The following is a 72,089-nucleotide window of genomic DNA, read 5'->3' as shown; positions in this document are numbered from 1 at the left end:
AAATCCTTTCTATAGTATGATGAGTGCATTAGCAACTTCTAGACCTCGGCTGTCTTCTTCTCCATCTTTCACTACTCTAATAACTTGGTATTCCCATCTTTAGGTGCTTGCTTATCCTGCATTAGCTCTTGTACTCTAGCTTCCTTACCCTTACCCACTAGCTCGGTTTCCTTATCAAAGTTGATGTCTGCCCATATGTCCTTGGCCTTGGTGTTTTGGACTTCACACTAATCCTTAGAGCTATACCAAATGTCAAAAGCCATGACCGACTTCTTTTCCCTTTCTTTCCAATCCTTCAGAAAACAAGGCTCACAAGCTGCTAGATCGTCGTTTGGCCCCCCAACCATTTGGCACAATATTCTCAATTTGAATGTCGGTCAAAAGAGGTCTCAAATATCAGACCTTGAAGTTGAATTTGCTCGAAGGCTGCCCTTGCAGGTCTTCACACTCATACTGAGGGAGTTGCTCAACCTGCCATTCTCCACAGTCGATCAAGTCCTCGATCTCATGCATGAGACGGTTGCACTATGCCCGAAAGCCTGGTGATACTAATATTACTGACCATTATGAAGCTTAGGATTGTCCTTTGGCAGTTGGGACTTGAGTTTTCTGCTCCATTTTAAATGTCGACCACAAACAGTGGTGCTCCCAGCTCGGTGAAGGCTCTCTGTTTGTGGCTTGGTTCTGGTTCTGGCTCGGGTTGGGGTATGTCTTCAAAAGAGTTCATGATCTCCTCTTCACTGAAATCAGTGTTGATCATGGACACTTAGTTTGAGGGTGGTGTGTTATTGTATTTTGGTAAAGGATTTCTTCAGGTGCTAGGTTGATCAGGGTCAGTCTATTTTCCAGCATTAATAAGGTCTTGAATTTCATGCCTCAGCTGGATACAATTATCATTATGGTGGTTGGGTGTTTGGTAGAATTTACAATAGGTGTTGGGTTTATAACTAGGTGCATTAGTGTTAGATAGGTTCTTAAGGGTAGTAGGTTGCAGCATATGCCATTTTGTACTAACCTCTCGAAGATCTCAGAGAGAGATTGCTTGAAGTTGTAGAACTTCCTCGGTTGTTGTACAACATTCACCTCCAAGGTCCTGCTCCCTCCAACTTGGTAGTTCGCCCTTCCACCGGTTCTTATAATCTTTCTTTGGTCATTTTTTATCTCCTTTACCTGTAGCCCATCACCATACAAATCCATGAAGGTCTTCGGGTTCATCATCTACAACCTTTCAACCCATCCTCAAAGAACATTTTGAACCACCATATAAACTTGGGCCTTTTAAGAGCGCTTATTCTTTATTAATCCAGCTTATTCCTCCACCTAGTCAAGAAATCAGAGGACACATTTTGCTTTTGTTTAGTGTACTCGAGATCCCTAATTGACACTTCCAAATGAGTATTATAATCATATTGTTTGACAAAAGAATTACATGTATGACACCATTCAGCCTTGGCAGATTTTTTTAGATCGTGGTACCAGTTTACAGTAGGTCCTTCAAGAGACAACACAAATAGCTTAACAATTTGGGTCCTACTTAGTTGAATAGTTCCCATGATTGTTACATATTATTTCAGATGAACTTTCGAATCACTAGCCCATTGAACTTCTTCATCTTGGGAATTTTGAATTTCGTAGACAGCTTGTCCTCACCTGTCAAACCAGCTCTTCGAAATTATAGATAGGGTCCAAACCTTTGGTTTCCAGCATGCCTTACATTTTGTCAAGTCTAGTGCTCAAGCCACTCACGACTTCATTAGTGGCAAGGGCATTCTCCCTCTTAGCTTGGTCTAGCATAAACTCATCAATATCCTAAAAATTCTAGGTCACTCCACTGCTAGTTAAGTCCTCAGCATTGGCATTAGCAGTGACAGTAGTAGCAGCTGCAGTGGCAGCAACAGTTTTACTAGTGACTACAACTAGGTCAACAACAACAGAAGGATCAGCTAGTGCAATAGGAGCAGCAGGTGAGGCTTAGTTTGCAACCATCCCAACCAAAATTTATTCAAAACATAAAAAAATGCCTATAGAGTCTTTTTTTTCTGGGGTTGATTAGAATCGAGATTGGAGAGAAGATTGAAGTGGCATCAACATAAAATGACTCTATAACTTGGAGCTCTTTCCGAATCACACCCCTCAAATCGTCGTTGACCATATTCTTGAGGATCTCAACATTTTGCTCGTTAGCTCTTCCATTGGCTTCAGTAGCTTAACGTCTTAGCCTTTGAAAATGTTCTAACATAGGCCCGACTTTCGGAGAGATGGATACTCTTTCTAATCCCACACTATCTTGCCTCTTCCAACCCACAGGAGAATCTATATGGCTAGAAAAACTGAGGTTAGTATGATGCGTGAGATGCATAATGCACATGTAATGCACAAAGAAAAAGGAAATGGTTAGCACACACAATAATATACAATTCATCCTTCCAACCTTATTACTCATACACGGTCCATGGTGAGTCTTTCTTCCCTAGAATTTTTGGGTCTGGACTTTCTAGCAACAGGGCATAGTAGGTTTGACGCGCATGCCATAAACTCTTAAAGTAGATTTAAAATAAACAAGGCAATGTTCTCAGTATATATATATGAAAGCCTGCATATTTCGGGCCTAGGGCCTGATTCCACATATTTTGGGCCAATGATTCTAATACTTGGGCTTTAGACACTTATAAGGAGAAACATTTCAGATAGCAAACAATAAGGTTCCTAAGGGAGATTTTTACGGTCATTACCATCAACTAAGTCTTTGGTAAGGATGAAAGGCTCCCACAAGTAAAAAGTGGTCTTCCTTGGCTCATCTCCGCACTCAAGGGTCCATACAACGAAGGAAATTCACTCATTACTTATGAGTGATGGTTAGCCAGTGTTGCAATTCTAGGGTTCCAATGGAACCAAAGAAACATTAACCGACACCATCACGGCTATAAGGACTAAAGTGCACAATGTGTGAAAATGGGGTGGTGATGGAAGAATAATATGTTAAACAATAAAATTAAAGACAAACATACACTGGAATTAGCTACTCTTATCTCTAGTGAAGTTGCCACTATAGGCGATGGTTTCAGGTGCGCACCCGTGTGTCTTTAGCGACTACGGCACTACAAGACTTTTCGACCTAATCGGGAACACGCTAACTAGTCATTGAGACTAGCACGGAGATAGAAGTCGCCACCCGAGTAATTCACCGGGACACTTTTACTAATTATTGATATTTCTCAGATTCCATAAGGAAGCTTACGCTATAAATCTAGAGATGAATCTCGAAGCCAACTTCCTTATTTCTATATCTTAATCTTGAATTTTTTTATTTAACAAATCATTCCCTATAAACACAATAGTTTATATACAAGCATACTAAATAACACATATAGTTCACCTAAGTCTATCCCATTTTTATTAAACCTAGCCCATATTAAGATTATTAATCTTACTTACTAGTTAATTATATATAAGTTCATCCTAACCTAGCCCCAATCAAAATTTATGTTTTACCAAGCCTTTAACCCTAGGTGGACTACTTATTATGATGAGGCCCAATTGTGTGAACCTAGTTCTAATATGGCCCAATCCTAACTAAAACATGGTGAAGCCCACTAAGTCTACTTTGATTTTAGAACTTAGGCCTAATTAATATTGATTAGCTCAATAGGCTACGATTTTCATGTTGGATTCAATTTAACCTAAAGTCTATATGTCCCATTTTAATTAAGCAATTATATTGCAGTTATTTTTCATACATTAAATAAAAAATAAACAAAATAAATAAATTGCAGAAAGTAAATATAACTATTACAACCCGGCCTACACCTAAAATTGTGAAGAAAAACCCTAAAACTAAATTACAGTACACAAAATCGCTAAAAATGCATCAAAACTTGTAAAAATCTGAAAGATCAAGATTGAAAGGAGCTAAGCTGACCGGCTCAGGGCATAGTGTCGATCGGCTCAATGCAGAGCCAATTGGCTGTGCACTGAGCCGATCGGCTATAGGGCTTCTTAGGCTACTTCCTTTGATTTTCTTGTAATTCTCATATCTTAAAGTCAATTTCACATGCAAACAATGTGGAAAAATCAATTAGAACATGAAAAAAGACAAAATAAAATATATAAATAAAATCAAATTAAACCAAAAATCCTAAAAGTTATCTACACCCTAAAAGGCACAAAGCAAATAAACATGGCATATTAATCATATAACCCTAATAAACTAATCTAATTACAAAATTATAAAGAAAATACAAATCTAATCATATAGTCCTAATCATATGACTAATCACATTCAAAATCCAAAGATAGACATATTATTAGATTCTACACCCTAGTGTTCTTGTTATCACATTCAAACACAAATAAATTAGTAACAGATTATAATCCATAAGAAACCCCAATCTAATCACATTAAGCATGAAAAATAAGATATATAAGAAAACCTAATCATGTTTCTAAAAATAAAGAACAGGAAAACCAATTTAATAGGGGAGTGATGTTGATGATGATGGATGTTAGGGAACCCTTAGGTTGTCACCATTGATTGTTCTGCAAGTCTCAAAAGATGATGAAATAGTTTATTCGAAGATCAGTTGGGAATCCAGTGTTGAATGAGGTATTGAGAAAGCTTTTGTCATTTTAAAAGAGTTTCCAAATTTGCATTCTTTCTTAGTGACCTTGCTCTTTAGTTATCAAAAACAGTCTTTGCTTAATAATGAACATAGGTTTTAAATTACAGTATTCTAATCAGTTTTGGGCTAGTGATAACTGGTTAGCCTTCCAACCATTTAGCCGTTGCTTGATCTCAAAGAAAGAGAAAGGGGGCTCTCCTAGTGAAGAGGAAGTCTTCTTTTGTACTGTGGTATAGTTTCATTTGTGCTCTCTTTGAACCCCGCTTGCTTGGCAGAGTGTCTGCGCCTAAAACTGCTCCCACAATAGGTCTTCTCCATACGGACGTCATATGAATGGTGCAGTAGAAGCAGCCAACAAGAACCTAAAGAAAATACTCCCAAAGATGGTATGGAATCACAAGGATTGGTCATTTTGTTTACGATTTGCACTTTGGTGACATCGAACAACTGAGTGGATGTTAACAAGACAAATTCCATGCTTTTTGGTTTATAAGGCGGAAGCAGTCTTGCTAGTTGAGTTAGAGTTGAAATCTTTGAGAATTGTGTTGGAGGCTAAAATATCAGAGTATCGGTGGGTTGAGCAAAGATACCAATAGTTAGTTCTGATTGATGAAAAGAGAATGAGGGCCATGTACCACATGTAGTTGTACCAGAAGCGGATAGCAAAGGCATTCAATAAGAAAGTAAAACTAGGAAAAATCAGAGTTAGTGACTTAGTTTTAAAACACATGAGACCAGTACTCAATCTAAGAGGGAAGTTCAAGCCTAACTAGGAAGGCCCATACTTGGTAAAGAAAATTCTACCTAAGAGTGCCACTAAGATCTCAAACCTAGAAGAGAACGAAATTCTCTGAGCCAATTAATTTGGATCGTCTCAAGAAATATTATAAAAATAATAAATAGCATGTTGATAAAAAAACCTGAAAAAGGCTAGTTAGATAAAAATCAGGGCAATGAGAGAAAATAATCAGCTAGAAAATATGAAAAAACTGGCAAATAATAGGAGTTGTATCATACGAAATCAAAATATACCCATCTACCTTTACTAAATGAATAAATTATTTAGAATTTCTATCAAACATACATATGTTTGTTTATTATTTTACACATTAACTTAAAGAGAAAACTAAGCTAAATTCCTAAGCAAAATAAATGAGATCTAAAAAAGAAGCATATTAGTCATCTTTTCCTTTTCTTTTCATCTGCACTCTTAGATTCGGTAACTAGCGTCGGGTCCTCTTGAACCTCACAATTCCACGAGAAGTGGTAATATGAAGCACGATCCAAGCTTTGAAGTTGTCATTAGTGGTCAGATCGCCTTTAGAGTCTAGGTTGCACTCTATAACTCGACAGGGCCAAAGTCTCACCATCTTCTCCAAAAAGTCTTATCTTAGCAAGAAGCCTTTGAATTCATGTGGAAATTCTAGAATCTGTTGCTTCTGCCCATACTGACAATAAAGTCTTGCAAGTGCATAGAAGGTGGATGCCCCCAATCCAAGTAAAAGCACACAGTCCCGGTACACCATGAGCGTGACATGCTTGATTCTGCACTAGGGGCAAGTCTGGTGGATAAGTGTTTATGGAGTTCCCTTCATCCAAGAAATCCAGCGATCATGGTGTCATGGGGTAGCAAATGATCAGACTTGCACATGCTTCAGCTCATACTTGTTGATGTTCCACGAGATGGTTAGTATTTGCAGCTTCTTGCACAACCAAATCTGCAAAAGGAAAAAAAAAAGAACGAAAAGAGATAGAAGAAAAAGAGCTAAGTTGAAAACTCGAAAGGGTGGCTTAGGCAAAATTTAAGACACTAACCTGCTAAGTTGAAAGCTCGAAAAGGCAACTTAGGTAAAAATTAAGGTAAACTAATAAAGAAAAAAGAGATTTTGTTGCATACCTGCAAGAGAACAAGGCTGCCACCAAACCCTTGTTGGGTTTTGTACATGAGTAGAACTCGATCTACTCCGTGCTCCACCTGATTAATAATGTTAATAATTCTGATGACTCGCCCTCGTTGAGGAGAAATTAGTAGAAATTAGGCATAGAGGCAAAAGCCCAGCATCCTAACCCAAGCAGGTGTATTGCTTACCTTCTTCTCTTAGCAAGAGATCAAGAAAGTGAGAGTATTGTACTCACCAACAAAATGGAAAAGTACCTCAGTAGAGGGCATGCTATAGCTCTACCAATATGCCAAGAGAAGGATCATCAAGCCTTGGAAAAGTAATTGAATGAGTAGAATCCATAGGGCCTATAAGAATAGTAGAGAACTCTTCAATCATGGGACATAGCTCTAGCCCATTAAATCAGAAAACATGGTCTCTTAGGCACCAAAAGTTGACGGTAGAGTGAATAAGTCCATAATCAAGCTAGATGTGTTGCATAGCTTTGAAGGAGGAATTGTGAAATTTCCCAATTTTGATCCATTCATCACCAGTTTAGGTTTTGAGAAGAGTTTGAAAGGTTTTGGCGCTTTTTGAGTCATGGTGTTTCGACTTTTGAAGTATGAATCGTGTATGGGGAAGTGTGAGAGGGTGCATGTATATTTAAAGGCATAAAACCAGAGCTTAATTCGGACTCTACAACTATAGAGCTAAATCGATTGAGTATACAGTCGATTGGTTGTGCGCACATCCGAATCGGCTTATCACACAATCTGATCGGATGTGTGATGTCATCAGGTAATTTTGCAGCACTTTAAGCATTTTTTAGCATTTTCTCGGCCCTTAGTCATTTGTAAACCTAAAATATACAATATTGGGAAGGAAATAATGTCAATGCATGGATTTAAACATCAAAGTGCAAAATTTTATATCTTAGACAAGTGAGAGTTCTACAGAAAAGCAGCAAATAAGCAAAAATGCAAAGAATGGCAATAAAATCAGAAGTCATGGCTCTCTCCCAAGTCTTCAATCTCCTTATCAGAATTGGTATACATCCCCTGGGTCTATAAACTGGACAACTGAAGTCTCAAAGTCTCAATCTTGTGTTGCTGGGCCTCGATCTGACATTGGTCATCATCTACCTACCCTTGCATGCACTCTTGATCCTTCTAAACTAAACCTAAAAGGATATTAGTTATTATATTTCATAAATGCATACATTTTTCATTTAACAATTTAGTTTTATTCTTACCCGCCAGTCCTCATCAAGGATGAAGAACTACTTCCTCGCAGCTCTGACTAGTTAATGTACTTGCTTAGCCTGATCTCTCTAAACCTGTATGATTATTTATATATTATTAACATTTTAAGAAAAGAAAAATGTAAGGTATTGAAAGGAATGCAACTTACGTGCGTGCAAGTACTCGGAGTGAACTCTGGAGGAAGGCAGTGCTCCATGACAAGTCGATGCTTTATGGCGTCCACTAGACTCTAGTATGAAACCATTAGGTACGGGAGAAACGTGACACTCCTAGGCACCATATCTAACATCATTGTGGGAGGTGCCTCAAATGTAGCACTTGTAGAGGAGCTCGAGATATGTGAAGGTCTAGAGCGGCGAGTGAATCGTCCCTCTTTTGGATCAAAGCTGGGGGCGCACGACGGATGAACTATGGCAAGAAAACTAAATGAGTAACCAAGTAAAGTAAAGAAAATGAAAATTCAAGCAAATTCAAGAATAAACCTGAGCCATGATATTGTCACTGAAAGGCACGAGCCCTAGTAGTTAAGGGATCGAGGAGGTATTCCTCCAAGATAAGATGGTGAGGTCCTCAAAGTGTCGTATCCCTCTAAAATTCTAGCTAGCTCCTTGCTGATAAGGTCAGCGGTCTAAAACATGGAGAGAAGGGGAGACAAAGGAACTCGACACCTGGTAGGCCCCCTCTCCCAGCCATGGATCCTCTCACCTAAAAACGAGGCCTGACAAGCAGGGCCAACCAAGAGAATTCTCCTTTGATCAAAATCTACAGCAGAGAGCATGTAGGGGTCCTAATGACACTGCACGCCTAGCTAGTTGCTATAGATCTGTAGATTGCAAAGCTAAGTAACTAAGACTTGTAAAACACATATACGATTAAAAAAATTTCTTTTTATCTAATCCCAAATCAAGGGTAGATCCACATGCGATGCACATGGACCTGCAGCCACTCCAAATGGACGCTCCTGCTCGAGCCCCAGCAACTCAAGTGCGGGAAGGCTCAGGAAATGTTGATAGGCTATGAGCCCACTATAAGGCCAAGCTTCAAGGCCAAACCTGTAAATCAAGAGTCAGTAACTATTATGCAAATACAAGAAAACATAAAATGAAGAAGTAGAATGGATAGAAATTAAATGAATCACGTGCCAAAAGCCACATATTCTTTTGCTCCCATGGACTATAATGTTCATCTGATAGTACAAGTAGGTAAGAGCTGCAAATCCCTAGTTGAAAGAGGAGACATGGTCCAAATCCTGCAAAGGGGCCAAGTAATGGAAGTTAAGTGAGTACCCCGAGTCACTAAACAAAGTAGTCCCAAAGAGGTACACCAAGAAGGTCCGAGCCATTTGATCCATCTTTGAAGCATTCTGAGGCATGAAGTCCTTGTAATGAAGGGAAATGCTCTAATAGGGTAAAAACCAAGTATTCTTGGACGTCGGTAAGAGACCAAGTAAGTCTGTAATATAATACTACAAGACATTGAAACACTGATCATGGATCGCATCTTCGAAAGGTACAATCGTACCTGTGCAGTCGATCCTCATAATAGCAGCAAAGAAAAGTATGGATAGAGTTAACTCACTAACTAGGATGTGGAAGGTGTGGGTGGTGTCCATCCACCTCTTAAGTAATGCATAGACCAAAGTATGGTTTGTCCTTCCGGTGATGGACGAAAGTGTAGCAACAAATCGGCAAATCCGATATCACTGATCTTAGCCTATACAGAACTCGATAACTGGTCGAACCATTTGCAAGCATCATAGAAATTTCCGACGAACTGGATCGATACGACATCACTCTAAAAGAAGTATGTAAACATAATACACATACATAAAGACTCAAAATAAGTAAGTATATTGTTTATTTATTGTTAATTTACATTAAAAACCCAAAAAATTGGTTTTCAGTCTGTGTAGAGCCAAATCGACATTACACATTGCTGATCGTTTGTGCGCACAGCAGAATTGGCTCTATGGATTAGGGCACGATCTTTTTCTTAGAAATTTTCATAAAATTTCATGTGTTTTGATAAGATAATGCGTGTATCTAATGCACAAGCATAAGAAATAAGATTTAATGTAAGAAAAGTACTTATATAACGGTGAGTGTTCAATTTTGCCAAAAGAGGGATTTCCTCCCCTTTAACGAGCCTAAGATCATTCTAGTGAGAAATCGATGGTGAAAACTCCTAATTTGGTGCGACTCGGGTGCGTCTAGAGAATCTTAATCAAAAGGGAGCCATTTCAAGACCAATTTTGCGGAATTTGGTCAAGAAATGAGTGAGAAATCAAAGAAAGAGTAAATAGGGGTTTGAGAGGAAAGTAAACCAAAAATGGATAAAGTGAGTTATAAATAGGTACGAGGATATTATATATATATATATATATATGTCGTATTGAAGGTAAAAATGCCATTTTGGTCCCTATACAAGTCTCTATAAGACGTATGACAAGTAAATTTGCGTCCTGCAGAGATACACAAATAAAGAAGTTGGTTTCCGATCCATCTCTAGATTTATGGCGTAAGCTTCCTTATGCAATCGAGAAATGTCACTCATCAGTAAAAGTGTCATAGTGAATTACCCGAATAGCGACTCCCATATCCGCACTAGTCCCTATGACTAGTTAGCATGTTCCCAATTAGGTTGAAAAGCTTTGTAGTGTCGTAGTAGCTAAAGAAACTTAGGTGCACGCCCGAAATCACCACCCCATAGTCACGAATTAGTTGTTCTCTAAGTTTGACCTAATTCCGGACCTTTCTGACCTTTTAGGGATTCTTTATACTTTGTAAGCTAAATTAGGTGTTTTGTTTGAGTTTATTAGTAGTAGGAAGGGTTGTGATAGCTATATTTAATTTCTTTCTTTTATTTTGCTTTATTTTATATGTATACCGCATATTTGATTATCTGACTTCTCAATAAAAATTGGACATATAGACATTAGACTTTAAAATTGGACCATAGCATGAAAATTATAGTTCATTAGGTTAATAAGATGGTAAATTGAGCTTAAATTAAAATCTATATAGACTTAGTGGGCTTTTGTTAAGTTTCTAACTAATCAGTGGACCCATCTAGAATAAGATCCCTCAATTGGGCCTTGCATGTAAAAAAGATATGCCATTTAGGTTAAAGATATGATAATTACAAGCATAACATGTAATTGGCTAGACTAGGTGGGTCTTTGTACATAACAGAATAGTTAATTAGATTAACAACAAAAAATGGAAATTGAGCTTAATAAAAATGGGTTAGACCTAAATGGACCTCATATGTTGTAATGGTTGCTTGTGGATATAACTATTGCATTTACAGGAAATAGCTCGTTAAATAATAAAATTAAAAATGAGGATACAAAAATAACAAAGTTGGTTCCCGAGTCCATCTCTGGATGTGGCAAAACTTCCTTATGAAATCAAGAAACATCACTCAATTAGTAAAAGAGTCCAGAAAAATCACCCAAGCGGCGACTCCTATCTTCATGCTAGTCTTTGTGACTAGTTAGCATGTTTCCCATTAGGTTGAAAAGCCTTGCAGTATTGTAGTTGCTAAAAGACACTTGGATGCGCGCCTAAAAACGCTACCCTAAAACTTTCTTTTTCTATTCTTCTTTTCTTCTTCTACCATAATTAAAGAAAAAAAGATTTCAAATATAAGAAAGATTACAAAATTAAATAATAAAAAAATTAAACCTACCTTAATTTCTAAAAATAATACTTTCTTATTCTTATCCTCCTCCTCTTCTTTTTCTTCTAAACTAATTAACTATTTAAAATATAAAAAAATATTAAAAATATAAAAGATATAGATTCTAATTTCCAATCTTACCTTGATGCTTTCCTTTTTTTTTTTGTCTTCTTCTTCTTCTTTAAAAACTTGAGAGATAGAAAAATCGAGCGAGAGAGTGTTGAGGTTGAGCAATATAGAGATATAGAGATAAGGGTTGTGGTTCTTTTGGAAAAATGGAGGAGAGAGTTAGGGATTTCAGAATTGGGGATTTGAGTTAGGGGAGAAGGAAGAAGTTGTTATCGTGTTTTTCTATATCAGATTAGCGACGGACTAATGATGGATAAGTTCATCAATGATTAGGATTAAATAAAATGCAGTGTTTCAAAAATAAGTTAGCGGTGGATTACCGATAGATTCAGATTGATTACTAACTTCGACCTAAATTAAGAACTCGCATCATTAGCGAAGAATTTATATCTATCGCTAAAAGAAATCTATCTCTATCCAAAGCAAATATCTCACAAGCTTTAGCGCCATTGTTAGCGCCAATTATAATGATAGATTTAGCAATCGAAATGGTCGGTCACTAAAACTCTAGTCCAAAATCAATACATTCGCGTTATTAACGATAAAAAAATATGTTGCTGACACAAATTTGTCGCTATCAATTGCCAGTCCCTTACTAACGTTCCCGCCTTTTGATGGCGCTAACATTAATGACGAACTTAATTATTGATTTTACCTATTACAAATTCGTAGCCATTCTGTCATTAAATTCTTATCCATTTTCTCTCTCCTAGTTCGTCACTAGTCCCTTTCTATTTTGTCGCTATTAGCAACATATTAAAATACGTCCCTAATTTTTCATTGTTAAACTGTCAAATTCTAGTAGTGTATGAGGTTGACTTTTATAGCACATGATTTGTTGGGAATTTGGAAACGAAGGTTTGCAGCTGCAGGATGTGGGATTTAATAGGACTACCTTGTAAGCATGTAGTAGTAGCAATTTATACTCATAGAGAAAAGGCTGAAGCATATTTCCGTAACTACTATTTAAAGGAGACATACATGGATATCTATAACCAAGTGATCAATCTTGTCCCAAGTAAGGAAGAGTGGGAGAGAACTGAACTACATCACTCTCAACATTCCTAGAAAACCTACTGGAAGACCTAAGAAAAAGAAGATCATGGGTAAAGATGAACAAGGAACCCTTTCAAAGTTTCTAGAGCAAGTGGGAAGGTAGTGTATGGCAATTGCAAACAGGTGGGAACAATGTTAGCAATTGCAAAGCACTTGTATCGAGTGAATAGCTTGGCAGAAAAGAATGAGGTTGAAGAACAAGGTAGTTTTTCTTTTTTTTTTTATAATTTAGCATAGTTATTTTAACTTATTTTTTATTGCTTCATTTTTAAACCAACAACCTTCACTTTTATTGCTTCGGAATACTTAACAAAATAGTAATAGAAAAAGGACAAGATCATTCACACAGGTAGCCTCATCATCCTAACCACCACCTATAAGATCATCATCTCAGCTACCACTTCGAAGCTCATCTTTCCAGCCACAAGCTCCATTCTCATCAACTCGGCCATAAGCTCCATCCTCATCAACTCAACCACCACCACTATCAAGGCAAAGTAAAGCCTCTTTCAAGCCACCAAGGGCTACCAAGCCAACTATCTCTAGTGCAACTAAAGCTAAGTAAATCTCAAATGTTACTTTGAATGTATGATGGGCTATTTATGCAGCTACAATCTAAGGCAGTGAACCTATCGATGCAGTCTAGCACTCATGGCGAGTATCAAGGTCATGTTCCTCGGGAAAGTGAAAGCCTAGAGTTACTTCTTTGTTCTCTGTTATATTAGCATAAAATGAATGATGAATAATTTCTAAATTAACTAATAACTACAAGCTGAATTCTAAGTGAGATGCAGGAATGAATGGATAAATGAACAATCAAGATAAGAAAGCAAACTCAAAGGGAACCTAGACTAGTTGGTAATCAAACAAAAGATAAAGGATTGATGAGTCCAATTATACTACCCATGGACGAATTCTTAATTGAATTCGGTTTCTCTCTCAAGATAACCGAATTCCTAAACTCAAGAATCTAAAGTTGGAATCTCTTCCTAACGATTGATTATTAAACTAGCATTAAGCTTTAATCCACCTCTATTAAGCTTTGTTAATTCTTAATTCGGCTAATTAATTATCCTTATCTCGAAGTGATTATTAACCAGTTCTTGCTATTCAAAATTCCAATTGCCAAATGGACTTCTTAATCGCATAAAGCAATCTAAACACCACAATTCACAACGTCTCATGAATAATACATCATCTTATTAATACTAAAAGCAAGAAGGATACAAAACTAAACTCAAACAATCCAACAATTTAATACTAAGCCAACATAGTAAAGAAATCTCAATGGATTTAACCAATCTAGCTACACATGTTCATGTTTAAAACAACTAGGAAATCAATTACAATGAAAGAATAATGAAAATGAAACATGTACACCCTTTTCTCTCAAATTGGATGAAAAGCTCCAAATCTGAATATGCACTACGATTGATCTCCCCAATTGCCTCTCGATTTGCTCCACTACTATTTCACACTCGAAGTCTTGCAATTCTGGGATTCTTCCTCTCTGCAACTCTCTCCTGAACTCAGCACTATGCAAAAACTGAACCAGCCGCTGGTGCTCTCTCTCTCCTTGCTTGCCCTAGCTCCAGAAATAGTTTTCCATATATATTTGTCTCGGCCGCGGTACGGAGTCTAAAGTCGAAGCCGGATCTCACCAATTAGGGTTTCTTCATGGCTGTGCCCCCGCCGGTGCTGAGCCACCACGGGCCATGCTGGAGGCCGTGGTGGCCTCGGAAACTGTGCCCAAAACATCAATTTCAAGGATCAAAAGCCAATGGTTGGTCATGGCCAGAGTGATCAGCATGGCCTTGACCTAGGTTGTGCTCAATGTATGCACTGCGAGCTCTTGTCCGATCTTGATGAATTCCCATCCGTTTTCGCATGTATTGATCTATACTTGCTCAAATACTGATGATGGTCCTATAAATTCTCATGAAATACAAAAGAACACAAAACACGGGTGATCTTGGAATAAAAGCACAATAGTTGCTAAGAAAATACGCAATAATATACAAGCAAATATGTGTAAAACTATCCACATCAATGTACCACCATCAGCTTTTAAGAACTTCAAGAGGACTTTAGACTTAGCAGCATTTTTGGACATATAAGGAAAGAAAAACAAAAGAACTTAGATTAGGTTATGCAATTAGGTTTTGGAAATTTCTATCAAATTAGTTTCTATAAATTTGTAATGTGGATTAGCTACTTTTTGAGTCTGCACTTTTGTTAAACCTACTATTGGTAGTTGGCAGTTATTTTGTTTAAACTATCTTTTTTTTTATATACAATTCCTCTCTTTCTTTTTACAAGTAAAATTACTTGCTAATTAAATAGAAAGGTAATAATAAAAAAGGCATAACTTTCTATTACATTGATGTTAAGGCATCACCACAAACACATTATGCACAAGCCAAATAACCAATACATGCTATTCTAAACAATTACAATAACGCTTAAGGAAAATATAAATTTACATTGCCATTTTCTTCACTAACTATTCCAACGTACAAAGTATACATTACAAATAAACACATAAAGAACAACCCAAATAGACACTTTCTAAACCAAATGCATGGTTGCATAGAAATTATAACTTCGCGATACTTCCTTAACTCCAATTGCATCTGCTTGTTTTCTTCTCATGAATTTCTAAATCAAACTATAAGCTATTCATCATCTCTTTATATTTCATCCAATTCCTTAACATTTAAATCTCTTGAGCTTGAAAAATCGCAATTCCATCCTCACATGATTCAATTTTCTGTAATAAGCTTTGAGAATAGGATTTGGTGGATTAACCATTCAAAGAGTTCATATTTGTTGGAAAATCCATATCGTGTGCATCCAGGAAATCTTCTCATTTCATTTCCTAGAGTAGTTACCATCCTTTTTGGAGTTGGAAAAGAAGATCATGAATTCATCATTTAATTTAAACTAAGAATAGAATTAGGAATTTTAGGTATTTGAAGTATATAATTAGGGATTTTTTAAACTTTGTTTCTTAAATGGAATCCATGTGTGCAAAGGTTAAACAATATTTACAAAAAAAGGACATATTAACTACTAATGAAGATTTTGCTTTGCTTGCCCTTAGATAGCAAAGAGAAAAAAGTGGACGACAAAGTACTTTCTATAACAAAAAGACAGGCTTAACAAACAACTTCTTCAGAGCATAATGACCTGTGGGCAAGTCATTCTATGAAAGAAATGCTTTTGGAACAAGAAGAAAGGAAAGCTGGGACGAACAAATGACTGACTTATGATAGTGATTGCAATGTTTTCTTGGTCAAATGACCAGATAATCTGTAAAAAGCTTATGAAATCTTTGTGTGTGAACCAAGCTACCTTCAATCTGAAAGGTTAAAGTGTTCAAGCAGGTGTAGGAATCCACTCAAGATCAATCAAGATAGGGCAGTGGTCAGAGTATGTTCTTTTTTATTTTGGTAAGGTCATTACTTCAAGTCTTATCCGGCCGTATTAAGTAATGGCATAACGGATCCTAATAATATTTTATTAATGACGCACAATGTACTATTTTTTCACAAAACAAGGCAAGGCCTACTTTTGCAAAACTGTGAAACCAAAAGGCATTAAATTATACTTCCCCCTATTAGCTATCAATTAAATATCCTTGACATAAATCTATTTCATGGATATATGATAAGAATTCCTCATGGAGAATCGTTGGTCATCTTATGAATGCTAGCCTCCCGAGGTCCCAACCAGTTAAATGGTACCAAATTTATGTATCCCTGTAGATGTACTTGAAGAAAAAATATTATTGTGCCATACTTAATAAAAAGGATAAAAAGACATAAACCAAGTTTGAAAAAACATTCAAAGAGAGAGTATAAATATTAATAATGCTAAAATTGCAAGGTAAAGGAAAAGTGTATTGTTATAAACTCGTGACATGAAAATGATAGAAAAAATAAGAAGGAAGAAAGAGAGAGAAAGAGAAAGAGAGAGAGAGATAACATAATAGAGAAGAATAAGGAAGAATATAAGTACGAGAAGAGAAGAATTTATACTAATACCAAAATGACCAATTACAATGATTGAACAGATACTTATAGAGTGGTCCAAGACAAGTTGATCAACTCTACTATTGTCGTCCATCAATATCACAAAATATAATGCAAGACTATACCAAAACGTAAAGAAATCATCTTACTATATTATTTATTAATCAAATAGTTGTATATAGTTGTTACTCATGCAACTTCCCTATTAACGCTGTAACTAATTCCTCAATAACAACCATCATATTTTCCTGTATAACCATTTTTTCATTATCTCTAAAATTTCCATCAAGTGCTATTAGGCTAGCCCCATTTACAACATTATCCCTCGCTTTAAAGTCTTCCTTGTCCTCAAAGAAGAAGGCTGAAAATTGTTTTGGAACAAAGGAGAGATCCTACCATGTTGTATTTTCTACAGTAAGATTGGTCCATTAAATTAAGACCTGAGAGACTTCTTGGCTATCACGAACAACCATGCGATGATCCAAAATAGCAAAGGTTTCCACATGAACTATGCCTTGTTCACTACAGTGGAAAATCTTCAGTAGGAACCATATTAGGAGCCAACGAGTCCTTAAGGAGAGAAACGTAAAGACATGATGAACAAATGCTACCTCTAGTAGTTTGAGACGGTAGACCACTGCCCCTCCACATTGTAATATCTCATATGGCCTATAAAAGCATGTTGTAAGCTTAAAGAACTTACATACTACTAAGGAGGTTTGGCAGTACAGTTACAATTTTAAATAAACTCGCTCTCCCATAACAAATTTCCTTTCAGTGTGTTATTTCACCCTGTTGCTTCATTCTATTTTGGGCCATTACTAGAGTATCATGCAAAACTTGAGGCATACGCGTGTGTTGCTTGAAGAAATCGTCAACTGCTTGCACTTTTGTCTCCAGAACATTTAGCTCACTAAAGTGCCAAGGAGGATAACCGTATAACGCCTAAAAAGGAGTCATATTAATGTTGGTGTGAAAAGTGGTACTATACCACAACCCTGCCAAACTAAGCCACTTATGCCAACCAGTAGACTTATGAAAACATATGCATCAGAGGCATGTCTTAAGACAACGATTCAGCCGCGATGTTTGACCATCCGTTTGTGGATGATAAGCAGTGCTATAACTCAGCTTTGTCCCTACTAATCGAAACAATTATTGCTAAAAAAGGCTAGTGAAGATTTTATCATGATTTGATAATATAATTTTAGGATGACCATGCAGTCGGAAAATATTGTCAAGGAACAACTTCGCAACTTTTGTAGCCGTGAAAGGGTGGGTAAGGACCATAAAATATGTTGTTTTGGTAAATTGGTCTGCCACCACCACTATAACATCTCGTTCTTTTGACTCAGGTAGTTAGTCAAAAAAATCCATAGATATTTCGGACCAAGCCTAAGTGGGCACTAGTAATGGCTGTAACAACCTAGGATAAGCTACTGATTCATATTTACATCATTGGCAAACTTCATAATGAGTAACCCAATCAACTACAGCCTGCTTCATTCCAATCCAAAAGAACTATTGTTTCAAGTGTTGATAAGTGGCTTGAATTCCAGAATGTCCATCGGTTGGAGAATCATGGGCTAACTGCATAAGTTGTTTCTTTAAGGATTCCTTAGTACCAATTACAATTCTTCCTTTGTAACGAAGCACTCCTTGATGATAAGAGTAAGGAGATTTAGATTGGGAATCAACTTCTAATGCTACAATGATTTCTTGAAGCTTGGAATCTCCTTTATAACTCTTAGACACTTCATCAAGCCAAGCTAGCAAGGAAATTGACATTATAGTACAAGATCCTTTCAAGGAATAATAATCCCTTCGCGAGAGAGCAGATATGGCCTTATTCTCGATGCCTTTCTTGTAATGAATAATGTAGTCCAGTCCTAACAAGTTTATGACTCCCTTATGTTGTATATAATTATGCAATTATTATTCTAAGAGATGTCTCATACTCTAATGATCTATTTGAATAATAAACTATGAATACTCTAAGTAATGCCTCGTTTTGTCCACATCAAATAGAATTTCCAAAAGCTCATTTTCATAAATGGAAAGAGTTCGATGTCTAGGGCTCAATGTCACGAAACTTCGGCTTAGAGGTTAGCCAAGTCGCGCGGCACTTAGTTAACTTGCTTGACAAAGTCGAACTAACTAAGCCTAGATGTGGATTAGGAGAGATTATAGGTGATCAAAGTAGGCAGCAGGGATTTAGGACTTGGGTAGGGTAGAGAGTTGAAAGCACTTGAGCTTTGAAAATATGGAGAGCTTTATTAAGTTTCCAACCTTCCTCTTGTATGTTCTTATATGTTCTTGTATGTTACAAATGATGAATGGAGGGGGTATTTATAGGCTTTCCACCTCCTTAACTTGTGGCTAGAAATCATTCTTCTAGAATTCTCTACAAGTTACATATGTATAAGGCTTCCTTTGGAAGCTACTCTATGTACAAACAAGGGAAGCTTCTAGGCAGCTCCTTGGCTTGGCACAAAGCCTTGCATCCTCCAGCAATTTCTAGATCCTTCCCTTGGTTTCCTTGGGCTAGGCTGCAGCATTGGGCTGGGCATATGTTGGGCATATTTCTGCCCATGGACAAGCCTTGCCTTGCCCAAGATGAGGCGGGCTGTGACACCCTCCCCCACTCAATCTCGCGACATCCTTGTCGCGCCTTGAGCTTTGTAATTTTGTATATGCTTGGGGAATTGCCATAGCAAATCATGACATTCCCCCATAACCTCGCTGTCAGGCAAATTTTTTAACTTCACCAAGTATTCGGTGTAGTTGGGAACTCCTCTTCTTTTTATCACTCTATCCGTAAGGATGCATTCAATCTCCTTGTCGAACTCGGTGACAATGGCTGTTGGAGCTCTTCTAGATTCGCCACAGCTGGGGTCTTCCTTGTCTTCGTGGTATGGCTTGAGCATACTCACATGGAAGACATTATGGATCTTTAATCTCGAGAGAGGTCGGTAGCGGCGGACACCAGCAGCGTTTCCACGATTGGGAACGGGCCTTCATATCGCCTTACCAAGGCTTTGTGTACTTTGCGGAGGGACTTCAACTGATTAGGCAGCAGCTTCACCATCACCAAGTGATGGGTGCTAATCGTGTTAGCTACAATCTAAGGCAGTGTACCTATCGATGCAGTCTAGCACTAATGGCGAGTATCAAGGTCGTATTTCTCGGGAAAGCGAAAGCCCAGAGTTACTTCTTTGTTCTTTGTTATATTAACCTAAAATGGATGATGAATAAATTCTAAACTAACTATTAACTACGAGCTAAGTTCTAAGGGAGATGCAGGAGTAATTGATAAGTGAAATAATCAAGACAAGAAGACAAACCCAAAGGGAATCTAAACTAGTTGGCAATCAAAACAAAAGATAAAGGATCAGTGAGTCTAATTATGCTACCAGTGCGATTCTTAATCAATTCGGTTTCTCTCTCGAGATAACCGAATTCCTAAACCTAATAACCTAAAGTTGGAATCTCTTCCTAACGATTGATTCTTAAATTAGCATTAAGCTTTAATCCACTTCTATTAAGCTTTGTTAATTCTTAATCCGGCTAGTTAATTATCCTTATCTCTAAGCGATTATTAACCAGTTCTTGTTATTCAAAGTTCCAATTGCCAAACGGATTTCTCAATCTCATAAAGCAATCTAAACATCACAATTCAACGTCTCATGAATAATGCATAATCTTATTAACACCGAAAACAAGAAGAATACAAAACCAACTCAAACAATCCAACAATATAATATCAAACCAACATAGCAAAGAAATCCCAATGGATTTAATCAATTTAGCTAAACATGTTCATGTTTAAAACAATCTAGGAAATCAATTACAATGAAAGAATAATGAAAATAAAACATGTACACCCTTTTCTCTCGAATTGGATGAACGACCAAATCCGGATCTACACTTTGATTAATCTCCCAAACCGCCTCTTGAATTGCTTCCACTACGGTTTTGCACTCGGAACCTTGCGATTCCGGGATTCTTACTCCCATGACCTCTCTCTCTGACACCGCAGCAAACCGCACCACCGGTACGACCTTATGTCACTCTTTTTCCTCCATTCTTTTTTCTCTCGGAAAATTCATTTTTTCTTATATATTTAACTCAAGAGCACGTGGTAGTCAGAGGCCGTCGTCTCGTGCGGCTACTGTTGAGTCCATGCGGTCGAACCGTATCCGTGATCTCACCAACTAGGGTTTCACCATGACCGTGTTGCTCCCGTGTTCGGCCACCGCGGCCGAGCCGTCAGGTGGCTACGAAAACCGTGCCCAAACTATTGTTTTGAAGACCAAGTTTTGATCATTGGTCACGGCCGAGTCCAGTGATGGTCGGCCTTGACTCGGGGCCGTGCTCAACGCAACGCGGGCTCTTGTCCGATCTTGATGAATTCTCGTCACATTTCGCACGTATTGATCTATAATTGCTTAAACACCGATGATGGTCCTATAAATGTTCCTGAAATGCAAAAGAACATAAAACACGGGTGATCTGGGAATAAAAGCACAATAATTGCTAAGAACATACGCAATAATATGCAAGCAAATATGTGTAAAACTATGCTCATCAAATTACCCCACACTTAAGCTATTGCTTGTCCTCAAGCAATTAACAACTCAACCCACAAAACTACAGTTAGCAATTCATTTCAGTTTATGCCCCTAGTCCACAAATGTAGAGTATTCAACACATCTCAAAGGATACTCAATCATAAATCAAATTACAAATCATTAACAGAGAATGGAAATAATATTAATGCATGAGTAACTTAAATGACAACTCAACACCAACATCATGAACCAATGCCTCACAGGGATCACTCAAGTCGCTCAAAGTGTATATTAGGTAAATAACAAATCCCTCAAAGCAAATGCACAAGACCCGCTCACCATAAGCTTGCTTATAAATCATATCTTCAATGAATAAGTAAATACCAAAATCAAAGGGTCTTTACCAAGATTGTAATGGGGCTAGGGTAAAAGTGCGTACCTACGAGATTTGGACGGGAGTATGAAAATCTGGAATTCGTGCGATAAACAATATTATATGCTAAAAGGATTAAATGCCTAAGATCACAAAAAGAATCATTCACTAAAATCCATACTTCATAGAATAACGCTCGCAAATGCTCTAAATCCAATAAAAAGATAAATAATTAAAGAGATTTGTTTATTATATTTTTTTTTCTTCTTTTTTTTCTCTCTTTTTTTTTTTTTTTTAAAGAAATGAACTAGCAATTTATTAGCGACCGCCGCATACAACTCGAATAAACATAAAGAATAACAAATACAAATTGGATCAAGGGGAGCATTTAAAATATCAAAAAGATTTAGTGAATTTACTAACATAGCAACTAGCATTTTAATCACACATAAAGTCGAACATATCACAGAAAGAAATTCCAGCATAAGGGTAAAGGAAAGATAAATGTAAAGAATGGTACAATTGAAGTGTATAGGTGTAGATTATGAAGAAAAGGTTAGGCTCAAAAATTGGCTAACTAATGGAAACATAAGGTGGTAGGCTTTTGGTCAAATGTGGGGAATCCTAAATCGCCCAAATCATCTCATGGCATTCACAATATTCATGTAACTTCAACACGCATTACAAAGCAAGTTATAGAAGCAAAGTTAAGTACAATGCACACTCAAACAAGAAATATAAAGAGCATAAGCATAATGAATGCTCAACTGGCTCAAAATCTCACTTTCAGGTGTGGTATTAGGTGCAGTTGGTTCGCAACATCATTAATTGAATCATTATTTAAGAAACACATGCATATGATATTATCAACGTTCTAAGTTAAAATTCGACAATTCGAAAAAACAATTAAATAACACCGGTTTAACCCGGCAGGGTTGATGTGTAAAACACCATAAATTGTTTTCTAAGGACAATGAACAACAAAGAAAAGTAACTACAATTCTATAAATCAAGTCATCAATCAGCTCAAAAATAGCATACTCAAGTGCATAAAAACACAATGTCCTAACATCCCCTAAAAATACACAACACCTAGCCATAGCAATTTCAGATATATTAAAAATCCATATGAGAGATTAAGGTTTACCCATAAGCACCCCACACTTGAAGAACACACCGTCCTCGGGTAAAATGTTATGGATACCCCGCATGGAATGCTCAACTCGAGAGAACAAAGGCAATACAACCCAAGTGCATGACATGTATGAAAAATAAAGTAAATAAATGCGGAAAATAAAAGATCTAGGGGACTCGATCATCCATCGAGGGCCGATGTTGTGGAAATTCAGTGTCTCCTGGTAGAATCCGAAAATAATAAAATAAAGAAATAAAATTAAAACTGAAAATATGAAAACTAAAACTAATAAAATGTTTCAAAACAAAAGGTTAAAATATTAAAGATTAAAGATAAAGTTTGGGGTGCCTCCCAAAAGCGCTTCTTTTTAATGTGATGAGTCTTCTTAGCTGGACTCATGGTGAAAGGCAAATGGGCATGATCGACGACCATCCATCCTTCTTCCAAGCAAATATCTTCAAGTATCCGCTTAGAGGGATAATCGTCAATTTCTTCTTCCCGACTATCAAACAAGCTGCCAATATGATGGGCAAGACTCGCTCCTCATATAATTGGATGTAGTCATGATGCTCTAGGGGCTCTTCCAATTTGAAAGCTGGAGTTTCAACAATTAGAAGGATCGATGGTTGGGCAATCTCTTCAGGAGTGTCGATGGTTTTCTTCAATCCCTGGCTTGGTTCACTTGCTAAGAGAAACTCGAGCTCCTCCAAGACTTCTTCATTGGACAACTCGTGCTCATCTTCCATCATCGAGGAGACTTGTGGAAAATCTACCAACAATTCCTCTAACCTATGACTCAAAGCATCATCACTTAGACATTCTGATAGTCTTTCGGAGGGATCATGTTTGCTTCTCTTCCTTTTCCGGTTCTATCTCCATGTTCAAAGAGTCGTCCCGCACATAAGCATCATCGTCAAACATAATAGATAAACCAGGAAAAATTTTCACTCACAGGCATAAAGTGATGGCGCTCAAATGCTCCCTCGGATTCGATGGCGTTTGATGGAGTTTCCAATTGCTCTGCCGCTTGCTAACCGAAAGATCAAGCCTACTTGATGCTCTATGTTCTTAATCGAGGCTTGTTGATCTTCAAGTATCCTCTCCGTTTGTTGGAATCACATCAAGACTTGTAATGAACCTCATCATCGGCCTCCTCCGACACTAACTCTTCATCTTGAGTTGAAGGTGCAACATTAAATTTCTTTGATGTAGTTGCTGAATTCTAGTGGTTCTTGGCCATCTAAGCTCCATCCAAAGGGTGAATGAATGCTCCACTCTTGATTGTAGGTGCTTCCATACGAGTCATTTGGCCAACTTCCGTATAATTCACATTCACAGTTATAAGAACAATGAGCAACATCACTATACAATGGACAATCATTACACACATGTAAACCACAACAAAATTCACAAAAGACTTTAGATGAAAGGATAGGAGAAGAGAGTTGATCGGTAGCCCTGCAAACGATTCCACTCGAGCATCTAAAGATGCACGGGCATCCCAATTTTTAGCACTCTCTTGGTTCCTGATCCCATTTTCCAATGTATCATACAAAGAGTTTAAATTTAGCATTGAACCTCCTTATCATTCACTATATGAATCATAAACTTAAACTAAATAAATATGTACAAAAATAAAATAATTAAACAAATAAAAATAAAAATCATAAAATAATAAGAAAGAAAAAAAAATGGCTAAATTAACAAATAGCAAATTTCACTCTAGTTTTCAAACATTCCCGGCAATCAGCAGCACCAAAACTTGATGGGTGCTAATCGTGTTAGCTACAATCTAAGGCAGTGTACCTATCGATGCAGTCTAGCACTAATGGCGAGTATCAAGGTCGTATTCCTCGGGAAAGCGAAAGCCCAGAGTTACTTCTTTGTTCTTTGTTATATTAACCTAAAATGGATGATGAATAAATTCTAAACTAACTATTAACTACGAGCTAAGTTCTAAGGGAGATGCAGGAGTAATTGATAAGTGAAATAATCAAGACAAGAAGACAAACCCAAAGGGAATCTAAACTAGTTGGCAATCAAAACAAAAGATAAAGGATCAGTGAGTCTAATTATGCTAGGCCCGTGGATTTTACTTAATTCGGTTGCTTCTCTCGAGATAACCGAATCCCTAAACCTAATAACCTAAAGTTGGAATCTCTTCCTAACGATTGATTCTTAAATTAGCATTAAGCTTTAATCCGCCTCTATTAAGCTTTGTTAATTCTTAATCCGGCTAGTTAATTATCCTTATCTCTAAGCGATTATTAACCAGTTCTTGTTATTCAAAGTTCCAATTGCCAAACGGATTTCTCAATCTCATAAAGCAATCTAAACATCACAATTCACAACGTCTCATGAATAATGCATAATCTTATTAACACTGAAAACAAGAAGAATACAAAACCAACTCAAAAAATCCAACAATATAATATCAAACCAACATAGCAAAGAAATCCCAATGGATTTAATCAATTTAGCTAAACATGTTCATGTTTAAAACAATCTAGGAAATCAATTACAATGAAAGAATAATGAAAATAAAACATGTACACCCTTTTCTCTCGAATTGGATGAGCGAATGCTCCAAATCTGGATCTACACTTTGATTAATCTCCCAAACTGCCTCTTGAATTGCTTCCACTACGGTTTTGCACTCGGAACCTTGCGATTCGGATTCTTATTCTCCCATGACTCTCTCTACACTAATGCGAGAAACCGAGACCGTACAGCTCTATGTCACTCTTTTTCCTCCCTTCTTTTTCTCTCGGAAAATTTATTTTTTCTTATATATTTAACTTCGTAGACGGCCGTGGTCAAGAGCTTCAAGACGTCGCACACGAGTCCATGTGGGATCTCACCAACTAGGGTTTCACCATGACCGGTTGCCCATCGGCCCGGACGCCGTCGGTGGTGGCTACCTGAAACCGTGCCCAGAACTATTGTTTTGAAGACCAAGTTTTGATCATTGGTCACGGCCGAGTCCGGTGATGGTCTATGCTCTACTGACTTGACTCGGTGCCGTGCTCAATGTGTTGGCAGCTCTTGTCCGATCTTGATGAATTCTCGTCCGCTTCCGCACGTATTGATCTATAATTGCTTAAACACCGATGATGGTCCTATAAATGTTCCTGAAATGCAAAAGAACATAAAACACGGGTGATCTGGGAATAAAAGCACAATAATTGCTAAGAACATACGCAATAATATGCAAGCAAATATGTGTAAAACTATGCTCATCACCAAGTCACGTATTTATTTCTGGCGTCCTTCCGTCGGCCACCACTCTCTAAACCGCTGACCCTTTGTCGAGGCAGGCCCTTGTTATGTTCGCCTCTTCGTGCCATTCCCTTGCAAACTTATATGCGGAAGGGTTGGCTCCTCCATAGCCAGCAGCAATGGCATTTGGTGTTAATGGCTGCTGTCCCATAATGACTTCGAAGGGACTTTTACCCGTGGACTCGCTCCTTTGGAGGTTGTACGAGAATTGAGCTACGTCAAGCAGTTTTGCCCAATCTTGTTAGTAAGCACTAACATAGTGCCTTAGGTAGAGTTCCAGCAAGGCATTAATCCTTTCCGTTTGGTCGTCGCTTTGCGGATGAGAGCTTGTGGAGAAGTTGAGGTCTGTGCCTAGCAACTTGAACAACTCTCACCAAAACTTGCCGGTAAACCGAGGGTCTCTATCACTGATTATACTCTTCGGTAAACCCCACAGCTTCACAACATTCTTAAAGAAGAGACGAGCTGCCTTATCTACCTTGCAGTCTGTCGGGGCAGGGATAAAAGTAGCATACTTGCTAAATCTATCCATAATAACCATGATACTTCCGAACCCTTCAGATTTCAGCAGGGCCACAATGAAGTCCATTGAGACACTCTCCCGGCCTTCGAGTGGACGTGGAAGAGGTTCGAGTAGGCCGTGACCATGAGGCCATCTGTTGCTCCACCTTGTCTTGTTGGCATACAAGGCAGGTCCGAACATAGGCCTCCACATCGTTCTTAAGTTGCGGCCAGTAGTAATTTTGCTGGACTAACACAAGTATGCGAGTCATGCCGGGATGTCCACCCCACAAGGAGTCATGGCACTCCTTCAAAATTTCTCTCCACAAGTTTCCCCACTCGGCACATAGACTCGATTGCCAATAGTAAGGAGAAGGCCATCTTTCTCCCAAAATCGTCAAGTTTTTCCCTCGATCGCCAGCTTGATGATGCTCTTGGCCAAAGTGTCTTACTGCATTCCTTCCTTGATGCGGCTAAGAAAGTCACTCTTCGGTGTGCTAGCAGCAATGAAAGCCAACTCCGCCTTTCTACTCAACGCATCAGTGACAACGTTGGCTTTGCCTGGCTTATATTCAAGCTTGTAGTCGAATTCGGCCAAAAAATCTTGCTAGCGTGCTTGCTTAGGACTCAACTTCTTTTAAGTCTGAAAATAGCTTGTAGCCACATTTTCCGTTAAGATAGTGAACTTGCTACCGAGCAAGTAATGTCTCCATGTGAGCAAGCAATGGACGACGGCGATCATTTCCTTCTCTTGGACAGTATACCGCCTTTCCGTTTCATTGAGCTTGCGACTTTTATAGGCGATAGGGTGCCTATCTTGCATGAGGACGCCTCCAATGGCATAATTCGAGGCATCCGTGTGCACCTTAAATGGTTTTCCGTAATCGAGCAGCATCATGACGGGCTCCATTAACACGGCATCTTTCAAGGCTTCGAATGCAGCTTGGCATTCCATGCCTTATTGTTCTTGAGTAATTCCGTCAATAGGGCGGCGATAGCCGAATAGTCTTTCATGAACCACCGATAATAGTTCACCAGCCCAAAAAAAGATCGCAACTCGGGCACTTTGGAAGAAGGTTGCCATTCTTAGATGGCTTTAACTTTTGCTGGATCCATCATCAACCTGCCATTTTTGATTCGATGGCCAAGGAACTCCACTTCTTCTCTCGCGAATGAGCATTTCTCACGCTTCACGTACAGCTCGTGTTCGTGGAGTACTTGGAAGACTTGCTTGAGGTGTTGCACATGCTCCTCAAGACTGTTGTTGTACATAACAATGTCATCCAAATAAACAACCACAAACTTGTCAAGAAAGGGATGGAGTACCTTGTTCATGAGTGTGTAGAAAGTGGCAGGGCATAGTGAGGCTGAAAGGCATGACCAAGAACTCGAAAGCTCCATATCGCATCACACATGCTATCTTCAGCACATCACCAGGTGCGACGCGGACTTAGTAGTAACCAGACCACAAATCCAGCTTTGAGAAATATCGAGCCTTCCCCAATTGATCGAACAAGTCGGCAATCAAGGGGATTGGATACTTATTCTTGATGGTAATCTTGTTTAAAGCCCGATAATCTATGCACATCCGTAGCGAACCATCCTTCTTCTTTTGAAATAGGACTGGCGTACCATATGGGGCCTTCGATGGCTGGATATAGCCCGAATTAAGTAAGTCTTGGAGCTGTTTCCTTAATTCCGCCAGCTCCGGAGGTGCCATGCGGTAGGGTGCCATGGCAGGAGGTTTCGCACTAGGCTCGAGCTCGATGTGGTGATCCACATCTCGCTTTGGTGGCAACTTTTTGCGGCAGCTTCAGTGGCATCACGTCCTTATATTCGTCAAGGACTGCTTTGATGGATTGTGGCAAATGCGGGGCAGATTGCTCAACATTGTCCTCATTGTTGAGCTCCCTCATGGTTGCGACGTAACACTCCCCGTTCTTGAGACCCCGCTTGAATTGCAAGGCAGAAATCATAGCGGGTTTGGATTTTGCCATGCTCCTCAAGGGGATCACTCGAAGCTTGGAAGCATCGAGGATCACTAGAGAGCTCATGGAAGGGACTGGAATGGCATAGGCTTTGTAGAAGAATGCAAGACCAAAGACAGTTTTAAAATCATCCATAGGCACAACAGTAAAGTCTAGCGTACCTTGCCAATCACCAACTTGCACCTTCACATTTTCCAAGAATGCCATGCATGAGGCTTTGCCTCCGAATCGATGCTTAATCGTCGAGCTCCTTTGACCTGTGCCTAGGCGCTTCACCTCGTGCACGTCCATGAAGTTGTGGGTAGCACCCATATCGAGCATGGGGCAGGCAGTTTTACCCTTAATAAAAGCATCGACGTAAAGCAGGCCTCTCTCCTTGGAGACTGAGCGAGAGAGGAGCTTTGACAACGCACCTAAGTGCTATAGAGAACCCATGCCAGCATGGGGTTCTTCTTGGCAGTTATCTTTGTTGAATTCTACCACGATGGCATTCATCGCCTTTTGATTTGAAGGGCCCTCACCCAAAGGTGGTCCGTCGCGAAATGAAGCAAGGCTCAACGGCTTAGAGGCGATGGGTTTTCTTTATGCGATGAGCCTTTGCCATGCTTTGAGTTGCCGCTAGAGGACTTCTGGTAGCCACTCTCCTTGCCTTTGTTGAAGTCCCTCTTTTGGCCTCCCCCGCTCTTGGAATAGCTAGGCTTCTTGCCCTTATCTTGAGTAGAGTAGTCCTTAAGGTTCTCCACTACGGCAATTGCTTCGTCAAGGGTCTGCACTCCACATCGCTCGAGCTCCATCTTGACCCAATCCTTCAGCCCATCTTTAAAATCAAATAGGAGTTTATCGTCGGTTAGGTCTGGAATCTCTAGCATGAGAGTCGTGAACTCCTTGACATACTCGGCAATGCTTCCGGTTTGCCTCAACCTACACAACCTGTTTTGCACCTCATCGTTGGCATTATGAGGCACAAATTGCTTGCGGAGTTCAGTCTTGAACTGATCCCACATGTTGATAATGCAAAGCCCCTTCTCCCTCATCAGTGACATTCATCGCATCATAGTATTGTTCAAGCCCGAACAAGAAGTTTTCCACCATAGTGGAGTTGCGTGTGCCATTGTACATGGCAGGCTTAGGGACTTTCAATTCATGTGGGCAGCGGAACTAGTAGTGGCAGCTGTGCTTGTCGAGGGTGGACTACCTCGACGAAGAGCATCCATCTCCCTACGAAGCTCTTTCAGCTCATCTCGTAGGGTCTTTTACTGGTAGGCGAACTCCTCCCTAAGGGAGCATAGTTCTCCCTGAAAGGCTTTGCCAAGATCTTCGATCATGGCCTTGGCAGCCCTTGTGATCTCTATGTTTTCTTAGATGAGGTTGTCAACCTGATCACTAAGCTCGCCAATAGTCGAAGTCATGCTAGCCAAATCTTTCTCAAGGCTAGCAACTCTGTACTCCACAGCTCGCACGCTGGAGCCTTAGATTTGCCCCGTCTAGGCTGTGATAGTTGTTCCTCACGCCCGCAGGTCTGCTCAGTGCGTTGCTCTTCCACTACAGCAGCCACAATTCCTTCCTCGCTTGCCATCACTCGAATCACTTCCACCAGCGGTACCTAGGATTCAAACCGTTGCTCTGATACCACCTGTCACGAAACTTCGGCTTAGAGGTTAGCCAAGTCGCACGGCACTTAGTTAACTTGCTTGACGAAGTCGAACTAAGTAAGTCTATATATGGATTGGGAGAGATTATAGGTGAGCAAAGTAGGCAGCAGGGGTTTAGCATATAGAGTTGGAAACAACGAGCTTTGAAATATGGAGAGCTTTATTAAGTTTCCAACCTTCCTCTTGCATATGTTCTTATATGTTCTTGTATACAAATGATGAATGGAGGGGGTATTTATAGGCTTCCCACCTCCTTAACTTGTGGCTAGAAATCATTCTTCTAGAATTCTCTACAAGTTACATAAGTGGCAAGAGGCTTCCTTTCCTTTGAAGCTACCATTGCAAAGGGAAAGCTACTCAGCACCATGGCCCTTAGTGCTTGGCACAAAGCCTTGCATCCTCCAAAGCAATTTTCTAGATCCTCGTTCCCTTGGGCTTGGGCTAAGGCTTGGCTATAGCTGGGGAGCCGGGCATACGTTGGGTATATTTCTGCCCATGGACAAGCATTGCCTTGCCCAAGATGAGGCGGGCTGTGACATCAAGCTCCTCCTAATATAAGCTACTAGCTTATTATTTTGCATTAAAATTGCTCCTATCCCTTTGTCACAAGCGTTGGCTTCCGGTTGAAATAGGTTAGAAAATTCCGGCATAGCTAAAATTGGACTTGTCATTATAGCATGTTTAAGTTCTTGGAATGTTTTATCTGCTGCCTCATTCGAATAGAATTTGTCTTTGCGTAACAGGTTAGTAAGGGGTTTGCTCATCACTCCATACTTGCAAATAAATTTTCTACAATGACCTGTTAGTTTAGGGAAACCACAAATTGCTTTCAAATTCTGAGGTCTTGGCCAAGAAACCATGACTTCAATCTTAGCCGGGTCAGTGCATATAACCGAGATACTCTACATGTGGCTCCAAAGGAGCACTTTGATAATTTGGCATAGAGCTAGTTATTTTTCAAAACCTCAAATACTTTTGAAAAGTGTTGTATATGCCCCTCTACAGACTTGTTATATATCAAAATATCGTCAAAGAAGACTAGCATGAACTTACGAAGATAAGGTCTGAAAATATGGTTTGTTAAGGACTGAAATATAGCAGGTGCATTTGTGAGGCTAAATGGCATCACTTTAAACTCGAAATGGTCGTGGTGTATACGAAAAGCTATCTTATGAGCATCCAAAGGCTTCATTCTTATTTGGTGATAACCTGCCCTCAAATCAATTTTAGAAAAATAATAAACTCCATGTAATTCATCGAGTAAGTCTTCTATTATAGGAATAGGAAACTTATCTTTTATGGTTTGCTGGTTCAGTTGCCTGTAGTCCATGAAAAATCACCATGAGTTGTCCTTCTTCTTGACGAGAAGAATAGGAGAAGCAAATGGACTTCGGCTACTCTTATTACTCCAGCGTGTAACATTTCCTCAACTTGTTTTTTTATTTCATTTTTAAGGGCATGCGGATATTTGTACGGCCTCAGATTTACTAGTCCACTACCAATTTTCAATGGAATGGCATGGTCATGAACTTGAGCTGGAGGTAACTTAGTTGGTAATTGGAATACTTCTAGCACCTCATTCAAGAGCTCATGCATTTTTTGATGGGATGATTCAGTTCCAGCTGGTTGGTGACAATGAACATTGGAATCTTCAGTAGCGATTGAGAATAATTGCCCAGCAATGTTATTAAACTTCTTCCTAAAGAATCTCTTCGATTGTTTGCCCATCATGGCCTTAAGTGTTGCCACTTCTTGCACATTGATTAACTCAACCTGTTGGCCATCTTTTTGAAATGTTAATTTCAAATTCTGAAAATCGAACAACAATGTGTTGTGTTGTCTTAACCAATCAACACCTAATACGATGTCATTCCCCTTAATTCTAGTACCCTTATATCGAAACAAAGCGATAGACCTGCATATCCCAAGTTAGCTTCTCACAACGCCCTCCACTCTACATACGTTGGTCGTTGGCCATAATTATAGTCAATGGTGGGGCCTTAACAATCTGAGATCCTACATCCTTTGCTACCTTAACATTAGTAGGTTGTGTGCGCTTCCGCTATCCACTAATATCATAATCATCTTTCCACCAATGTTGCCCTTAATTTTTAGGATATTAGATAATGCACTACCACTTATAGCATGCATGGATAGCTCTACCTCATCGACTCCTTCATCCTTAATGAAGCCTGTATACTCATCCTCAGCACACTCCTCTTCTCCATCCATATATAACAGTGTTTTATTCTTACACTGATGCTAGGTAGTATCTATCCCACACCTATAGCAAGTGTTATTACCTCTTCTTTCAACTTAAGGAGCTTTGCTATTTTCACCTACTGAAGTTCTTATAGGTTTCATAACCTTAGTTACCCCATCCGTAGGCTCTTGTGTACCAATGGTTTGTCCAAGAGAATAATTCTCAAATGATTGGGTATTAAAAGTCTTGTGGAACATAAAAGAGCAACTAGAGTTTTGTGGTTTTGTTGTACACCTGGTAGAGGTGGTAGTGTGTCATTTCCTCAAGGCATCAATTGCCTGCTCTTGCAATTTGGCTTGCTCGAAAGCCTGGTGCAAGTTGTTTGGTTTAAACATCTTGACCACGGGTCGTAACTCATCATTTAGACCGCTAATAAAACTAGAGACGAAGTATGTTTTAATGAGCATGGGATTAGATTTCACCATAAGAGATTTCAACTCTTAGAATTTCTTATGGTAGTCAATAACCTTCCCTTCTCGTTTTAGTTTATTAAACTGTTCTACCACTTCATTTATGCTTATTTCACCAAATCGGTGGTAGATCTCATTAGTAAATTCTTTCCATGTGGCATTAGGGTGGTGTGGACTCCACCTTTGAAATCAATTGTCGGCTTTCTCTCCTAAGAAAAGTATTGCTAGTTCAACTTTCTGCTCATTTGCAATGTTATAAATGTGGAATAACTTGGCACATTTACAAGTCCAACTTCTCGCATTACCACCATCAAAGTGAGGTAACTCCATTCTAAAATTAAGACCTGATCCAGTAAAAAGTTTGCATGGTTGTTGAGGTAGGCTGCTAATCTCTACACTATTTCTGGATAAAGGTAGTAAACCTCTATTGTCTAGGTTAGAAAAGGACAGCTGAGGAGTGATATAAGAAGTTGGTTGTATTGGAATGACAGGGGATGAAATTGTGGTTGGTGGAAATTGGGTGGTAGTAATACCGGTGGAAGGTATATGAGGGCTAGTGGTATTTGTGAGTGGCATTTGCAAGGTTACCAGTTGAGTACTGGTCACTATAGGGTTGGTGTTTGTAGGAAAAATGTGTGGGATGTTTAAGCCCGGTGGTTCTATAGTAGGTAGTGGTGTAGGAGAGAAGCCTTGTCGATTCAATGAACGAAATAAATCTCGCATCTCGGCTATTTGCTTCTCAATGGCTTGTGAAATTTTCAAATTCTCCATTCTCATTTCCTCAAATCGCTGAGAATTACTTTCCTTGTTCTCCTGAATTTCACGAGCAATCAAACTCGTTCATTCCTCCATCATCTACACTTGCTCCTCTATTTGCATTTGAGTTTGTGGTTCAATAACCTCAACCTCATCTTGAAACTGAGATGTGGTTCTAGTCATAGCCTTATTGTTCTTCTTCGCCATGGAAGCAATGGTTTCGTTGGGATTAATAAGCTCTGATACCTTATTGTTATGAACTCATGACATGAAAATGATAGAAAAAAATAAATAAATATATATATAAGCTATTGTTATGAACTCGTGACATAAAGATGATAGAAAAAAAAATAAGAAGTAAGATATATATAACAAAATATATAATAATGAGAAAAAATATAAGTGAGAGAAGAGGAAAATTTGTATTAATACCAGAATGATTAAAAAGATATTTATAGAGTGATCCAAAACAAGTTGAATAGCTCTACTATTGTCATCTGTCAATATCACAAAATATAATGCAAGACCATACCAAAACGTAAAGAAATCATCTCATTGTATTATTTATCAATCGAACATTGTATATAACTATTACTCATGCAACTTCCCTGCTGACATTATAACTAATTCCTCAATAGCAACCATAATTTTTTCCTACATAACCATTTCTTCATTATCTCCATGATTTCCATCAAGTGCTATTAGACTGGCCCAATTCACAACATATATCTATCTCCTATTCTGTTTGATAATTTAGCTTACTGGTCTCGTTTTTTCAAGGATTTTAAAATATCATCTATTCTTGAATTGATAAAAATTCAAATTTGCTCTTGAAAAGAATACTTCTTATTCTTAATTAAATTAATCTCTTGCTCTTTGAAAGGTAATTAATTGTGTTTTTTGTTTCTATAGATAATAGAAATAAAGTATAAAATAATATAAAACTAAAAACTCAAGAACTCAAGAACTCTTGATTGATATAAAGACAAAAGTTAAGGAAAATAAATGTTTGTAACTTCTCAATGTGCTCAAAGATATTCAACTATCTCAGTATCAATGAAATGTGCTAGTGAAAGTTAAGTTACAATATTATTATTAAGTACTATCTACTTTTCACTCTTTGATAAACTTTATGAGTTATGAGTGAATCTTCATATTGATTACACTTAAATGCTTACATATGAAAATGCTGCATGACTTAAAAATAGCAACTGCTACCTTCTCATCCTCCTTCTTATTAATAAGAAGTTATTGCACCCTTGTACAAGTTAATAGTAGTAAAAATTATTGATACAAGGAGCCTTAATTTATATGATAATCATATTTAAAATGAGATATAAATAAGCTAACACTACTCTTGGAGAAAGACAATTATTTTTATTTTATACGAAAATTCTTTAAGCTTCAAAGGCACTTTTCATCATTTTTACACAAAGCTAAGGAATTATTAGAGAACAATAAATTATAAGTCCTTAGGATTATAAATATCGAGTGCCTTAATGTTCTTAAAGATGTTAGAAGCATATAATTATGTTCTATAAATATCGTATCTATAATTATAAAAAAGTACCTTTTACATGTCTATCGTGTCAAGCATTTTAACAAGATAAAAGAATTTCTAGCTAAGTATCCCCATTTTGATTTAATCTTATATTTTGATGTTATTTGATTATTTATATTTTAATTCATTTTTGTATAATTCCAAAAAGAGAGAAAATCTTCTTGATTTACTTATCATCATAAAAAAGGATAATGCTGACCCTAGAATTTTATATGTAATTTTGACAATCGATTATTATTACTACTAACAAGTTTATTAAATTTTATGGTTATTAGTGGGCAAATTAGTGATGTATAGTCAATAATCTAAATACAATCGGTCTTTTATATTTATTATTTAATAAATTTATAATATTTTTTTGAAAAACCAATTTTATTTTTTTATTGATGTTAATAAATTAATAATTTTAATATTTAATAAATTTTTATTTACTAAATATATTAATTAAAAAATGATCGAACGTATAGAAAACAAAGATAAAAATATAAGTATAAAAATAGATTTAATAGTTAAGAGCTTGAAGTATTAAATCAAATCAATGCAAAGATCAAGATAAAATTATAAAAACAATAAAAACAGAAAGAATTATAAAGAATATAAAAGTATTGAACATCTAGTAGATGTATAATTACATCAGTCTATCTTAGTAACAAAAATTTGTAAGATTTTTAAAAATTAAAAAATAAGAAATTTAAAATTTTGAGTAAATTTATGTTCAACCTGTTAAATTTAATTAAGTCGAGTGGGAGTAATACTACAAAAGAAGTTTGAACATGCCATTCTCTAGACTTTTAGCTCTTAAAGTCTGATCTCATATGCAGAATTTCTTGCATCAATGCAGTGTTTGTTTAACAAACATTCGACGAAATACCAAGACATGTTGAAATTGTCACAGCCAAATAAACAATTAGTTATTTGATTCTTTTGAATATAAAGATAAATGATTTTGAATTGTTTAAAATTAGAATATAGTTCAAAAAATTACTCTCTAGTTTGACATTTTTCTATTGAGAAATAAAAATTACTTTTTGTATCACAAAAATATCACATGTTTTATTTTTTTTAATAGTTGTTAAATAATATATTTATGTTTTTATTATTTTTTTACATATTACTAAATTATAATTTTATAAATAATAAAACATCTAACCATGCATTAAAGAATTAATAAATATATTAAAATTTTATTTAAAAATATTATTTCTTAAATCTAATTAAAATTAAAAATATATATGTTTTAATAATTTTTTATGATTACAAAATATCTAATTGAATGCTAATATAATTAAGAATATTTATTCTATTAAATATTTATATTTTTATTAACATTTGTAATCTAGAAAAAAAATATTAAATGTTACATAAAACAAATAAAACACATGTTATTCCTTTAATACAAGAAATATATATCTCTCAAATGTAAAAACATCAAACTACAGAATTCCTTTTTGAACTTTTTAGATGAACGTTTCTAAGAAAAAAACATGATTCTTCATTTGGAGTTATATTTAAGAAACTACTCTTTATTTCTTTGTTGATCTTGCTTCCTGTTACTGCTAAAACTGCTGTTGAATCCTGGGAGATCATACAAATAAATCCTAGGACAATGCCTTAAGCACGCCTCAAGTTTTAATGTTCCTGTCTTGCTAATTAAGCTTCAGATAGCCTCTTTAAAACCCAAAACGCAAGTGCATAAACAGAACACCTCCAAAGTTGTTGAAACATAAAACTCAAAAACAAGGGACAATCGAAGTAGAACCATGAAACACATAATTAGTAGTTAATGGATCTAACCCTTTAGACCAAACTACTATTTAGAATGTTTGAAATGATGCACAAAATACTGTAAATTTTTCCTCTGAAGCACAACAATGGACTACTGTAAATCTGTTTGCTTTCACATCCAATCACTCTTCCTGCCTAAAGACTAAATGCGGAAGGAAATTCAAATTATTTTCCTCCAACAGACATTACAGTGTTCATTTCTCTCTTATCCTCCAATCAGATGCCTTTTCATCATCATACACAACAGAACAGCAGGTTCCAATGTTCGGCATGAGCCCATTTAATCATCAGAACGACAGAAAAGATGGTATAAAAATATGTTTCTCTGAAAAGAAAAGCAAGAAGAATAATTTGGGTGTAACAATTTAACTCACCTTTGGAGGTACCCTATATTGAAAAAGAACATTACATCATTAATTGGTATATGTTAAGAGGAAGGAGAGAATCCTTGATAAAACTACAAAATTTGTGGGCGCTTCCTGCCTATATGGAATGGAAACAGACGTACTAACACCCCTCTGGTAGCCACCAATTTCAGAAGCATAAGAATTAGTGTCCATAAATACTTTGCCCACAGAAAGAAATGGGATGCATAAATTAGTAGAAGTGTCGAAATGTGCATAATGATTTCAGCTACCTCCTTAAAGGTATCCAGGATGAAATGACGCTTAAATCTGACACTTCCAAGTGTATAAACAGATCATCTCAACCTTGTATGCTGATTCACGCACTTCATAAATCCTCATAAACCCTGTAATTTAATAGATAAAAGAGAATTACTCAATTTTTTATATCAAAATGAACCTGAAACTAACGAACTAGACCATCTCTAATTTGTCATCTGTTGTATCACGAAATTAAACCTAATAGTAGGGAGATGCAAATAACCATCAAGTAGCTCGCGTATCTACCTTCAATTAGAATCAGGCATCTTCAATACCAAGCTGACTCAATGAATCTGGACCGACAAGGAAGACCCGTCTTTGTGTTTGATATCGGAAAACAACAATTCCCTTATATGCTGTTCTTGGTATTCCATCCTAGACAAATGAAGAGGAATTAGAAGGTATGAAAAGATGGGTAATTAAAGAGTAAAGACGAAGAGTTCTAAGGGGCATTCTTGAGTGACTTATATGTATTTATTATATATTTCCCTATGGTGTTGCAATTGCATGTTGCATAGATGGCCGATGTCAAACATCAGATACTAGTGGCAGCCATCAGAGGCAGTAGCTTTTTCCTTCTCTTTTTTTGGTTGAGACTAGTAAATGTGTCTAATGCATAGATTTGCAAGAATTTGCAAATTTGATCAAAGGCTACAATTTCAAAATACTTTCATTGAATTCAAAGTAAGAATATTATCTCTTTTCAAAAATTTCAAATAATATATTCTTACTTCAGAATTTTTGTTAATTTCAGGGTGTACTATTGTTTATCTATATCCCTTATAATATCTATTATAGTAACAACTACTCCCAAAAGGACCCAACCAGAGGCTGAGAGGGCGAGAAGCTCTACTCTAATATCTATCTCAAAACTATGCAACAGCATAAATAATAATTGACATGAGGTGCTAACTTATGTGTCTATTCAATTTTATTCAGAGATTTTAATTTTATCAGTTCGGTCCTCAAACTTAGACATCACCTAATTTTAGCAATTTAACTCAAACTGATAAAATTATTGATTATCTGTAGATAATAAATGATTATTTATTAGGTAAAAAGACTAGCCCTTGTCTTCAACCCCTCCCCTCCCTTCCTCCCCCATGTCCTTCCTCGACCTCTTATGATGTTCTTCATCATCTTGCAACGCAACAACTTTAATATGTTATCACAAACATCAAAAAGGAAAATATATTTGAAGACCAATTCCCAAACTAAAACCCAAAAATATAAACGCTTCAAAATAAGCCACTACATGAAGATCATTTCTTTTTCAAACAGAATCAGTCCCATATGCAAGAACCATTTTACCCATAATCTTGAGTTTATCTCCAACACCCATAACATGAACCTTTCAAAAAGAAAATCCAACAAATATTTATTAGACACAAACAATTGCTAAAACCATAATTATGGTAACTAAATTGAAGAAATCCTACACATCATCATCATCATTGTCACAAAATTCTAACCAACTAATCCAATCTCCCCCAAACTTATTGCATTCCTGATAATCCACTTTATCAACAACTCACCATTTGCATGGGAGGAGAGTCAGGTATACTACAGCACATATATTTGGGGTATCCAGAAGGAAAGACTTGTGAACATGGTGAGGAGAGGAAAGGAAATTCAGGTAGGAGGACAGGGGGAGCAGGAGGGAGGAAAGGGTGAGAGGGTAATGGTAAAGGAAGAGTGGCACTGGAGAATTATAGCATGGGAAGCTGGGAGGTATGGTCAAACAAGAGTATAATTAGGAAAAATAATTTAGTGTTAAGGTCAAGAAGGGAAGGATTTTCTAGTAAGAGGCTTCACTGAGGATTTATATCAAACAAAACATTGGAGGGAAGAAAGATACAAACTCAGAAAGAACTGGGTTGATTGATTAGCGTTGATAAATTAATTGATATAACAGTTCATTTACCAAGTCAAGTTGAATTGCTAAAACTGTAATCAATGTCAAAATTCCACGATCAAACTAATAATTAAAGCTTTGTATATTGCTAAATAAAGTCATTAGTCCATTAGATTTATAAAATTGTGTGCTCCTTAAAACAAGCAAACAGAAAGAACAGAGTAAAGTACCTTCCATTCTTCAAAAATGCCAAATTGGCTTGCAATGCGCTCAAAATCCGCTTGGTCTTTGTACTGAATACGCACATCACCTTCGATGTTATAAGCCTTCAGAACAGCATCATTTCCATAGACAGGCTTAGCATTTTTCAAAATGTTGGCGTAAAATGTTGGATACTTATCCTAAAGAAGACCAATACAGAACTTATTGAACAAAACTAAAATATGGTTCCATAAATATAAAATGATATTAAAACATTCATTACCTCCATCAGATAGCTCAGATCCATTGACTTCCAGTCAACCTTTTGGAAGAAAATGTAAAGCGGAATAGTGCTTATCATTTGATAATTTGAAATACATGATACAAGTATAAAACAGAAATTCAAAAGAAAATGTATAGAAATTGGTAATTACCTGGACATCATTTAGCTTGATTGGCTCAAGGTATTGTTTGAAAAACTGTCCCAAACTAGAACCCTGCAATTACCGATCAGGAGTTCAAATAGTGAGACAAGAATGCTATATTTGGAGCCAATTTGTTCCAATTATAGTTGTCAAATAGAGATTTGAGTCAAGAATCAGAATCTTTGTTTTGTAAATTGAGAATCAAGGATTTAGAATAGATTCTCAATAATAATTAGTATAATGTATATCCATGTAAAACAGATGAAATACATCAAAATATGAGATAATTGCCTAATTGTAGAGGATACATGGCCAATTAGAAAAATACTTGGCCACAAAATAAGAAATCCAGGTCTAGGTCCTTATCATAATTAGTTCTATAAATACAAAGGGGAAAAAGAAACATTAAAGCAAGTATCTCATTAAAGACATATCTCATATTAATTTGACTCAAAAAGTATGAATTATACATATTGAATATCATCTAAGATTATGCAAAACGAGTGAAAGACAATATAGTAGAGGGAATACTGGAAAATTTAAGAAATATTATAATAGGAGTAGAGATGCAAATGCAATATTAAGAGTTGTTTGTCTCTGCTTACTATCTAGGTATATGCAAGTTTTTTAACAATAATAATTTACTAGGAGAAGGGTCTAGCAGTTCTTTTCACAATGAAATTAAAATTAGATTTTGAATATTAAATCTATTGGGACCTATAGGCATAGTTAAGAGACAATGACTAAACCATTTGAATCTGTTGATTCGCCTGATTCTCTAGCAAATCACTTGATTTGACCATGATTCATGTGCTTAGCTATTCACTCTGTAGATTTTGCAAGGATAGGGAATCAAATCAAATCGTAAGATTTGAATTGTGAATCGCACAAATCAAACAATTAAGATTGCAATGACCTAATATAGGGTATTTAATTTTATATTTCATGTTATGAATTTATGTACCCTTGCTATTTCAAGGAAATGAAGTAATCTAAAAGCCAACAACATTGTGACATTGCCATAGGGCTACGGGACTTAGGTGGGCTTGGACATTAAATTCTTAACATTCCAAATAAAAATGCACAAACAAACAAATGATTGTCAATGCAAGAAAAAAAAACTATACAGTCTAGTAAATCTGAATAGAAAGTCAAGATGCACATAGATAACATACATGCTCACCAAAGTTATATGTCCTACACACTTCTGGACGAATAAATTGCCGACCTTTGTGATTTTCTTTTAACCTCAACCAATCATCCCAGTAGGTGAAGTTTTTGTCAAGGAAAATATTAGACAAGGTACATCAAATCCTACAAGCAAGTTTGACCATATAAAATAAATATTACAAGCAAAAGTAAAAGGATATGCTTTTGGCCATTTAGGGGATAGTTCATTCCATATTGATTTAGTAAGCATCCATCCCAGTCCAGGGAAAAAATCTGATCGATAAAGTGCATCTGCAGAATGCATCGCATAGCAGATCAGAGAACAAAAGCTATCTAAAATGTTTTTGCTGAATTACAATGAAAATGTTCCTAAAGAACAATTGTCCAAGCTCATTCCCAGTGAAATTCATCATTACATAAACATAAATGCTTTCCACACAATAGAGAACTGCACAAGTGTTTTCAAGCATGCCCACAGAAAGCAACTGGAAAGACATTGTTTCAGTGAACTGTACTAGCTGGTGTATGGAGAATAAAAGGAGTATGAACAACATACAAGGATCATATACGAACTGCTTTTGTCCATTGTCATTCCATGAGGAAACTGCCATAATGGACCTACAAAATTTTATACCAACTGAGAAAGAAACTAACACTTGCAAACTAAAATCTTCGATTTTATTGTAATAAACTTGAATCCTTAGGACCTTAAATTGTAGACTACATACTTATCTTTGTCAAGGACAGCTGCTGCAGCCTCAAAGTAATCAAAAAAATCAGGGGCAATCTCCATATCATCTGCGTTGCAAACAAAATTATAGCATCTAATCTCTTGCTTATGCTAGTGAATAAAGTCGGAACAGCAGATAGAAAATGAAAGTGAGCATGGATAATCTCTACCTTCAAGTATGATTACTCTGCTGAAGTTGTGCTTGTAGAACAGTTGATCCAACGCCCATTTGTAATGCCCTAGGAAATGCAACCATTTGAGCCCATGAAGTTTACAAGAACTGTAAGCGCAAAGAAAATATTTCTTACGTGCAATCTTGTAGTATGCAATCAACTCGCCAGGCCTATCTGGGTGCACAGGTTCAGAATCTATGTGCTGCAAGCAGAAATTTGACTATACTGTTAAGGTAATTCCTAAGGATGCACTTCAAAAAGTTAGAAACTCTTTTTAATTGAAAAATGTTATTTAAACCATTCCAAGATTTTCTTAATTATAACTAGAAATATCGCCCTTGGAGTTTCTTAGTGCATCTATCAGCATTACCAAGTCACTTCCCCTCCCTCATTTCCCATGTTTTAACAATTCAGAAAGGAAGCCATTCTTTTAATGGCTCAGTTCTCCAGAACCATCTCCGGCTCCTTTATGTTTGCTATACCTTTGCACCAAGTGGCTCCTCATTCGCATAAAATATTTTCGTAACTTTTGGGTTTGTAATAAGTAGAACCCAATGCTAAGAAAAGATGCTGAATCTTCTTTTTCTATTACACAAGGCACCTAAAGATTTTGATTATAACCTAGATCTCAAAGAAAATGAGGACCCATATCCTATCTTTTATGAGGAGATAGCACACTAAAAAGCTTAAGGTGAGGCCTTTAATCTGGACTTAGGAGAGGGTTAGCAGATAAAACACTTCTAACATGTCAAATGAACCGAAACATAATCACACTAAGAAACTATTTAAAAAAAAAAAATTAGGCAAGGGTTTTCATCTGGACTTATGAGAGGGTTAGCAGATAAGACACTTCTGGCATGTAAAATGAATCGAAACATAATCACGCTAGTATATAAAAAAACACACATGCAATGAGGAAACAATATTGGAATGAATCATGCCCCCAAATCAAAGTCTGATATAGTATGGAATAAAATTTACCTGGATGTATATTAGCTGATAAAACAGTTATGGCATGTAAAATGAATTGAAACATAATCACAATTTTATTTAAAAAACACACATGAAAATGAGAAAGCAAAATTGGAATGAATCATGCCCCAAATCAAAGTCTGATATAATATGGAATAAGATTTACCTGCATGTATATTAGCTGATCATAACTCATAGCCTTGCTTCTAACTTCGGGGTGAGATCCATCCTAAAGATTGGATGCGAATTATTAACCAAACAGAAAAAGAAGAGAACAGAAAAGAAAAGCTAAATAGATATGATATAAATTCAAAAGATGTCAAGAAAGGTCAAATCTAGGGAATTTAAAAGTACAATTATTAGTTTATTTCTAGGTCAACAAACTTGGAGGTTTGATTATGCAGAACTGTCCATCTATTCCTATCAAGTTACTCCAGTGTTTGTCTTAGAATTAGATATATTCTAAGACTCTACGTCTCTACCTAAGGAGATGAGCGACCCTTAACCCTAATGCCACTTCAAACTCCTATCAATTTATCTTGATTTACATTCTAACTATGTATGCTATATCCATTTTGGAAACAGAACTCCTCATGTTAATGGCGTCTTAAAGTTTTAATAGTTTATACAAACCCTCAAAACTAAATGATTTGAACCAAAACTCAGGAAGTGATTTATTCAGTCCGAGGAGCACATGAGGGTCTTCTTTATGATTTGCTGTAATCCATCAATGTAATAATCCTCCTTGTCCAGTAAGCAAGCAAGGCAAATGACCTTCAAGACACTTTGTCTTGCCAAACCAGGTAAAGAGTATGAAAGCTTAGTCATCTGAGCTCATTTAGTATACAACAAGCTCTACTCGATGTCTTGAAACAGGGAAGCTTTCAGGTATACAGAGGATTTTGTTGATCTATTCTCAAAATCTTGGGCTGATTAGATGATTTTATCTTCGAAAGATAATGCATAAACTCATATATTCCTTGGATGAGTTGTGTAGTTAACTAGTGGTACCATTTGGCCTAAACATTCCTTATCCTTCTTAGCCAACATTAGTGTTTGATTTGTATGGATTGAATTGATAGCCTCTTTACAAACTGGCTATCAAGCTAAGCTTATAACTATAACAAGAATAAAGGGGCTTTTTCAGCTTGTTATTGCTTTCTCACTTCCAGGAGCGTGAAGGGAGCTTCACTTGTGGTTTCCAAGCCTAGTGCAAAGCAAAGATATTGGTGCAAAGCACATGTCAGAAGCAGATGGGGATTAAATACAGGCCAACATCTGAGAAGCAGATTCCAAGCAGTGCCAATGATGATGAATTCAAAGTTTATTTGGCTATTAGAAAATTGCCTTCAGTTAATGCTGGCTCAAAAGCACACGAGTACTGTTCTGATGAAAGGAAAGGACTCGTCAAACAACTAGTTGAGTTTTGAGTATCTTCCGGAATAGTCGCATTGCTAGTGCACAGAAAATCAGCATCAGATATAAGAAGGGCACTGTCACCTCCTGGAAATATCTTAACAGGCACTGCCTACTAGTCTCAGAACCGAAAGTGAAAGGAGGACATCTATTGTTTGAAAGTGTAAAGGAAAAAATATTTGAATGTTACCGGTTTTACTGATGGCTTGCTCAGAAAAAATTGCAAGAAAAAAATAAGATGGATGAAATTGACGAAATTACGGAAGAGCAGCTGAAGTGGCAAAGGTATTCATTGTTTCTCTGGCTAAGGAACAATAGGATTTTGCTGAATAAAACTCAGCTCAATTAAGTTTTGGTTCCAAGCAAGTCGGGGCCAGCTATATGGATTAGTAAACTAGAATTTTGCACGATTTTTGGCTGCATCTTTGGAAAGATGCAAAGCCATTAGGTCCTCTTGCACCACTTTTCTCCATGTTAGTTTGGCTCTGCCCTCCCTTTCTATACTCCATCCACCATAATATGATCCACCTCCCCAGCCACAGCATTAACTGGTCCCAGAGTCACATGACAAAAACATCTCAATTTCCATCTCCCATTTTTTCTTCGATAGGTACCACTTGGACAATTTTCCACATTACAATCATGATCCGCATTTTGCTGAATGCATGAAAAATTTCAATGATAAGGAAAGCTAGTAAATACAATAATCAAGGTTATATCAATGACTTGTTCAAGTCAAGCATGAGCCAAAAGGAATTCAAAAATTAAAGAGAGAGATAGTAAAAACTGTGGAAGTGCAGAAACAAAGCAACATCACTGCAGATGTATCATTCATTCAAAATCAAAATGATTTCTCATCATTAGTGGTCCTTCTTCAACAAGAATAAACCAGTACTTAGCCTCTACAACATGCATGGCATTCATGAATTTTCCAGATTTTGCTGAACCAACATTTCAAAACTGAGACAAACTTCTTCCAACCAGAGGAAATGATGAGAATTGATGATATGTCCAAATAGGCCCTATTCATGAAATTTGGATAACTATTTCATTTCTGGGGCAACAAACTTTGGGAACTTGCTCGATGAGAGCTACATTTATAGGCTTAAGGGTTTGTTTTGTTATTTAAGTTGGTCTCTCTACTCTCTAGAAAATATCAATCAGACAGGTACATTAGATATTTAATCTGATTAACCAAATATGGTCTTCTGCTTTTGTTTAGTTTTTACGTTTATCTCCATCTATATTCTAAATTCTGATATTTCTTGGAAAAAAGGCTTTCTTGTAGTTTCTGGAAGCAGGAATGAAATAATTTCAATTTTATGTTTAATTCTGAAAGTACAAATTTTCATACGATTATATCTTTTCAAGATTTTTCAAAGTTGGTGAACTCCTACACAAATTCCCATCCTAAATCTCAACTATATATTTTACTTTCTATTAATCTCGCAGGCTGCACAAGCCATCACTTTCTATAGAATGCAAATAAAGATAATAGATGCAGAAATCATGCCAGCATGAGATATATATATATATATACATATATTCAGAAAGGCTACCTGGGATATAAAAAGTGGATACTTTGAAGCAACAGAGGTTTGATACCTGTTAAATCAGTGTCAGCCAAATCTGTACAGTTGAGTTAAATGCACAATACCACAAGCATGAAAGGCTCAATGGAATACATACTTCAATATAGACTTAACAGTCCTTTCCAAATAATCAGCACGATTGCATGCCATAATGACAACTGCTGCTACCGGTATCTAAAATTGAATGGAAAAAATTAGTTTGAATAGTTGGAAGTGACTCCATAAAGAAAAAGGCAAACAAGGTTCGAATTTTCCAGATATGTACCTTGTCAACCACTCTTTTAAGGCCTTTTCCTAAAACAACAGCACATAGAAAATGTTAAGTCCCTCTAAAATTTTCACAACAGCCAAATTCATTACATACAACAAATACTGAAGAAAAGAAATAACTCCACACTAACAGTAAATGACAAAGGAACAAGCAATAAAAATGTGTAAAGGGGGAAAACAAAGTGCTAAACTTTAATTGACCATTCAGCAGAAACTACTCCAGCTCTACACCATAGAAAATTTGAAATATTTTTCTTTTCTTTTTTTTAATCTTTGAGGCACAAGGAAAAGTTCAACTGCAGTTCAGATGAATAATGAATTTTGATAAAGTGATATGTTTTAAAGAACACTGGCATATGGTATCTCCAAAGTGCAAAGTAAGAGTTCCAAAATGCAACTTCTAAATTTTTAGGAAAAGAAAGTAAATTACATTAGCAGAAAAGATAACTCAAACTCAACCAAATCCGCTGAATTCGAATTCTTACTTCCTGTGTCCACAAGAATAAAATCTCTAAACTAGTCCCCAATCAGGCAATCGCCCAGTTGTGAACAATAACATTAAATAAAGGCAGTTTGCAAGCTGAAAACAGCTCCTAAACCCTTGGAAACAAATTACAAGGCTTTCAGCGCATCAAAGAAGATGCTGAAAAAATCGCCCAATTGTGGACAAGAACATTAAATAAAGGCGGTTTGCAACCTGGGGATAGCTTCTAAGCCCTTGGAAACAAATTAGAAGGTTTTCAGCACATCAAAGGATATGCTGAAAGAGGAACCTGATGACGAACCAGCAAATTATTCTTAACAAAAATATCGCATCACTCACATCAAAGTCCATATGAACTGGTGGACTCATCTCCAACTTCAAGTCAAAATGTGGATTATTTAAGACTTTGAGAAAAGCAATGTTTTTTTTTTTAATCTCATTTTTCTACTTGAACCCTTCAAATTCCAAATTGGATCATTGTCAAGCATTACCCTAGTGATGAAAACATAATGAAGAATCAGATATTATGGTAACCCAAGAAATAAAAGGAACAAGAATATAAAACTTACTTTCAAGATCTTCTACAAGAGCCTTCAGCTGACTACACTCTTCATCTCGACGTTTTCTTTCTTCTGAAATAATTTATGGAAAGGTCTAAGGCTTGTCCACTTGCAATGTAAGAAAAAGAACGTAAGCATATCAACGTTTAATACTCACCTTCAAAAGCAACAATTCTTCCCTGCTGAGTGCTTATTTGGTCGATCAGTAATCTCATTTGACTTGCACAATGATTCTCTGACTCAATCTATACACATATAAGCACAAAAGAACGTAATTAACCCTAAAATTGAATCAGAAACTTCCAGTCATTTGACAGGAACAGAAGGTAGTTATCAACGTACAGCAGAAGCGAGACGATCGGCGTACTCTGATTGCGTAGCAAACAGCCGCATCTATACAAATTCAAAAAATTTCCCACTCAGAATTATTTAAGGACATCAACAATTCATTATCAGATTCAAAGTTTTTTTTTCTTTTGAAGAAGAAAAGGAGGAAGTAACTACCTGGATGTAGAAAAATGCAACGGCCGCAGGAATTAGAAGGCATCGAAAATCGCACGCTAATTTTGCCATTTTTAATCAGCTGCTTTGTTTTTTCTTTCTTTTTTTGTTTTCTAAAGTAGAATTAAGCCTCACAGTCGCAGATTCTTCATAGTTAGAGTGAAATAGAGTTTGATTTACGTTAAAGATTAAGAATCATCAAGAACAGAGTGAGAATGAAGTCCACGCATACTTTGTAATCTCCGAAATTCTATATTAATTTTCATTTTCTTTTCTTGGGTAAACTTCAAGGGTGTATTAGTAATTACTACAATATAATAACAATAATAACAAAATTTGATTTGGAACAAATTTGTTGCTCTAATCCAATCTGCACTTGCCACGTTGACGATGGAACTTCTTTTGAAAAATGTTAAACCGCGTCGTTTTCGCATGTCAACTGGTCTTCTATAATCAACCAATCAAATTAATCAAATAATAATCATCCTCTCCTCCTCCTTCCTCTTACCTTAATTCTCTTCGCCAACCTTTCTCCAATTAATTCTTTTACCTTTTCCTGTGTATGTTTCTAATCTATCAATTACCAATATATTTTGTAACTCAATTTTCAGAAGCAGAAGAACCAGTCAAAAGCCATGGGATTTGGCAACAAAGAAGCATCAAAAACTAGAAAGCCACCAATTTTACCACCGGCAAAAGAAGACACACCTCTCATAACCAAACCGAATAATAATAATAATATTAATGATAATGGTAATCCACTTTCTTCCCAATCCAAAACCTTTGCCAATGTATTCATAGCCATAGTAGGCGCTGGCGTTTTGGGTCTCCCTTACGCATTTAAACGCACCGGATGGATCATGAGCCTCTTAATGCTCTTCTCTGTCGCTGCCTTGACCCATTACTGCATGATGCTATTAGTCCATACTCGACGCAAGCTTCAATCATTGCCTGGTGATTTTTCTAAAATTAACTCCTTCGGCGATTTGGGTTTTGCTGTTTGCGGTTCCGTTGGTAGGTTTGTTGCTGATGTTATGATCGTTTTGTCTCAGGCTGGATTTTGTGTTGGCTATTTGATATTTATTGCTAATACTTTGGCTAATTTGTTTGATATGAGTTCCCAAATTATCGGTTTGTCTGCTAAGAGTTTTTACATATGGGGTTGTTTTCCTTTTCAATTGGGGTTAAATTCTATTGCTACTTTGACCCATTTGGCACCTTTGAGTATTTTTGCTGATCTTGTCGATCTTGGTGCTATGGGTGTCGTCATTGTAGAGGATATTCTTATTATGATGAAAAACAGACCTCAAGTGAATGCTTTTGGCGGCTTGTCAGTGTTCTTTTATGGAATGGGTGTTGCTGTTTATGCTTTTGAAGGGATTGGTATGGTTTTGCCTTTAGAATCTGAGATGAAAGATAAGGATAAGTTTGGTGGAATTTTAGGTTTGAGTATGGCATTGATTTCATTGCTATATGGAGCATTTGGTGTATTGGGTTACTTTGCTTTTGGCAATGAAACTAAAGATATTATTACTGCTAATTTAGGTGCTGGGCTTATTAGCAGTTTGGTTCAATTGGGTCTTTGTATTAATCTTTTCTTCACGTTTCCTCTGATGATGCACCCAGTTTATGAGATAGTGGAGAGAAGATTTTGGGGTGGTAGGTATTGTTTATGGCTGAGATGGGTGTTGGTTTTGGCTGTAAGTTTGGTGGCTTTATTGGTCCCAAATTTTGCTGATTTTATGTCTTTAGTAGGAAGTAGTATATGCTGTGGACTGGGATTTGTTTTGCCGGCTTTGTTTCACTTGCTTGTGTTTAAAGAAGAGATGGACTGGAAGGGATGGTCTGTTGACATCGCTATTGTCACCATAGGTGTTGTTCTTGCTGTTTCAGGAACCTGGTATGCCCTTATGGAGATTTTCTCTGTGAAGGTGTAGTTTGTCATAGAATTGTCAATACATCTACTGTGAATTTATAGCAGGTCAGGCATACATCCTGGCTGGTTATACTTGTAGCTACGTTATGATATCAGCTTTGTAAGTAATTTTTCATTCCTAAGATGAGAAGATATTTTATTTTATTGAGAACAAACTGCAGACAAGGTTTTCTTTCTCTTTCTTTTTCTTTTCATTTGTTTTCAGTGACTTTGTTGTTAGGTTAAAGTCTCTGTTCTTTAACTTCATTGTGACCTCAAACAAATTGTTTTAATAAGTTCTTACTGCATATGATTGATTCTAAATAAAAAGGATTCTAGATGCTCTTCATAAAATGTGCATGCTACTTTATGCTGGCCCTGCCTGATGGTTTATCAAGTCCAATGAATATCAACCAAGAAGAAACATTAAACATGCTCTTAATGCTTTATTTATATTAATGTTGTTCCCATGGACTTCATTGAATCGGATATAGTCTCAAAATTTCCTATTTTATAATTTACATAGGCCTAATAGTCAAAAAAAATTCAATCCTTTGCGAAAAATTACTAGTTCAGCTTTAGCCACAATTTTGGTTAAATTGAGTCGCTGACTACAATTGAGCAGAAAAATAGGTGGACAATTATGTGAGAAAAAAAAAGGTGGACAATTATGTGGACACTGCATAAGAAATTGGACAATTATGTGGACAATTATAATGGTTGGATTTTTATTATACCATTTATTCATTTATATTAGCAAGCCTTGGAACTTAATTAGAAGGCAGAGATAATGCTAAACATGATTTAAATGAGAACCTTTGTAGTTTGGTTAATACAATATGTGTGTGGCTGATTATTATTAATGTGTTAAAATTAATCCACACTAGAGCAAAACTAAAAGCTAATTGCTTAAATTAATAATATCTCTCATTATTGGAATTAGAATTGATGCATAGCCATCAATAAGCTTAGTTTGGTAATAGATATATATATTTTAACTTGAATAATATGTGAAGTTCTAATCCCTTCTATTTCTATATAATTAAAAATAATAATATTAATGTTACCACAATATCTTGAAAATGGATAAATAGAAAAGTACATTGTAGGCTTGAAATTAAAAAATCAGTTCTTAACTTTTATGAATGATTTCTTATGTTTTATCAATCTCATTATGTCGTCTTTTTCTCTCTCGTACTCTAAGTTTTGACTGGTTGTGGGCGATTACTGTTCAAGGGAGATCCGTTGGCTTCGGCCAAAGGTGAACCTCTCCTCATTTCTTTTCTTTTGTTCGTCTTTTATTTCTAGTTTAGAATTTGTAGTTCTTGGAGGTTTATCCTCCATGTTGTGTTTGTTTGTTTTGTTATATTTATTTTGCAAGAGCTCTTTTATGGGTTATTTTATGTTGCGTTACGTCAACTGATCAAGTCCGGCATGGTCTGGTTTCTTCATCAGTCCAGCTCCTAGGGATGCCACCTGTGGATGGTGGCTGGTGGAGAAAAAGAAACGAAGTTGGCATTCTAAAAGACTTTAAGATTTGTGGTTTCATCAAATAATATTTTTTTAATACCCCTCTTTGTTTCCATAAAAAGTAAAGATTTTCAAATTCAAGGATCTAAAGAAAAATGAAAGTGGAGAAAGGAATTTTAGTGGTGTAAAGAAGTTTCCTTTAGTGTTGCTTTCGTTCCTCCTTTACGATCGGCGACGTTCATGGTGTTGCATCAGATCTTGCAAAATTAGAGTTAGGTCTTTACAGAGGTGTTCTATAATTTTTCAAGTTATGTGGGCTTGTGAATCGTATTCAAGGGCTTTAAGCATCTTTCTAGGAGTTTCAAAGGCTTTATGCCTTTTCTTTAGGGAAATTTACAAGAATGCCTAAAATAACAACTTTTATACCACCATTTCTAAAATCTTACAAAAATACATTCCACAATTCTGAAACTTATTTCTATACTACCCATGCAAAAACACGCTTGTTTTGCTCAAAAACAACAAATCTAAAAGATAAAAAATCACAGCAACTGATTCAAACAAAATTAGCACACTAAAACCTCAAAAAATCTGTAATAATATGCAATAGACAATTTACAATTTCAATAATAATCTGCAATAAACAACAGAAAATGAGAGAACATAAAGCTAAAAACAGGTAATCCAATCTCATCCGTTTATCTTTTTTATTTCTTATTGTTTTGAAAAAAAAAAGCCTTAAAATCCTTAAAAACAAGTATATTATATGATTTACTTAACTATTTACATGTACAATAAGATGATTAGAGAATTTAAGTTCTCAGATCTAAAGATAAGTAAATAGTCAAAACTTATGTGTAGAAAATCAGAAAGTTGTATATAACGAGTATACAGATGTATACCATAAATGTATCTTTTGAAATTTTATAAAAATAGATTCAAATTTATCTATTATTGATATATATCCTATAAAGTACTTATATTGACTATTATATTGTTATTACTAAAAAAATAAAAAATAAATCAATTATAGATTATAAAAAGTAGTTTAAAACAAAATATAAATTAAGTTTTAAAAGTTACATTAAAGAGTATATAATGAGTATACAATAAGTATATACTAGGAGAAAAAAGTATACAGTAAAAAATATATCATAAGTATATAAAGGCAGGTAATAAGTATCTACTACGAAATTATAGAAAATTAATATTTAAATAATTTTTTATTCATATATATGTTGTACAAAATTCATATATTGAGAATTAATGAGTAAATATAGGTATACAAAATGTATATATTTACAATAAGCATATAAAACAGATTTAAAAGTAAACAGTAAAAGGTATATAATGAGTATATATAACTAGTATATTTCAAGTATATTATACTGTGGTTGTTATTGATTATGAAATAATCTTTTATATTTTTCTTTATGTACAAATATTGCAACAATACTTTCTTTTTTACCATAACAGACATTGGGAAGAAACTATCAGATATATAAATTTTAATATAAAAGGTATTCTATTACCAAAGGATAATTTTAAAAGTATACAGTAAATAGTATATATTAAGTATATAACGAGTTTATTTCATATATATGATACTCTAATTCTCATTGAGTTTTCTCCATTCAGATTTTGGCCTCATTAAATATATAATGAATTTCTTTTTAGATATTGATGAGCTTTCCTTTTCATTTGCTCTCATTAATATCATTTTGTCATTTTCTTTAACTATGTGAGAATGGAAGAAATAATACTTAAAATAAAAAAATAATAACAATATTATTTATTGTGTTCTTGAGTGAGCTTTATTAGAAAAATAAATATCAATTAGCTCAAGCTTTTTATATATTATTTTTATTCAAAAAAAGTATTAAAAAATAAAAAAAGAATAAGTATTTATATTTTTTTCTTTTATTTATGAGTCATACGCTACCCCTTATAGTGTAATACCGATTTGAAATTTTAAGAGATACAATAAACAATATATATAAAGTATACGAGTATATTTCAGATATATAATACTTGAATCTTATTGAGTTTTTCTCATTCTATTTCATGAGCTCAAAATCATAAATCAAACTCAAAATTATCAAATTATAAAAATGTAACTATTTTGTTGAATCAGATATTGCAATTTAGATGTTTGACAAAATATATGTGCAGAAATAACCAAATAATTTTTTTGCTATTTTTATTATTGACCTAAATGAATACAGTGAACAGTATATAGTAAGTAATATAACAACTTATTTCAAGTATAGAATATGCTAATTCTTACTGATTTTTCTCCATTCAAATTTTAAGATCATCTTTTATAATATTTTTTAAAAATTTAAATATGGCATAATTCCTACTAAGTATACGCTAACCATCTTTTATGTACAATGCGTCAACTAAAAAATCATATGACAATTACATCAAGTTCATCCTCCAATTCTTCTTTGTGATATCCACCTCCTTAAGCTTACTATATAATTCAAACTCACAATCAAAAATCTTCATCTTTCTTGAATTTTACATAAGAGAATAACATGATCATAAGCCTCTTTCGATGTTTGTAAGCTTATTGTTTAAAAACCATAGTTACACCTGATCTTTTTCATAAAAAAAAAAGAAGCATAAATATGTAAAACTAGAAAATACAAAACAAAAAACTACAAGTTTTAATTTATTGAAGATCCAATAAAAATAATCTAATAAGATTTACATTTTACTTCTTTAAAATCCAAAACTTTAGTTGTCTTATGCATAGATTAACATGATCTAACAAGATCATGTCACATGAATAGAAAAGAAAATTGGACTTTTTGCCCCAATTTTTAACCAATAATTATAATTTGACTAAACAATATTTTTCAAGCAAATATGAGAGAAACTAAAATTACAACAAAAAATACAATTAACAGTATATAACATACTCTGAGCATATTATGAGTAGATAACGAGTATCTACTACCGCTATCATTATAGTAACTAAAATCAAAACAATAACAATAAAGCAAAAGAAAAAAATAGATAGCATAATATAGAATTCAGGTCTTAGTATTCACAAGGTCTGGAAGGGAGGTGATAAAAGTATATTTCAGGGTATCATCACTATCATGTCTACCAATGACATAATACAACTTGGACATTGCAGAATAGTATCGTTCAAGATCTTTGAGCTTTAATGAACAACATTTCCAATCAAAATATTCTTGTTTTTGCTGTCATATAATGAGATCAAAGCTCCCAAGGAACTAATTATAGAGGACTGTGACTATTGTTGATGGTGTTGGAGAAGTTATGAATTGGAGTCTGGTGTGTTCAGGCTGAGACTTGAACCAATCTCTTAAACTGCCTGTGAATCTTGTCATAAATTCAGAAAGAACTCTTTTGAGCGTAGCGCCTTCAAAAGTCATATGGAGATCAATCTATGCTAGGAGTTCAGAGAGTTTATCTCTCCATTTTGATGGAGGAAGATTGTCAAAAGTGAACCAAGGTCCTGTTCCAGTAGTAGATTTCGGCTTTAGGTTTAGAGTTCCGGTAGGAATTAGGTTCTACCACTTCTAAAGCAGGCTTAGTAGTAGAAGTATTCATGAGTATTTCTGTGATGTTGGCCATTCCTGAGATATTAGAAGAAGAATCAGAATCATAAAAGCTGATTAAAGATTGGTCTGGCAATTTTCTTTCTTTTGAGACTATAGAATGCAATGATTTTTTCTATTGAGGTGTGGATTTTCTTGGGTAGAGGTGCGAGAAGATACCAAAAGATGAATAAGTAGGTTCTTCTATTTCTGGCGTGTAGGAGGAAAGGAAACACTGAGTAATATGAGAGAGCTATAGCAGAAGATTTAGAGGTTATAGATGTGAATGTAGGGACTATAGAAGACTGGTTTTTTCTAAGGTCATATTCTATTTGATCTATCTGCTTTTTGAGCCTCGTAATTTCCTTCTCCTTTTGGGTAAAGACTGGTGTAATTGGTTGGGGTCTTCGAATTTCTTTATTCAGGGCTTGGTATTTGGAGGTTAAGGAGGAATACAACTGGAGTACTTCTTGAAAGAAGGTATCAAACTTCTGATCTAGCTCTTGTGTAAGTTGTAAGGCTTGGTCTAGCTTACCATCAATCTTTCTTAGGTATGTGTTCTGAGCTAGAGCATTAGAAAGTTTTGCCAGTTTAGAACTTCTTCTGCTTGAGTCAACTTTCTGATTTTCCTAAAAGGATCCACTTTTGAAGGAGTGACCTCTAATCTCATATTCTCTGATTTTCCTAAAGGAGGAAAATCATGATTCTGAAACATGAAACAACTTTGGACAGATAAGACTGTGAGTACAGGAGGTTGTACTTCTTGTCTACAAACCAAAAGAAAGGCTTTACTAAGAAGAAATCCTTCCTCTTGTAGGATCTCTAGAGCTTTTTCATAGATAGACAACAGAGTCTTTACTAATTGCTTTTCTTTTAATGTGCTAATCCTTAGACCATCTGGATCTTGATCATCACGGTTGGATATTTTATATGAACATGGAGAACTGTAGAATGCCTTTAGAATTAACCTAGGCTTTTCGGGTGTGGGTCTCTGAAAACATGGTTCTCTTAGTTCTTCTGCACAGTTGCATCCTGGGTCATACTTTGAAGGATCTACATCCCAAATGAAATGGCCATTAATATTGGTTGGATAGATATGACGTCCTGAAGGCTAAAAAAGCATGTACCGGGAGACTTTTATCAAATTTTGGACATGGAACAGGTTGTATCATCGATGCTTGGAAGATGGATGGAGAGAAGGATGAGGATTCTTCAGTTTTCATGAATATGGTTTTTACAGTGCTATCTTTCTTCTTGATAAAAAAGGGATCTGTAGCTTGGACTTGCTTAACCTGAGACTGGTGAACCAAGGTTTGGACCCATTCTCTATTCTTCCCTGATCTACATTTATGATATTCTCTTGTTCTGAGAAACAGCTAAATATTCTCTTATTCATATTTTGGTACTTTCTCGCACCTCTACCCAGAAAAATCCACACCCCAACAAAAGAAATCATTGCATTCTATAGTCTTAAAGAAAGCAAATTGCTGGACCAATCTTTAATCAGCTTCTATGATTCTGATTCTTCTTTTGATATTTTAAGAACGGTCGATATCACAGAAATACTCATAAATATCTCTACTACTGAGCCTCCTCTAGAAGTAGTAGAACTCGAGGATGATGCGGATGATGTATCATCATATTTCATTCCTACTGGAACTCTAAACCCAAAGCCAAAACCTACTGCTGGAACAGGATCTTGGTTCACTTTTGACGATCTTCCTCCATCAAAATGGAGAGATGAACTCTCTGAATTCCTAACATGGATTGATCTCCAGACGACCTTTGAAAGCGCTAAGCTCAAAAGAGTTCTTGCTAAATTTGTAACAAGATTCACAAGCAGTTTAAGAGATTGATTCCAATCTCAGCCTGAATACACCAGGCTCCAATTTATAACTTTGCCAACACCATCAGCAGCAGTCACAGTCCTCTATAATCAGTTCCTTGGGAACTTTGATCTCATTATATAACAATAGAAACAAGAATATTTTGATTGAAAATGTTGTTCATTAAAGCTCAAAGATCTTGAGCGACACTATTCTGCAATGTCCAAGTTGTATTATGTCATTGGTGGACATGATGGTGATGATACCCTGAAATATACTTTCATCACCTCCCTTCCAGACGAAATTCAGCGAGAAGTCAATAATATGATTGCCATAACAAAAAGGCTAGTCATCTCAATTACTCTTGGAGAAATCTAGCAATTTACACTCTCATTTATCAGGAGATTACGTGACCAGTAAGAATTGTTTAGAAAACTGTCTCAAAGGGACTTGATTGTTCAAAAAGCCTGCAACAAAAGTCACCTGAAGATTAAATGCAAGTCCTCCAACTATGTTTGTTCAGGCCACAAGAAAAAATCGAGGCATTATTTCCAAAAATATTCTCATGATAGCAACAAGAAATTCATGAGAAAAAAGTCAAATTCTAAGAAGTTTAGATACTTCCGGAAAAAGAAATATCGAAGAAACAAATTAGACAGATGCTACATCTGTCAAAAAAAAGGGGCATTATGCAAAAAAATGTCCCTAAAATCCTAAAAAAACAGTAAAAATGGTCCAGCAAGTTAGTATGTCCATGTCTCTACCAAAATCATTTGAAGAAGACATAGAATCCCTATTGTCGGAACAAGATGATCTCACTCAAGAAAGTCTCTTTGGAGTAGAAGCAGAGAAGCATTCAGACTCTACCGATTCCTCATAAGAATCCTCTCCACACTCTGATTTTGATACAGTTTCAATCTTAATGATTGATCTTTCTATGAAAAGTGAAGAAGACATACTAGTAAATGTGATGTAATATCCACTCTCTCCATCATTGATTCTCCAATTGTCTCAATTTGCTACTAAAAAGGTACCTCCATTGCCCTATGTTCCTGTACAAGTGTTATCTTCAAAGTACTCAAAACCTATTTAAGTCATAACTTTCTTTAGTACTAGAGCTCAAAGAAGCATGATGAGTCCTGATATCCTCCCACCTAAGTACTAGAAATCTCATACCCAACTTTTAAGAGCAGCAAATGGTCAGACCTTTAGAACTATCCTAATTACGAAACAAAAGATCGGGATACAATTCTTTCCTACCTGTGTGGTATGGACACACATTATTGGTTAAGACCTCCTAAATAAAGACCTTTTGCTAGGATTTAATGTCTATCACCAAGCTTAAAAGCTTCAAATTCTTTCCACAGAAATCAAGTATAGAAGACAATTTCGTCCATACACAGATACCTCGAATCTGTTCACCATATCAAACACAGAACCACCATTTCTGCCATATAAAGAGAGATTCCTCTCTTTCTGTCTTGAGTCCTATTCACATTTCCGACACCCTCTACTATTGTGGAAAAATTCTCAGTCCTACATCAAGCTTCCTTTCAAGCTTAACGAGGATGTCAATCCTACTAAGTCTACTCATCCAGGAATGTCTCCTACAGACCTGGCTCTTGCCATATCAGAGTGCATGGCCCTTCTACAACAAGGTTTAATTGAGCCCATGACTTTGCAATGAGCCTGTCAAGCCTTTTATGTAGAGAAAAGGTCTGAAAAACTAAGATGGAAAAAAAGACTTGTTATTGATTACAAGCCCTTAAACCACTTCTTGCAAGATAACAAGTTCCCTGTTCCTCGTATCTCAAGCCTAAAAGTCCACATCCAGAAGGCCCAATACCATTCAAAGTTTGATCTTAAAGCTAGATTTTGGCAATTGGCTATCCACCCTTTAGAAAGATATAAGACAGTCTTTTGTATTCTAAACGCCCAATACCAATGGACTGTCATGCCTTTTGGACTCAAAGCGACCCTTCCTCCTTAGTCATAAATAAAGGCTTTCTTCTTTCTTCTCTATGGCTATACCAAATTAACCCAATAAATTAAATATTTAGTAAAGTGTATTGGTAAATTTGCTTGTTTGAGCACTTATATATAATGTATGTATATTGGATCTTTTGAAGCAATTATAGATCTTAGGATTTAATTCTGATTGGTCAATAAAATGTGTTTCAATATTATTTCATTTTTATTTTTTTTTAATTTAGTCAATCTATCATAAAAGATAAAAAGGGATAAAGTAACCTTGATTTTTTTTCTAAATGGAAGTTTTATAAAATGGGGCCAAAGAAAAAATTTGAATTTAATTAGTTTATTTTATCTTTATGAAAATCTTTGCTTTTATAAAAAACGAGACCACAATTTTTTTTTTGTTATTACTATTGCAAATTTCAGTTTTTATATAGATATTATTTTTATTTTTTAAATTGAAAAGAATTAGAATTCTTAATTCTCTAAAATGTTTCAGGGATAAAAATATTTTCGGGACAAGTAAATCATAATCATTTTTATCTCTATTTCCAATTATATCTTGCTGCCTTTCAATAGAAATAGAATCGATCTTATGAAATGCATATCGATCCATGCAGTTCCCATCATGGGGAGTTTGCTAGCGTCCAATAGGATTTAAACGTATACCAAAGGTTTAGAAGACTTATGTCCTATCCATTATATAATGGACGCTTTTCTATTCTATTCCATTCTTTTTCTTCTTTTTTTCATATTTTTTGTTCATAAAAAAAAAGAATATGCAAGATAATTTTAGAAATTGTCTATTTTTTAATTAAAAATGAAATGTAAATAATTGATTAATTCTTCTATATTCATTTTAGAATTATTTAATTTTAGGATTAAATATTCTTTTAAAATTAAATATTTAGATTTAAATATTCTAATTTTTAGAATTTATTATTAGAACTTTTAATTTTTTTATTACAATTACTTTTTCTAACATTATTCTAGTTTCTTATTAATTTATATTCTATAAATATAAAGATAGTATATACACTATCTAGAGTCGATTTATATATTTCTATTATAACTATATATTATAACTTTATAGTATTTTATATTATATAGTTATAATATAAATATATAAAAACTTAATAACTTCTATAATAACTAACTATATAGAATATAGAGCTATTATATAAGATATAAGAGTAATTATATATTGTCAATATATAGTTAGCTATTTATATAACATAATATAATATATATATATATATAATATAAATTTATATAATATCCAGTATATTATATTCACCATTTATGGATATGAGCATTACGTAAATGCATTTCTATAACAAGGTTAGCACGATAGATAATATCAGTCTAGGTATTAATTATATGACCTTGACTATCAATTACAGATTGGTTGAAATTGAAACCATTCAGGCTGAAAGCCATAGTGCTCATACCTAAAGTAGTGAACCAAATACCTACTGCAGGCCAAACAGCTAGGTATTAGTCACACTTACAATGGTCAGTATTGTGAGTATCATTAGGCTTTCGAGCATGTGATGGACCAGTGCAACCATCTGAAACACGAGATCCATGACTTAATTTATTGCGAAGAATGGAAAGTTAAGCAACTTTTTTGTATGAGTGTGAATACTTGCTAGGGCAGCCCTTAGGCAAACTTGACTTTGAGGTCCGATATTCGAGGCTCTTTTTCGGCCAATATTCGTATTAAGGATATTATGCCAAGTGGTTGGGGATAGATGACGATTAAGCCACTTGTGAGCCTTATCTCCTAGAGGTTTGGGAAGAAGGGGAAAAGAAATCGATCATGGCTATTGACATTTGGTATAGCTCTAGGGATGAGTCTGCAGTTCAAGATGTCGGGGCCAAGGACCTCTAGGCAGACAACAATTTTGAAACTGAGCCAATGGATAAGGGTAAGGAAGCCGGAGTACAATAGTTGAAGCAAGATAAGCAAGCACTTGAAAATAGAGATGTCGTGTTGTTAGAATGATGGAAGAAGGAGAAGAAGACAACCGATATCTGGGAACTACTAATGCATTCATCGGACTATAGAAAGGCTCTAATTCAGGCCTTGTTTGGTATAAGTGTTAGCACAATAGCTACTTTTGAGGAGATGATCAAAATGGTAACTGACAAGACCACCGGAATAATTACTTTTTTAGATGAAGACCTACCACTTAAGGGAAGAGACCACAATAAGCCCCTCTACATAGCAGTAGAAGTCAAGGGGAAGAGAACTCCATGTGATGTTGGATGATGGGTCAGCCTTCAACGTGTCTCCTTCTCGCATACTCTCTAAGCTGGAGATGACTGCAAAAGACCTAAAACCATCATATATGATTATAAAGGCCTATGATGAGACCAAAAAAGATATGGAAGGAACGTTTTTAGCATTGGTGAAGATGAGTCCTATTAAATTCTGGATGGAGTTCACTATCTTGGACATCTCGATAAATTTTAAATTGTTGTTTGGAAGGACATGGTTCCACGCCTTACGAGTAGTTCCTTCCATAGTATATTAGAAGGTAAAGTTCCCTTATGAAGGTGAGATCGTCACCATTAACGCTGAGGGTGGTAAATTTATCTCGCTTATCCAAGAAGCTGTCAATGAGCTAGATGCCCCTACTAGACTCCAAGTAGTTATTCTCTATGAGGACTACATGGGTCCTAAAGTAGCCAGCATGTTTAAGAAAATAAACTTCATACCTGGAATGGGGCTGGAAAGAAATCAGTAAGGTATCACAGAGCTGTCGAACTTCAAAGGTCAAAAGACTCGACATGGATTAGATTATTCTGAAGAGGAAGGCGAGGGCAAACCAAAGGATAAAACTCTAAAAAACGTGTTTGTCCAAAAGTACAAGCCCTACTATAGGGAGCCCGAACCTACTAATGTAGCTGGGACTGAGGTACCAGGGTTCGATATTTTTAAGAACCTGATCATTAACATGATGGTCGAGATGAGTATCAAGAAAGTCCGAGAGGTTACCATCAAGATGGAAGAGGTGAAGCTAAATGAGTTTATCGCCCCGCCAGAAAAGATAAGTCAAGAGGAACTAGCTACTCTTATAGAAAATAATATTATTAATGTTTTTATGATGATGTAATAATGTCCAATATTTATGAGGACGATGTTTCTTTCCTTTCCAAGATCAATAATATGAATGATTTTGCTTACTTGTGCGATATTTTTCTTGATAGTAGTGTGCACTCAACCAGCTCGTTTTGACCTGACTTTGACCGCTTCTCTTTTGTTTTTTCATGTGTGGCTCTTAAAAGAGCTCTTTCTTTGTTAAGACAAAAACTACGGAGGCATGATCTACTAAATTAAATGGGTAAGCCCCGTGGTTCAAGTCTCGCCTCTCCTTAATTAAAGAGTGGTGTTTCTTGCGTATATATATATAATGGTCTTCAAAATGAATAACAAAGTATTTTGTGATGAACGTATGGGAAAGAACGGGATTCGACTTTTTTTTTTCTTTTTTTTTTTTGAATTACTTAACATGTGCATATTTGACATCAATTCTATACAAATTGATTCATTTAACTTGGGCACAAATGCAAATTCATGAAAAATTCTAATAGCTCATAATATAATTCATGAAGAGATGAGAGAATTCGAGAAAATAATAGAAAAGAGAAAATAAAATATGAGAAGACTAAGGCCAGAATGGGCAAAGAAAATATGAGAAGAGCTCGTTAAGTACGTTAAGGCTAATTTTCTTGATGTGGTTAACTATCCCGAATGGTTGGAGAACATTGTCCTAGTCCCGGAGAAGGATGACAAGGTCCGAATGTGCGTGGGATACAGGGATTTGAATAAGGCATGCCCTAAGGATGACTTTCCTCTTCCTCATATAGATGTAATAGTTGGTAGTGCCAATTCGAATGCGATGTACTCATTTACAAATGGTTTCTCAATGTATAATTAGATTATGATGGCAGTAGTGGACAGCTGGAAACAGCGTTTATCACCAAGTGGGGGACGTACTACTACAAGGTTATGCCTTCTGGATCAAACAACGCGGGAGCACCTTATAGAGAGCAGCCACTACCTTGTTTCATGACATCATGCACTAAGAGGTGGAGGTGTATGTTGATGACATGATGGTAAAGTCTGAAACAAGGAAGGGCGTTTCTAGACTCTTGAAAAGTTTTTAGGACAAGTGGAAAGGTATAACTTGAGACTCGATCCGAAAAAAAGTATATTCGGAGTTCATCACGGGTGTTAAGGCACATAGTAACTCAACAAGACATAAAGATCGATCAGGACAAGGTCAAGACTATTCAAGAGATGCCAACACTGAAGACAGAAATAGGTCAGAAATTTTTTAGGACATTTATAATACATCAGCAGGTTCATTTCCAAGCTCACAATAGTTTGTAATCCTATCTTTAAGCTTTTGAGTAAGCATCAGTCCATTGTGTGGGATGAACATTGTCAGAAGGGCTTCAACAAAATCAAAGAGTATTTGATGAAGCCATCGGTACTAAAGCTGCCAAAGGATGGCAAGCCACTGATCCTATTCTTAGCCTTGAAGGAGGAAGCCATAGGGTCAATGGTAGCATAGTGTGGATCCAATGATGTGGAGCATGCGATCTATTATCTCGTAAGAAATTGCTCCCTTATGAGTCGAAGTATAACCTCATGGAAAAGACGTGCTTAGCCATGATATGGGCTATAAGAAAGTGGAGGCACTACTTTCAGTCTTATAAGGTGGAAGCAATTTCAAAAATAGACTTTCTGAAGTACCTACTTGAAGCTCCATCTCTTATAAGAAAGCTGGCTAGATGGTTAGTGCTCTTAATGGAGTTTGACATTAAGTACATCACCAAGAAGGGGGTCAAAGGTAGGGCTGTAGCTGAGTTCCTAGCTCAAAATGCCATTGTATGAGACGACCCTTAGGATTTGGAGTTTCTTGATAACAATCTCAGGGCAATCAAGATCTAAGAGTGGAAGATGTATTTCGATGGAGCTGTAAACATAAGAGGTGTAGGCTTAGGAGTAGTTCTGGTCACGCTAGAAGGAGAGGTGTTACCAATAGCTAAGAGATTGGACTCTAAAGTGACCAATAATATGGCAAAGTACAAAGCATGTTTATTTAGATTAGAAGCAGTCGTGGTAGCAAGAGCTAAGAATTTGATGGTCTATGGAGACTCCATGCTGCTAATCCAATAAGCCATCGAGGAGTGGAAAGTAAAAACAGAAAGGTTGAAGCCATATGTTATCTTCTCTAGTATGCAACTTCTCTAAGTGTTCCTTCGTACACTTTCCTCGAGACGAGAATCAGATTGTGGACGTGTTAGCTACCCTATCATCTATGCAGGTCAATCTCTCACAGCTTTCAATTAAGCCTTTAGTTATTGTGAAATTGGGTGCGTCTTATTATCTAAGGGATTAGATAATGCAAGTTCATATGGGATCGGAAGAGAAACCATGGTTCTACGATATGAAGAGGTTTAGAACTGCAGAAAGCTAACAAATACTTGAAAAAAGCAGTTAAATTGAGACTGTCAGTCTCGAGAGTGAGTTAAAATCATATATCCAAAAGCGAATACAAACACTTCAATAAAACATTCGTTTAATTAAAATAAAATACTAAGTCATGCAAAAACACGTATCATGCCATGCTTTTATAAAATAAATTTTACATCGCATGGATCTCGGGATTCCTTACCGAATCGAATAACATCTCTGAAAATACCAGAACCGAAATAGCCGAAAGTTTTTATAACCGAATTGAACTTATCCGATTTTTTTTACTATTACGGTATGATACTGGTTCTTTAGTAAAAACCGTACAATAACCGTACCAGAACCAATCCGTCTTGTACTGATCCGGACCAAACCGTAGAACCGAATTTTTTACATATATTTATTAATAATTATTTATATTGTATAAGTAATATATATTAAAAATAACTATAATATTATAAAATACTTTATACTCTATAAAAAGATTAATTTATATTTATCATTTATATAATTCAAGCAATTGTTATCGAAATAAAAAAAATAATACATATTAAAAATAACTATAATATTATAATATACTTTATACTCTATAAAAAATATAAGTTATATATATTAATATGTCACATAGTATACTGATACTAGTAATCTAGTATCCATACTATAATACTAGATTTAAAATTTATTTACTATCTAGAAATTTTTGACAAGTTAATTAAAAATTACTTAATTTAATAAAAAGTTATATAAATTAGTAAAAATTATAAAAAGATATTGTTATATAAATATAATATTATTTATACTATATTTATTAATAAATTAATTTTTAATTATAAAATATTTTTATTTTAAAAATAATAATATTAATTATACTAAAAGTATTAATTTATATAAATATTAAAATTAATAAAAATAATTTAAAATAATTTTTATATTATTATACTAATAAAACTTAAAAAATTAAATATTTAGAAATAATTAATTTATTAACATTTAAACTATTATAAATTAATATTAAAATATTAAAAAATATATTAATTTATATTTATAAATTTAATTTTTTTTTGAAAAGAATCATAGAAAATTTGAAAAAAAAAATCGTCAAAATATCTTTTAACAAAGTTAGGGATAGTGAACTAAGTGAAATGACCATCGAAATGCGAGCTAAATTTGACAAATATTGGGGTTCTTTAGATAAAATGAATCTTATGTTATTTATGGCTATCGTTTTAGATCCTATGTGCAAATTAAAGTACTTGAAAACTAAGTATACCATTTATTATGGTGAAGATGAGGTAAACAATTTGGAAAAAAATGGTGAAAACAGCTTTAGAGTTGATGGTGGATGAATACAAGATAATTGAGGATCAATTATATATGAGTGAAGTTGTAGGGAGCTCAAAAAAATCTGCATATGATAGTGGGCCAAGCGATACGGAAACAAAAGAGGAGATTGATGAGTTCTTTTTAGAGGAAGAAGCGCAACAGAATTTGTCTAAGATATCTGAGTTAGATAGGTACTTCAAAAAATTTGCAAAAAAATTCACCATTGATTTCGATATCTTAGCATAGTGGAAGGTGAATTCAGTAAGGTATCCTATCTTGTCCAAGGTTGCACGCGATGTATTGGCTATCCAAGCTTCAACAGTAGCCTCTGAATCTGCATTTAGTACTGGAGGACAAACTCTAAATCAATATAGAAGTTCTTTGCTTCCTACAACAGCAGACGTCCTCATTTGTTATCAAGATTGGCTTAGAAGTTCAAATAAACCTATCCAACTAGAAGAATCAATAGAGGATATTGAAAACATAGAGTCATGTAACATTTCTTTACTTCTTACATATGTTTATTTATTGTTGATACTGTTAAGTTTTATTGACGTGATTTTTTACTTTTATTGTAGAAATTATTCAAGATCCTGAGATTGGTGAGTCCCTTATGCCAAGATTAAATGTGGAGTGCTAATTTTGAGGGGAGGTAATAATATTCCTTTGCTAATTTTGGACTTGTATTTTAGTGCTACATAAAGTTTGTAAATTTATTTATTTTAATGATTATCATCTGTAAAATATTTTTATGCTAGCAGTAACATATATTTTAATGGTTTGTATTTGAATATTGAATGAATTATTATATTTGCAAGTGACTGAATTGCAAAACAGGTTGTTCAAGAATGTGATTGCAATTCTAATTCAGATTTTCATACTACCTTTTTTAGGTTGGTAATCATATTTCTCTAAATGTATTTGATTAAAGATGAGATTAAAATTATGTTTTTTAAATTTTTTAGAACCGAAAATAGCACCGAACCAAACTGTATTTAACCGTAAAATCAGTACAATACAGTATTGGATCCTTTTATATTTGGTATGGTATTGGTACCTTCAATTTTAAAATAACCGAGGTTTGGTATGGTACTGGTGATTTATAGATAACCGAATTGGATCGATCCATGCTCAGCCCTAACTGCGGGACGAGTACCTCAGTAGAACTCTAACTCCCAAAACTAACAATCTTAGCTTTTTGGCTCTTGCACTCCAATAAGACTGGCACCCAGAGAGCGAAGCTCGACCAAGGTCCTTAAACCCAGTCTGACCACTTAATTTCCAATAAAGCCGGCGTCCAGAGAGCAATACTCGACTAAGGACCTTTACTTTAGCAAACATACTCTACTTAGCTTAGAGAATTAAACTTGACCAAGGCAAAACCTAAATTATCCCTTACTACCTATCTCAGATTCATACTGATGCGCACGCGGTCCTGATGCAATCCATTAGGTGGCATATTCTACTGCCATCCCATCCCGAGTCAACATGCAATCACAATAGCAATGATGTAGGAAATGATACATATGTGAATAGTAATTAAATAACTAATTAAAATCTTAAATCATTTAATCAGAATTGCTTATGTAAAACTTTAGCATAACACACATGTAAAGCAGTTATATGACTTTAACTCACAGTTCTAGCGACCTCCTAGCTCTGCTCTGACGCCTCGGGTAGAGCGAATAGAGCTGACGGATTTTCTATTCATGGGAACAATTCAATCAATAAAAATAAAATATTTAACAAATATCCCTAGGCCTAGACTCCTAGAACTGACTGTCTAAGAATTTCAACTCGGGTAAATTCTACCGAAAATTTGGCAAAACCTCCCCTAAACACGGACGTCTACCCCCCGTATAACGGGTCCAGTACCTGCCAGAAAATACTTCAAATATTTCAACAATTTATTTAACTAGAGTCGAACTACCAAAACTACATTATTTTTTCCGACTCCGCCGTACATTACAAATCACAAATTGGCAGACGGTCTGACCCACTATTTATTTTGATAAACAAACCTCATAATTTTTCTAGTGCTCAACACAATAATTAAACACATAATTTTTACCAGCCGTCGGAGTTCGATCGACGATCCGAGCATGCTTATAGACTCGACACAATGCGCTAATGATGATTCCAGCACCCGATCCCCTGATCCGACCATCGATCATTTGGAGAAACTCATGGACGATCTCGGCCGTCGATTTTTAAACGGAGTTCGATCGCAGTGAAACTGGTGCCGTTGGAAAGCTTGAGTTGAACGGAGTCTAAATATACCCTCTGATCGGTCATCCCTCGCCGGAACTCGCTGGAAAAAGAGAAAAAGCCAAACTGCCCCTATTTTCTCTCTCCACCGCAACTTCCAACTCCGACCACTATTTGTGTCACTACCACCGCCGAATTGAAGCTCAGATCGAGAGGAGTCGTTTGCTACCAAAAATAGTGGCTACTGATGCCGGAAACGCCATGAACGGCGTCCAAAAAGGCTGCTGCTTTCTTTCCATTTCGCCGCGTGCCGACGTCCCCAACACTGCCACCATCGCCACCCTCGAGCTCATGCACTGCACCTCGGCCCTTCGACGGACGCATCCCCCGTCTGCCATGAAGGCCGACAGAAGCTTCTCCCTCTTTCATGTTCTTCTTCTTCTTCTTCCCCGATTTCTCTTTCTCTTTTCTTTCTTTTCTTATCGCAAAATGATCCCTCAATTTTTGCTTAATAATCATCTAGTCCCTCAACTTGTTAATTACTAACAATTTTACCCTATAACATTTATGTTTAACCCTCCAACTTCTCTTTAGCTTTTCAATTGAGCCCCTAACTGCTTAATTTGGGCCAAATTACGATTATTAAAAATCAAGAATTACTTATTTACCCTTGCTTTTAAAAGTGAAATTACTAAAATGTCCTTACCAACATATTTAATTATGAAAAATACCAACCATGCAAATTCTCATTAAAACCCCATATTAATAAAATTATACTTGTAGTTCTTATTTCATAATTAATTGCCAAATTAATCCTAACACTTAATTAACTTAAATAATCAATTTGCTAACTATTTTTCAATTAAAATCAACACCATTTGCTAACTAAAATTTGTCATTCCCTAAAAATTTCTTTTATAAGAATATTATTTACTAATTCTTTCATAACTTTCAAATATAGAATTTAATTCATATACTCATTTCCTTAACTTCATAAAATTATTACTTTTATACACCATATAGTATAAATTATATAATAAATAAAAAATAACATAAATAGAATTGTATTTACATAATAATATCTTTTTGTAAATTCTTACTAATTTGTGTAAAATTTCATCAAATTAAGTAATTTTTTCAATTAACTTGTCAAAAAATTTTATTTATACAATATATAAAATACATTACTTTATATAATAAAAGATTATATAATCAACATAAAAATACTTTTTCATTTAAACTGTAACTGATTTAATAAACTTTTAACGAAACTATATAACTCATTTTCTTAACTTCATAAAATTAGTAATTTGTATACCATATAGTATAAATTATATAATAAATAAATAAATAACATAAATAATATTATAATTATATAATAATATCTTTTTATAAAATTTTACTAATTTGTGTAAATTTTTATCAAATTAGGTGATTTTTATTAGTTAATTTGTCAAAAGTTTCTTGCATAATACATAGATTGGCTTAAAATGTTTAATATATATCATGTATGTTATAGTTTCATAGTTTTTAGGTTATTATATGTTGTTTATATTTTTTAAAATTTATAATCTTTTTGCCCCACTCATTGTAATGTAAATGTTATATGAATTAGAAATAGTTAGACTTTAACTTACTTAAAATCATAAATTTTCACTAAACTAAGTAATCTTTTTAATTAATTTGTCAAAAATTTCTATTTGCACAATAGATAGAATAAATTACTTTATATAATAAGAAATTATATAATTAGCATAAATATTACATAAAATATTTTTTATGTAAAATACAACTGATTTAATAAAATTTTAACTAAATTATGTAACTCATTTCCTTAAGTTCATAAAATTAGTAATTTTATACACCATATGGTGTAAATTATATAATAAATGAAAAAATAACATAAATAGCATTCTATTAACATAATCATATATTTTGGTAAATTTTTACTAATTTGTATAAATTTTCATCAAATTAAGTAATTTTTAAAAATTTATGTTTGCATAATATATAGAATAATCACTTTATATAAAATAAAATTATATAGTTAGCATAAGTATTACATAAAAATATTTTTTATATAAAATACAATTGATTTAATTAACTTTTAATTAAACTATGTAATTCATTTTCTTAACTTCATAAAGTTGCATCATATGGTATAAATTATATAATAAATAAATAAACATAAATAGCATTATATTTATATATTAATATTGTTTTATAAATTTTTACTAATTTGTGTAAATTTTTATCGAATTAAGTAATTTTTTAAATTAACTTTTCAAAAGTTTCTATTTGCATAATATATAAAATAATTTATATTAATAAAAAATATATAATTAGCATAAATGTTATATAAGAATATTATTTTATGTAATATGTAACCGATTTAATAAACTTGTAACCAAATTATATAACTCATTTTCTTAAATTTATAAAATTAATAATTTTGTGCACCATATGGTATAAATTATATAAAAATAAAAAATAATATAAATAGTATTATATTTATATAATAATATCTTTTTATAAATTTTTACTAACTTATGTAACTTTTCATCAAATTAAGTGATTTTTTTAATTAACTTGTCAAAAAAAATTTATTTTTAAAATATATAGAATTAATTACGAGACATTAATTCTATATATTTACCTCCCCTACAACACGGACATTTACCTCCCGTAAAATGGGTCCAGGACCTTCCAGAAAAATGCTTTAAATATCCAACAATTCAAACAACGAGAGTCGGGTCCCCAAACTTTACTATTTTCCCGACTCCGCCACACAATACAAAACACGAGGCAGGCAAACTGACAGACAATTATTTTTGACTCACAAATATCATCAAATACTCAATATAAACCATTAGACACACAATTAAACCAAGAATTCCAAAATTACGGGCCAGAGAAAAATTACCGAGACGCTCGGTCGACTCGCCTCCAGCCGCCTGAGTTCGATCGACGATCCGAACTCACCATCGGACTTGAAACGACGCGCTGAAGACGATCCCCGCTTTTGATTTTCCGATCTGACACCCGATCATCTGGAGAGATTTACGGACGATCTCGACCATCGATTTACAAACGAAGCCCGATAGCTATGAAATCGGTGTCATTGCAAAGCTTGAGCTGAGGAGAGTCGGGATATGTCCTCCGATCATCCATAGCTCGCCGGAGCTCGCCGAAAATGCCTAAAACCCTACCGCCCACATTGCCGACACCATGGCCAGAAAACAAAGCTAAGGCCGGAGGAGCTCACGCAAGACCAAGATCACGACCATCGACGCCGAAAGGGCCAAGCCACGGCAAGGAAGCTTCGGTCATCTTCCTCTGGCCGCCATTGCGACGTCATGTCACGGCCACGCCCACTCGGACGGACGGGCCCGGCGACTCCTTCCTCCAGCACTCCTCTCTCTCCCCGACATCTCTCTTCCTTTTTCTTCTTCTTCCCCAATCCTATTCCTTTCAATATCGACATTAGGCCCCCAAACTTTTCCTTATTACAATTTGGTTCCTCAACTTTATTAATTACTTACAATTCCATCTAGAAAAATTCTAATTTAACCCTAAACTTTTCTCTAGCCTTTCAATTAAGCTCTTAACTAATTAATTTGGGCCAAAACATAATTACATAAATACCCCTGACCGACATATTGCCATTAGAACCCCATAAAAATAAAATTATACTTTCAATCCTTATTCTAAAATAAATTTTCAATTTATTCCTAACACAAAATTAATTTAAATAATAAATTTCCAACTTAAAATTTAATACCGCTAATCAATTAAAATACAAATTTTTCCAAAATTCTTTTATAAAAACATCCCTTACAATTTCTACCATAATTTTTTTCAATATGTAATTTTATTTATACATATACATATACATATACATTGGGGAAAAATTAGAATAACCAAAAATATATTCTACCCTTCAAATAATTTACTTAATTAATTCTTAAAATTTCAACTAATTGGATATAGAAAAAATAATTCATTCAATTGACTAATATTAAAATTTCCATTAAATCTTTTCAAATTAAACTAAATAAAAATAAAGCTAAAATTAACTTAAATAGAAACTCATTATTAAATATATAAAAATTTCGGGTATTACAATATTATCTTCTTATAATTTTTTTAGTAACTTAATTACATTTTTTTCTATTATATAACTTATTTCATTTAATTGTTAATATCTTAATATTGACACTAAAATGATAATAATTACATAAAATATACAATAATAAAATAAAGATATTTTTTATAATGTGACTTGTATTAGCAGGTTACCATCATCTTAAATTTAAATAAAATTTTAAGTGTCCAAATTCTATTGGATGATACATCAA

General features: G+C 35.2%; 2 protein-coding genes across 3 annotated transcripts; one reads left to right on the top strand and one right to left on the bottom strand.

The window, feature by feature from the left end:
- Positions 1-36,991: 36,991 nt before the first annotated feature.
- Positions 36,992-48,262, bottom strand: LOC8281446 (alpha-1,3-mannosyl-glycoprotein 2-beta-N-acetylglucosaminyltransferase). Of its 2 annotated transcripts, XR_007216954.1 has the most exons (20): positions 47,953-48,262; positions 47,791-47,841; positions 47,606-47,693; positions 47,458-47,520; positions 46,400-46,428; positions 46,232-46,308; positions 46,102-46,147; positions 43,293-43,355; positions 42,290-42,356; positions 42,152-42,220; positions 41,980-42,049; positions 41,808-41,869; positions 41,452-41,542; positions 41,257-41,350; positions 40,091-40,153; positions 39,940-39,978; positions 39,686-39,856; positions 37,847-37,975; positions 37,573-37,686; positions 36,992-37,453 (listed from the first exon to the last, which is right to left on the bottom strand). XR_007216954.1 is itself a non-coding variant. In XM_015724150.3 (19 exons), exons 1-18 carry the CDS (start codon positions 48,019-48,021, stop codon positions 37,859-37,861), a joined length of 1,329 nt encoding a protein of 442 aa, XP_015579636.1. In that variant the 5' UTR covers positions 48,022-48,262; the 3' UTR covers positions 36,992-37,686; positions 37,847-37,858. The 2 variants fall into 2 exon arrangements, 1 of the variants encoding a protein (XP_015579636.1); XM_015724150.3 differs by having other exon boundaries at positions 36,992-37,686.
- A 176-nt stretch (positions 48,263-48,438) lies between these two features.
- Positions 48,439-50,062, top strand: LOC8281445 (amino acid transporter AVT3B). Its single transcript, XM_002527098.4, has one exon. It carries the CDS (start codon positions 48,585-48,587, stop codon positions 49,884-49,886), a length of 1,302 nt encoding a protein of 433 aa, XP_002527144.1. The 5' UTR covers positions 48,439-48,584; the 3' UTR covers positions 49,887-50,062.
- The last annotated feature ends 22,027 nt before the right edge of the window (positions 50,063-72,089 follow it).

The sequence above is a fragment of the Ricinus communis genome, chromosome 8, assembly GCF_019578655.1.
Source record: "Ricinus communis isolate WT05 ecotype wild-type chromosome 8, ASM1957865v1, whole genome shotgun sequence".
Taxonomy (NCBI): Eukaryota; Viridiplantae; Streptophyta; class Magnoliopsida; order Malpighiales; family Euphorbiaceae; genus Ricinus; species Ricinus communis.
The sequence above is the reverse complement of the archived record's forward strand: the minus strand, read 5'-3'. Positions and strand labels throughout refer to the sequence as shown.

Bases quoted from the DNA above. Each gene is read 5' to 3' on its own strand.
- LOC8281446 (XM_015724150.3), bottom strand. From the start codon at position 48,021: ATGGCAAAATTAGCGTGCGATTTTCGATGCCTTCTAATTCCTGCGGCC. The intron at 47,521-47,605 runs GTGAGTATTAAA...AAATTATTTCAG, and splicing joins AAGAATTGTTGCTTTTGAAG to AAGAAAGAAAACGTCGAGAT. The intron at 39,857-39,939 runs GTAATGAATGTT...GGTCTTCTTTAG, and splicing joins ATCTGAGCTATCTGATGGAG to GATAAGTATCCAACATTTTA.
- LOC8281445 (XM_002527098.4), top strand. From the start codon at position 48,585: ATGGGATTTGGCAACAAAGAAGCATCAAAAACTAGAAAGCCACCAATT.